The 61,966-nt window shown below is 38.7% G+C and overlaps 3 protein-coding genes, 1 non-coding gene and 1 pseudogene across 4 annotated transcripts; 4 read left to right on the top strand and 1 right to left on the bottom strand.

Moving 5' to 3' along the window:
- The first annotated feature begins 23,186 nt into the window (after positions 1-23,186).
- Positions 23,187-26,520, top strand: Or5bs1 (olfactory receptor family 5 subfamily BS member 1). Its single transcript, XM_005325107.1, has 2 exons — positions 23,187-23,959; positions 26,358-26,520. The coding sequence occupies exons 1-2, from the start codon at positions 23,187-23,189 to the stop codon at positions 26,518-26,520; spliced, it is 936 nt and encodes a 311-aa protein (XP_005325164.1).
- Positions 26,521-29,746: 3,226 nt separating this feature from the next.
- Positions 29,747-31,732, bottom strand: Lalba (lactalbumin alpha). Its single transcript, XM_005324881.3, has 4 exons — positions 31,592-31,732; positions 31,109-31,267; positions 30,559-30,634; positions 29,747-30,014 (listed from the first exon to the last, which is right to left on the bottom strand). The coding sequence occupies exons 1-4, from the start codon at positions 31,722-31,724 to the stop codon at positions 29,954-29,956; spliced, it is 429 nt and encodes a 142-aa protein (XP_005324938.1). The 5' UTR covers positions 31,725-31,732; the 3' UTR covers positions 29,747-29,953.
- Positions 31,733-38,952: 7,220 nt separating this feature from the next.
- Positions 38,953-46,579, top strand: LOC101976821 (large ribosomal subunit protein eL15 pseudogene; annotated as a pseudogene).
- Positions 42,992-43,092, top strand: LOC120888799 (small nucleolar RNA U13). The gene has a single exon (XR_005732484.1). It is a non-coding gene; the product is annotated as a small nucleolar RNA U13 (small nucleolar RNA).
- Positions 46,580-52,806: 6,227 nt separating the features above from the next.
- LOC101977095 (olfactory receptor 11A1) lies at positions 52,807-53,751 on the top strand. The gene has a single exon (XM_013358398.1). The coding sequence runs from the start codon at positions 52,807-52,809 to the stop codon at positions 53,749-53,751; it is 945 nt and encodes a 314-aa protein (XP_013213852.1).
- The last annotated feature ends 8,215 nt before the right edge of the window (positions 53,752-61,966 follow it).

The following is a 61,966-nucleotide window of genomic DNA, read 5'->3' as shown; positions in this document are numbered from 1 at the left end:
CTGGAGTCTCTTAAGTGATTTTTTAAAGAGAGAGTGAGAGAGGAGAGAGAGAGAGAGAGAGAGAGAGAGAGAGAATTTTTAATATATTTTTTTTTTAGTTCTCGGCGGACACAACATCTTTGTTGGTATGTGGTGCTGAGGATCGAACCCGGGCTGCACGCATGCCAGGCGAGCACGCTACCACTTGAGCCACATCCCCAGTCCCAATCTGGAGTCTCAAGGAAGACATTATACAGCAAATTCAGACAATGAAAAATCACTTTGACAATGAATTACAGAAACAAATCCAAGAAGCAAAAGATCAACTCTATAGGGAGATAGAGGATATAAAAAACAAACAAACAGAAATCCTGGAAATGCAGGAAACAATAAACCAAATTAAAAACTCAAATGAGAGTATTACCAGCAGAGTAGAACACTTAGAAGATAGAACTTCAGACAACAAAGACAAAGTTTTTCAACTTGAAAAGAACATAGACGTACAGAATATGGAGAGGATCGTAAAAGCCACAAGAGAGAGGAAGCAGATTACATTTAGGGATAAACCAATCAGGATAACTTCTGATCTTTCAACATAGACTCTGAAAGCTAGAAGATCCTGGAACAACATATTTCAAATGCTGAAATAAAAAGTGTTCCAACCAAGAATCATGTATCCAGCGAAATTAAGCTTCAGGATTGAAGATGAAATAAAAATTTTCCATGATAAACAAAAGTTAAAAGAATTTGCAGCTAGAAAACCATCTTTTCAAAACATCCTTGGCAAAACACTACAGGAAGTGAAAATGGAAAATAACAATGAAAACCAACAGCAAGAGGTAGTACAGTAAAGGAAAAACTAAGCATAGAGGAAAAACAAATCATGTTAAGTAACATACATAACCAAATATGGCTGGAAATACAAACCATATCTCAATAGTAACCCTAAATGTTAATGGCTTAAATGCACCAATCAAAAGACATAGGCTAGTAGAATGGATTTAAAAAAAAGATCCAACAATATGCTGCCTACAGGAGACTCGTCTGATAGGAAAAGACATACACAGACTGAAGGTAAAAGGTTGGAAAAAATCATATCACTCATACGGACCCTGGAAGCAAGCAGAGGTGTCCATACTTGTATCAAATAAAATAGACTTCAAGCCAAAGTTAATCAAAAGGGATAAACAAGGACACTACATACTGCTCAAGGGAACCATACACCAACAAGACTTGACGATCATTAATATATATGCCCCAAACAGTGGTGCAGCTACATTCATCAAACAAACTCTTCTCAAGTTCAAGAGTCTAATAGACCACAACACAATAATCATGGGAGATTTTAACACACCTCTCTCACCACTGGACAGATATTCCAAACAAAAGTTGAATAAAGAAACCACAGAGCTCAATAATACAATTAATAATTTAGACTTAATTGATATATACAGAATATACCACCCAACATCAATCAGATACACTTTCTTCTCAGCAGCTCATGGATCCTTCTCAAAAATAGACCATATATTATGTCACAGGGTAAATCTTAGCAATTACAAAGGAGTTGAGATACTACCATGCATTTTATCTGATCATAATGGAATGAAATTGGAAATCAATAATAAAATGAGAAAGGAAAAATCCTACATCACATGGAGATTAAACAATATGCTACTGAATGAACAAAGGGTTACAGAAGACATCAAAGAGGAAATTAAAAAATTCTTAGAGGTAAACGAAAACTCAGACACAACATATCGAAATCTTTGGGACACTATGAAAGCAGTACTAAGAGGAAAATTCATTTCATGGAGTTCATTCCTTAAAAGAAGGAAAAGCCAACAAATAAATGACCTCATACTACACCTCGAAGCCTTAGAAAAAGAAAAACAAATCAGCAGTAAATACAGTAGAAGGCAAGAAATAATTAAAATTAGAGCTGAAATCAATAAAATCAAAACAAAAGAAACAATCGAAAAAATTGACAAAACTAAAAGTTGGTTCTTTGAAAAAATAAATAAGATAGACCACTAGCCATGCTAACAAAGAGAAGAAGGGAGAGAACCCAAATTATTAGGTTATGGGATAAAAAAGGCAACATCACAACAGACAATTCAGAAATACAGAAGATAATTAGAAATTATTTTGAAACCCTATATTCTAACAAAATAGAAGATAGTGATGGCATTGATAAATTCCTTGAGACATATGAACTACCCAGATTGAGCCAGGAAGATATAAACAACCTAAACAGACCAATATCAAGTGAGGAAATAGAAGAAGCCATCAAAGACTACCAACTAAGAAAAGCCCAGGACCGGATGGATATATAGCAGAGTTTTACAAGAACGTTAAAGAAGAACTAATACCAATACTCCATAATCTATTTCAGGAGATAGAAAAAGAGGGAGAATTTCCAAATTCATTCTATGAGGCCAATATCACCCTGATTCCCAAACCAGATAAGGACATCTCAAAGAAAGAAAACTACAGATCAATATCCCTAATGAATTTAGATGCAAAAATCCTCAATAAAATTCTGGCAAATCGTATACAAAAACATATCAAAAAGATCATGCACCATGATCAAGTAGGATTCATTCCTGGGATGCAAGGCTGGTTCAATATATGGAAATCAATAAATGTTATTCACCACATCAATAGACTTAAAGATAAGAACCATATGATCATCTCAATAGACGCAGAAAAAGCATTCGACAAAGTACAGCATCCCTTTATGTTCAAAACGTTAGAAAAACTAGGGATAACAGGAACTTACCTCAAAATTGTAAAAGCTATATATGCAAAGCCTCAGGCTAGCATCATTCTAAATGGAAAAAAACTGAAGGCATTCCCTCTAAAATCTGGAACAAGACAGGGATGCCCTCTCCCACCACTTCTATTCAATATAGTTCTCGAAATACTGGCCAGAGCAATTAGACAGACAAAAGAAATTAAAGGCATTAGGATAGGAAAAGAAGAACTTAAATTATCACTATTTGCGGATGATATGATCCTATACCTAGAAGACACAAAAGGGTCTACAAAGAAACTACTAGAGCTAATAAATGAATTCAGCAAAGTGGCAGGATATAAAATCAACACTCATAAATCTAAGGCATTCCTGTATATCAGCGACAAATCTTCTGAACTGGAAATGAGGAAAACCACCCCATTCACAATATCCTCAAAAAAAAGAAAATACTTGGGAATCAACCTAACAAAAGAGGTGAAAGATTTATACAATGAAAACTACAGAACCCTAAAGAGAGACATAGAAGAAGATCTTAGAAGATGGAAAAATATACCCTGTTCATGGATAGGCAGAACTAACATCATCAAAATGGCGATATTACCAAAAGTTCTCTATAGGTTCAATGCAATGCCAATCAAAATCCCAATGGCATTTCTTGTAGAAATAGATAAAGCAATCATGAAATTCATATGGAAAAATAAAAGACCCAGAATAGCAAAAGCAATTCTAAGCAGGAAGTGTGAATCAGGCGGTATAGGGATACCAGATTTCAAACTGTACTACAGAGCAATAGTGACAAAAACAGCATGGTACTGGTACCAAAACAGGTGGGTGGACCAATGGTATAGAATAGAGGACACAGAAACCAATCCACAAAATTACAACTATCTTATATTCGATAAAGGGGCTAAAAGCATGCAATGGAGGAAGGATAGCATCTTCAACAAATGGTGCTGGGAAAACTGGAAATCCATATGCAACAAAATGAAACTGAATCCCCTCCTCTCACCATACACAAAAGTCGACTCAAAATGGATCAAGGAGCTTGATATCAAATCAGAGACTATGCGTCTGATAGAAGAAAAGGTTGGCTCTGATCTACATATTGTGGGGTCGGGCTCCAGATTCCTTAATAGGACACCCATAGCACAAGAGTTAATAACAAGAATCAACAAATGGGACTTACTTAAACTAAAAAGTTTTTTCTCAGCAAGAGAACAATAAGAGAGGTAAACAGGGAGCCTACATTATGGGAACAAATTTTTACTCCTCACACTTCAGATAGAGCCCTAATATCCAGAGTATACAAAGAACTCAAAAATTAAACAATAAGTTAACAAATAACCCAATCAACAAATGGGCCAAAGACCTGAACAGACACTTCTCAGAGGAGGACATACAATCAATCAACAAGTATATGAAAAAATGCTCACCATCTCTAGCAGTCAGAGAAATGCAAATCAAAACCACCCTAAGATACCATCTCACTCCAGTAAGATTGGCAGCCATTATGAAGTCAAACAACAACAAGTGCTGGCGAGGATGTGGGGAAAAGAGTACTCTTGTACATTGCTGGTGGGACTGCAAATTGGTGCGGCCAATATGGAAAGCAGTATGGAGATTCCTGGGAAAGTTGGGAATGGAACCACCATTTGACCCAGCTATTGCCCTTCTCGGACTATTCCCTGAAGAGCTTAAAAGAGCGTACTACAGGGATACTGCCACATCGATGTTCATAGCAGCACAATTCACAATAGCTAGACTGTGGAATCAACCCCAATGCCCCTCAATAGATGAATAGATAATAAAAATGTGGCATTTATACACAATGGAGTACTACTCTGCATTAAAAAAATGACAAAATCATGGAATTTGCAGGGAAATGGATGGCATTAGAGCAGATTATGCTAAGTGAAGTGCCAAGGTCTCGGCTTGGCACCAGAATCATGAGCCACCACACACCTTTGTAGGTTCAATCAGCAATTCTTTATTCCCGCTCTCACACCGCCTCCACACAGGACCAGGGGCAATCGCGTTCTGCCGTCTGCCCGCACAATCCACCTACTCCACGAGGCTATCTCCAAATCCCATTTTAATCTCACGAGAACTCAACGGGAACAAGCAGCAGGAACACCCTAATCCCAGCAATAATCTTCAACCTCCAACTTCCCTAAAACCCATTGTCTTAAACTGGCAACGCCTTAAACTCAAGGAGCCGGTTACTTCCTCAAACCTGATCAGCTCTAAACCCGGATCCGCCTTGGTCCTTGAGCAAGGTCACCTTATTAAAGCATGCATGCAATGTCCCATCAAATGTCCTCTAAGCAGCATGGGGTACGCTTGGCAAGGAAATTTCGATGCATCATTCCTACTTGACAATGGCCCTCAGCAGTGAAGCTAGCCAATCTCTAAAAAACAAATGCCAAATGTCTTCTTTGATATAATGAGAGCAACTAAGAACAGAGCATGGAGGAAGAGCAGGAGGAAAAGATTAACATTAAACACAGTCATGAGGTGGGAGGGAAAGGGAGAGAAAAGGGAAACTGCATGGAAATGGAAGGAGACCCTCATTTTTATACAAAATTACATATAAGAGGTTGTGAGGGGAATGGGAAAAAATAAGGAGAGAAATGAATTACAGTAGATGAGGTAGAGAAAGAAGATGGGAGGGGAGGGGAGGGGGGATAGTAGAGGATAGGAAAGGTAGCAGAATACAACAGTTACTATTATGGCATTATGTAAAACTGTGGATGTGTAACCGATGTGATTCTGCAATCTTTGTAATGTTTTGAGTAACCAATAAAAAAAAAGGCTGTGCTGATCTGTGAAGTTTGCACCCAGCTCAGTCATTTTGTGCTAACACTGGTACCATCCCAAAAGTCTGGATTCCTTCCTTCCAATCGTGTCTTTAAGATCGTCACTGTCCTATTTTTTTACCTCACTTGAATCAAATGTATGAAATATGATATTGCCACAGTCTGGCTGGGCAAATAATTGGGAGGTGACAAGCAACTTGAAGGTTGAAGCAGGAACTGCTTTATTGCAGGGCAACAGCGGTATGTATAATCAACTGATTACACACAGCTTGATTCAATTAGTATCATCTAGATACAGCAATCAGCCAATAAGGAATTTCTACCATCTTAATGGCTCGGTGGCATTGGCTCACAAACCACTTCTCCTGGCAAACTGCCAGGTGCATCTTAACTTGGTTGTGGCCCTCAACATTATATGTCAAGATCATTGTAATGTTTTGAGCAACCAATAAAAAAGTAATAATAATTTTAAAAGATCATGTTTTTATTGAAAAAAAAAGATAGTCACTGTCCTGATTCATCTATTTACACTAACTGCCTGACCTTTGTTCTTGGTTCAAAAGCACGAAGTGGACCACTGTTACAGTTGGCTGAGGGCTCCACAGCCAACTCTGGCTCAATTTTCTTTTCACAATTTGGTTTTAAGCTGTTGCTCTGTTTTAAGAACTCTGCTGTTATCTCACACTTTAAATTTTGTATTCTTTCCAAATGTTTTTAAGTGGCTGAACTTAAGAGGTTTTTCACTCACCCCTCTCTCTTTGTTGGTCCTCCCCCTTCCTGTGTAAGGTCAGGTGCTGGTGATCAAAAGGAAACAGATTAAAAGCAGCTGAATGAGGCTTTATTGAGATCCACTTCCAGGCAAGACCCTCCAGACCAACAGAGCAGGTCTGGAGAATCACACCCAGGCTCAGCCGAATTGGAATTTTATTGGGCTTAGGGCAGGAAGAAAGGGCTTGGGGCAGGAAAGGGATATAAATAAAGAAAATAAAGGTATCGTGTCCACCTACAACTAAAAAATAATAATAAATAAATAAATAAAGCTGCCTGGGCTGTAGAAAGATGGCCAAAGAGAGCCTGGCCTCGGCCCTGCCTTCCAACCCATTTGCCTGGGTGGGGGGTAGGGGGGTGGAGAGAGATGTAGCAATAAGTTCCAGCACTGTCAGTTTACAACCTGGGGACAGGAATAGTCTCCCCCATTTTAAGATCTCACAGGAGTCCCCATTTGGACAGGGAATATTCATTACTGGGGCAAAGCAATTCTTACTATGACAGAATCCCATCAAACTAAATGTCTGGGGAGACTGGCAGAATAAATAACTGAACTCAGAAAAGAAAAAAACAGAAACTAAGGCCAACCTGTGTTTTGTAGGCAGCCTCTGCAAAGGTATATTCAAGGAATCCTAAAGAAAAGGATGGAAAGTTCCTCCTACATTGCATATCAGTATGTGTACTATAAGAAAAAGTCCCAAAAAGGAGCCTCTGGGTACAACTGACAATGGGAACCTCACTTAAAGTTGATGACATTATGATAATGATAACAAAGACAGATCAGGCTCAAAAATATCCTGTGCTCCAACCCCTTGAATGCAACCTGGCAGAAAAAGATTAAGGCCCAGTTTTTGTATATGCTGGAGAGTTCAACCCTCTCCTGAGATTAAATTTGTTGTGTAAATTACATGCACAGATAACATAAGGTCTGTTTCAGAATATTAATTTAAGAAAGATTCCAAAATGAGAAAAGATACAAAAAAGTTATAGTTGTGGAAATATATTTTATTACAGAAAACTGGAAGGTAAAAGAAATATTTCTGGAATTAGAAAGTATTTTGTCTGGGAAAGTAATCTTCTTGGACTAAATTCTAAGATGAAAGAGGACAAAACCAGGATGTAAAGTTGTGAATGTCTAAGTGAGTCACAGAAAGTTTGTGAAAGGTAAATCTCAAAAAAAAAATTGTGTTTGTGATTAAATTGGCTGTAATTAGCCAATTTAAGGTTAAAGTTACTTGAATCTTAATGTACTGATATGAGGCAAAGTCTGAAACATCTGCTCTGATCAAGATAATTTTCTAGTATTTTTTAGGTTTTATTACTTGGGAAATCTAAGTCTTAAAGGAATTAGGGTTTGTACCTGTTTTACTTTGTAACTGGTTAAGCAAACAACTGTTATTTAGGTTATAACAAAATTATTGACATCCAAAATATATGTGACTAGGTATATGTATGCACCTGAGAACTATATGTCTAAGTCTTGTCTAAGTATTATGTAAGAGTTTATAAAATGAAATTTTATGTAAGTTTACTGGCAAAGTAACAAATAAGTGCTCTTTTTATACATTGTATCTGACACAGAAGGGCCACACTGTCATTTGAACACCTGTCTTGTATCTGTTTGCTTTGACTAAGTCAATTTCTGATCATTAACACTGTTTCCTAAATGTATAAGAGATTTAATGCTGTCCTTTGATGTTTGTTAACCCATGAAGATCTATACACTCTGGATTCTAAATTGTATTTTAAAAGTTAAACTTAGTTAAAATGTAAAGCTTGAACTAAAATGTGTAGCCAATCTTAGATTTGTATAAACAAACAAATTTTGTTTGTATTTATTCATGTCATTTGATGTTTTATAGCTGGATAAAGTGACCTTTTGTCAATAAGTTCTATATACAATTTTTTATTACTCTTCATACTGGAATTGGAATTTAAATGCATTTTTGGAAAATAATAAGGACAGCTGATCTGTTTAAAGGTGACATTGTAAAACATAGAAGCATTCTGCTCCTTTTTCCACAAAAATAACTTAAAAGCTCTTTTATCCTTTCTTTGATTTGTGTTTCAGATATAATGTTGAATTGGGTTATTTGTGAAGAATCCCAACTTACCTGAAATAAAGTTCTGCCTCCCACCTTACTCCATATTATAATGACTACAAAATAGGCTAGAATTTGCTTATTTAAAGTTGTGTTTAAAAAGATTAGTTTTTGTTGTAAAGATTACTCTGATCACAAACAAAATATATAACTAAGTAAAGGGTTCAAAATTATAAAAGTCATTTTTATGGTTTATACTTATTACATAAACTGAATATGTTTTTGCTCTATTAGTTTCATTTTGTATTAACAGGCAACTTAATAATTGTTGCCTGTTAGTGTTTTGCAGAGGTACTGCTTTAAAAAAATACATAATGTGGGTTAATTTGAGATAATAACAAATCACATATAGAGCAGATAGTATATAAAGCTGACTTCCAGTAGTAATACTGACCCCCAACTAAATAAAAAAGGGTAACTATAAAATTACAAATATTGAAGTTATAACCTGTTATTCCCTCTTTAAGACTGGTGAAACTGGTTTGCTGAGTTTTAAAACCAAAATCTTGGAGACCAAAGTCAAGGAAGTAAAAGGGCCAAGGAAAAAGCAGCCAAAATTTTGGTCCTTGCCTTCTAAGGTCAGAATTATGGGACCCTTGGGCTGGGGATGTGGCTCAAGCAGTAGCGCGCTCACCTGGCATGCGTGTGGCCCGGGTTCGATCCTCAGCACCACATACAAACGTAGATGTTGTGTCCACCGAAAACTAGAAAATAAATATTGAAAAATTCTCTCTCTCTCTCTCTCTCTCTCTCTCTCTCTCTCTCTCTCTCTCTCTCTTATAAAAAAATAATTATGGGGCCCCTCTCTGGGCCCTGCTACTTTGGTGGGTCACCTGATATGCTGATCAGGGAGATCAAGAGGACCCTAGAGAACAGGAAGCCAACCTATGCACATTCTTTAAAGAGGAGGGTCACTGGAGATGGAAATGTCCCTGATGCTTCCAAGAGAAGTCACATATGGACAGCTGGGCCCCAACCCATCCTGGCAAGTGGCACCACTGGTAGAGTAAGGCTAAAGAAGCCAAGAGGCTTCACACATGTCCCCAAGAGTGATCTATGAGGAATCTTGCCACCCCCGGCCTGTGAGGTCAGCTGAACTTAAGGTCACTTGTGTGAATTTCCAGGGATACCAAATAAAATGCAAACACACACACTTTACCTTTAAACAAGCTTCAGGATAGCTCCTTCACTCTCAGCCTCAAGCTTCCCAAATGGGAGAGCGAGAGACTGGAGAGAGAAAAAGAGAGAGAGAGAGCACAATCATGCTCGGAAGCAGGCTTTAATTTGGAGGAACCTCATTCTTAGAAAGTTCCATCCAAAAAAGGTAAGAAGGGGCGGAGTTACAAGGGACATGAGAGTGTAATTCGACCCTAGGGCTGAAGACGCACATCCTCAAACTTTCGGAACTGTCACTACAAGATGTAGTGACGGTCAAAGCCTCTCTGCTCCAGGACTGAAGACACGAATTATTCAGAGTGGCTCCCCACAGAATCTCAGCTGACTCTTAAGAATAGATACGAACAAGGTCAGTGTTGACCAACTTTGTCTTAAATACTTGGCAGGAGTGTACAGCCTGAGCACAGTCTTACATGGACATTCAAAAGGGAAAATAGTGGTTTATTTAAGTGAAACTTAAAATGTATACTTGTGTCAGCCCCACCAAAAGTAAGTAAAGCTGGAGGCTATAAAGGAAGGATTCCTGTAGGAGTGCCCAATAATAATGATGACAAAAAAAAACTCAAGACAAGTTTGTAGTTATTTTTTAATATTTTTTCTTTTTTAGCTGTTGATAGACCTTTATTTTATTTATTTATATGTGATGCTGAGAAGTGAATCCAATGCCTCACACATGCCAGGCAAGTGCACTACCACTGAGTCACAGTCCCAGCCCTTTCCTGTGTTAATTTGAGCCTGACCTCACAGACTTACAAATCTTCCTAACTTCCTATATTGATAAGCTCATTCTGTTTTTCACTGATATGATTATGAGTTACTGTCTTCATGGTTTTCAGAGACTGACTTAAATACTAATTGCTTTTGTGCTAATTGTTTATGAGAAAATTTACTGTATTATTTATCATTATCTTAGCATGATCTCTGCCTTATGAATGCCTCATCCAGTCACCTGCCATCTACCACTCTAGGCCTCTGGACTGCTCTGATGCTGAATACCCTTAACTGTCCATGCCCCATCTGATAGAAAACAAGGACTTTGGATTACTTCCCACAACTTGGTCCCCTTTCAGCCATAGAGCTGCAAAATTAAATCAGATGGAAGTCCCCTGCCAATAGACCTCTTATGCCGCAGTCTGGCTGGGCACAAAATAACCGAGCCACCACACAAGCCTTGTAGATTCCAACAGCAGCTCTTTATTCCCAAACTCTCACGGGAACTCTATACGCACATTCTGGGGAAAGTACACAGCCTCCTCCAGGCTCTGCGTACCAAATACCCTCTGAATTCCGTGAGAACTCAACAAGAACTCAAGGAGCGGGTGCATGAGGCAGCAGGATACGCCCTAAACCTGGAGCCACCCTAATCCCTGAGCAGGGTCACCTTTCAACCAAAAATCTCAAACATTCATGCAATGTCACTGCAAATGATCTGGGCCCAAGGCAAGCCCATTTCCACAATGGAGAGTCCTCCCTCTAAGCAACATTGGGTAGGCTGACAAGGAAATTGCCATGCATCATTCCTACTTGGCTATGGCTCTCAGCATCTCTCCCCTTCTGATTAATTAAACAACAAGCAATGTGGCTTAGGGACCATGCCTGTTAGGTTGTCCAATTCAACATATGGTCCTTACCCATCATCAGATGAGCTGACCTCTAGGCATCAGCCTCCTGTCTTAGGTTGGTACCACTGCAATTGGATCATACCCGTCACTGACTTCCAGTCCAGCATACAGCCATACTTGTGGATAGACCTATGCATCAGTGGGGGGGTAAGGTTCTTTGCCTCACCTCTGTTGGCCCCCAAATTTGGCCTTTTCACCAGTGGGGGGGTGAGGTTCTTTGCCTCACTTCAGTTGGCCCCCAAATTTGGCCTTGGTGCCAGTGGGGGGGTGAGGTTCTTTGCCTCACCTCTGTTGGCCCCCTAATTTTAGACCATCACTAGCAGAAGGAAGGAGGATACAGAAATGCCACGACACCAAGCCAATTGAAGGCTCTTTTGGAAAAATTGTATCACCGGTGACACCATCAGCAAAGATACGCCAGCACTACCATAATTCGCTGCATTAACAGATAGTTCACAATGCATACAAGTGATACATAGTCCAGGCAAGTTCTGCAAGCAATTCAAAGCAGAGGAATCTATCAATATGTCCATTTCCTCCCAAAATAAATCGACTCCTTGATTGAGCATTACTTGTTGAATTAATATTCATTGATGCATCAGTTTATATAGTTTACTGTGATAGCTATCAAAGAAGCTGTAGTTTGGTTTCATCTTTGTCTTCACCGGAACTGGGATGAAAATAGGAATTCTGGCAATGATGCTAAAAAGAAATTATGTAACATTCCAACAGGTACTAAGAAAACAATTTTCTGAACAATTTACATTATCCTGAGCAGAATTATTAAATATAATGAAAAGGAAAGGTGAAAGTAAACAAACAGATCTGTTACCTCCTTTAAAAACAATCCTTAACAGCTGTTTACCTAATTTAAATTAAACCATTTAAATCACGTGATTAAAAAAATTCTGATCCACTTTTTCATGAGCGCTCCCCATATATGAAATATGGACATACGCACACACAGACATACAACACAAAACAAGAGTGCACACAAACGTACAGCACATTAGACAATAGTAAAGGCCTTGTAGCTTTACATAGGTGAAATCTCCATTGCAATGTTTAAAAACTCCAGTCAAAAAATAAAACTGATCAGAAAAACATTAAACTAGGTCTGTATAAGCTCAAAAATAAAAATAGAACTTTATGATGTGGGAAAAGGCAATAATAAAATAGATATTGAAAAAAGCATCCTGGTTAATCACTGTCACAGATGTAAGAATAGCCAAGCTGGAGCTCTGGATATCAGCTGTTATGGATTTGAGAAAAATCATCTTCTTTTTGGTCCGTAGAAATTGCTTTGGTTAGTCTCTCTAGAATCCAAATCGGCTGCTGTTCTCCCTGTGGAAACACACAAACAGAACCCCGACTCCAGACAATCACTGGGTCAGAACCTTTCCATTGTCCTGTTAGAATATCTTTCCAAAGTACCTTAGGCTTATGTACATTTTTTGGATACATATGTCTTTCCGCAGCACTAAGCCCTGATGAATCCAAATTTAAAAAGTTTAGGGTAAAAAGGGTTATTTTAAGTTTATCTTTGGGGGATATATACCCCTTTCCAATTCCCTCTTTTTGCTTTAATAAGTACGTTTAATAGTTTGATGAGCTCTTTCAACTATGCCTTGTCCCTGTGGATTGTATGGGATTCCTGTTATATGAGTAATGCCAAATGATGAGCAAAATTGTTTAAAAGAGGTAGAAGTATAACCAGGACCATTATCTGTTTTTAACTGTTTTGGAACGCCCACAGTGGCAAAATTTTGTAAGCAATGAGCTATAACATCTTTCCTTTTTCTCCAGCATTAAGGGAGCCCATCAAAAATCCAGAAGAAGTATCAACTGTAATATGCAAATATTTTAATTTTCCAAATTCTGGCAAGTGTGTGACATCCATCTGCCAAATATGGTTAGGTATCAATCCTCTAGGATTGACTCCAAGATTAACTTGTGGTAAAAAGGTCACACAATTTTGACATTGTTTTATTATATGTCTGGCTTGTTCCTTAGTTATTTTAAAATGCTTTTGTAAAGTATTAACATTGACATGGAACCTTTTATGAAAATTTGTAGCTTCTTCTAGTGTAGAGAAAATATATATGTCATGTGTAGTTTTATCTGCTAAATCATTGCCCAAACTAAGGGCTACAGGCAATCCTGTATGTGCCCTGATATGTCCTATAAAGAATGGATCTTTTCTGTCCCAGATTACACTTTGTATAGTGGAAAACAAAGAGAAAACATCAGAGGAAGGGAAAATCCTACCAGCATCTTCAAGGGATACTATAGCATTAACTATATACTGATTATCGGAAAATAAATTAAATACAGAATCTTTAAACATCACAAAAGCTTGTAATACTGCATTAAGCTCTACCTTTTGAGTTGATTGTTTGGGTACTAAAAATGTAAAAGTTTGATCAGGGCTAGGTAACTATTGCTGCTGTATCATTATTTAACCCATCAGTGAATATATGGAGCATTCATGATAGGGGTTTTTCTTGTCATTTTTGGAAAAACTACAGGATGCTTAGACCAAAAAGACAACAAAGGATTAGATGGTAAGTGATTATCAAATGAAACATTAGATTTACACATGATTATTGCCCAAGTATTTAACTCATTAGCTAACTCATCAATTTGATCCATAGTATATGGAATAATAATTTTACTGGGAGAAATTCCAAACACTCCCTTCGCTGCTTTTATTCCTTTGAGTATTAATTGTCCTACAGCCTCAGGATACCTAGTAAGAATAGTGTTAGGAGAATAAGATAAATGTATCCACAATAATGGACCTTCTTGCCAAAATACTCCTGTAGGAATATTTTTTGTTGGTAGTACAATAAATAATAAAGGCAAACTTATATCAATTCTATCCAAATGCATATTTTCCATATATGTTTCAATAATTTTTAATGCCTTTCTTGCTTTAGGAGTTAACATGCGGGATGAATTTGGATCTGATGGACCTTTTAGGATATCAAATAAAGGTCCCAACTCTCCTGTTGGTGTGCCTTATCTCCTAGATAAGGCCTTATCCAATTTATGTCTCCCAATAACTTTTGAAAGTTGTTAAGTGATTTGAGTTGATCTACTCATATTTGAATTTTTGGTGGACGGACCATGGTTGAGGATAATAGAACTCCTAAATAATTAATTGGAAAATTTAATTGTACTTTATCTATTGCTATATCTAGATTATAATTTTTTAATAAGTTTGTAAGTGTGGCATAACATTCCAGCAATGTGTTTTCATCTTTATGTACTAATAATACATCATCCATATAGTGAAATATTTGTAGTTCAGGATTTTGATTTCTAAGTGGCTGGATTGCTTTGTTAACATAAATTTGACACATAGTTGGGTTGTTAGCCATCCCTTGAGGGAGTACTTTCCATTCATATCTCTGATCAGGACCTTCATGATTCAGTGCAGGGATAGTAAATGAAAAACGTGGACTATCCTCAGGATGAATTGGAATTGAAAAAAACAATCTTTAATATCTATAGCTAAAACATACCAGGTTTTGGCAAAGCAGACAATTGAGGAATCCCTGATTGAGCAGGTCCCATGATAACCATCTCATTATTAATGGCTCTTAAATCTTGCAATAATCTCCATTTACCAGATTTCTTTTTGATGACAAAAATGGGAGTATTATGGGGAGATACAGAAGGTTGTATATGTCCTTCTGCTAATTGTTGTTTGACCAGATCATGGGCTGCTTGTATCTTTTCTTTAGTCAGGGGCCACTGAGGAACCCATACTAGTCTTTCTGATTTCCAAGTAATTTTGATTGTCTCAGTGGCCCCTTCTGAAAACCCAATCCATGTCTATTTATTCCTTGATCTATTTGAATTGGTGCTGCTATACCTTGTTCTTGTTCTCCTAATCTTTTTTCTTTCCTAAAACCTTGTCTAGCCCTAATAGTGGGCACATTTGGATTGATGTTATTTGTTAACGTCAAACCTAATTGATCTAGGACATCTCGTCCCCATAAATTTATGGGAAGATGATCCAATACATATGGCTGTATAGTTCCTTCACATCCTTCAGGATCCTTCCAATCTAATACCGTTGCACTTCTATGGGGATTAGTCACCACTCCTAGGCCTTGAAGCATTTGAGTGGCTTGTTGTAATGGCCAATGTTTTGGCCATTCTTGACGAGATATGATGCTCAGGTCAGCACCTGTGTCCAGTAGCCCATTAAATTCATGTCCTTGAATATTTAGTTTTAGCATTGGGTGAGAATCTAAATTTAAAGACAGCATAGCCCAATCTACACCTGTGGAGCCTAATCCCCTGGAACCTCTTTCTACACTATGACTGGAAAATTTATCATGTAGGCTGGGTATTATTAACAACTGTGCTATTCTATCTCCTGGTGAAATTACTGATATACCTCTTGGAGAACTAGCTATAATTTTTATTTCACCTACATAATCAGGATCAATTACCCCAGGACTTATCATAAGTCCTTTTAGTGTAGAAGAACTGCGTCCCAATAATAAGCCTACTGTTCCTTGGGGAAGAGGTCCTTTTACTCCTGTGGGAATGATTTGAACTCCAATCTCTGGAGTTAGTACTGCTCTGGCAGAGGCGCAGATGTCCAACCCTGAGCTCCCTCTGGTTTGTCTGATGAGGGATTTAATGGACAATGTGTCCTGGGCACTACCCTGATGGTGTTGCTGGGTTCCTCCACTGCCCCGTATATTTGTGGTTGTGGGCCCCGGAGCATTGGGCTCCCTAGTCTGTTTTTTGGCAATGGAGCCTGATGCCTTTCTCCACGATATTGTGGATAAATACCTGGTCCTTGTCTGTTTTTTGATAAGGGAGTACCCTCTATGGTGGTTTGAGAATGGCATTCATAAGCCCAATGTCTCCCTCTATGGCATCATGGGCAAATACCCGGTATTCTATTATTTTGATACCTAGTTTTGTTAAACCCTTTTCCTATGGGGAAATTCCTTTTAAAATGTCCTGTTTGTTCACAATTGTAGCATGTTTTTGGCCTGGCATCTAAAGCCTGTTGTACTGCAGTTGCCAAGATTTGCCCCTGTTCATTAATGTATCTACATAATTTAATATATGTGTTTAAATCCTCATGTTTCCATGGTCTAATAACCTCTCTGCAGCAACAATTTAGTTGGTCATAAGCCAGTTGTTTTATTAATGGCATTGCTTGTTCTGTATCCCCAAAAATTCTGGCAGCTATTTGAATAAGCCTATCTACAAATTCAGTGTAAGGTTTATTAGCTCTCTGTATTACCTTAGATAGCTAACCTTGTAAATCTCCATGTCCTTGTAAAGTCTTCCATGCCCTAACTGCATCTGCAGCAATTTGTGCATATATAGCAGAATCATATTCAATTTGTTGCTGTTGACCCACATAAGGTTCTTTTCATAACAACATATCTAGATTTCTTTGAGGGTAACCGGCTGCTGCATTTCACCTAGCTGTCCCCGTGCAAAATTCCTCATTGGCAACCTTCCATAACAAATATTGTGCTCCATTTAGCACAGATTTACACATGCTAGCCCAATCTGCTGGCATCATGTCCAAGTTGGTAAAGGATTCGACCATGCTTACCGTGAAGGGTGCTTGGGGACCATAGGTTATTACAGCCTCCTTTAACTGCTTCACTGTTTTGAAATCTAAAGCATGGTGAATTCACTGCCCTCCTGCCTGCTCAAGTACAGGGCATGCTAATCTTTGAGGTCCTGTCTCAGGATCCCATTTATCAACTACGGGGGTTGAGGGCCACTCAGCTGTCTCCATAGGTGGAGCTGTTGGTTGAATTACGCCCTCTGGTGATAGAATAGAGTTAGTAGCAGCCTCCTATTGTATTTTCCTAATAGCCCCTTTTCCTTTAAATTTTCTTCCTCTGACTAGCTCGAGAAACCTTCTCTTTTGTTTGATCTAAAATGTCTTTCTCCATGGTCTGAACCTCTAACAATTTACTTAACACTCTTTCTGTTTGTTTTTTACTAATTTCTAATCTACTATAAAGATAACACAACCCAATAAGATAACACAAAACAAGACCGAAACTGAATGAAACAAAAACGGAATAAAAAATCGTTGTATCAATTTTCTCTTCGACAGGGCCGACAAACTTCAAACCTTGAGCCAACCATTTTTCCCAGTTTGCCTGAAAAAGTTCTAGGGATAGGCATCTTGAAACAAAAACAAAATAAATCAAAACATTTTTTGAAATGGTCACCCATTCTCTCGCCCTCCCTCAGGGGCGAGCAATTTCACTTACCTCCAAGCTTCAGATGTTCCCCGTACAGGCTGCCAAATGCCGCAGTGTGGCTGGGCACAAAATAACCAAGCCACCACACAAGCCTTGTAGATTCCAACAGCAACTCTATTCCCGAACTCTCACCGGCACTCTACATGCAGGTTCTGGAAAAATACACTCCCTCCACCGGGCTCTGCATACCAAATACCCTCTGAATCCCGTGAAAACTCAATGGGAGCTCAAGGAGCGGGCGCCTGAGGCAGCAGGATACGCCCTATTCCCAGCAGGATTTACCCTAAACCTGGAGCCACCCTAATCCAGCAGGATCCACCCTAAACCTGGAGCCACCCTAATCCAGCAGGATCCACCCTAAACCTGAAGCCACCCTAATCCCTGAGCAAGGTCACCTTTCAAACCAAAACTCTCAAACATTCATGCAATGTCACTGCAAATGACCTGGGCCCAAGGCAAGCCCATTTCCACAATGGAGAGTCCTCCCTCTAAGCAACATTGGGTAGGCTGACAAGGAAATTGCCATGCATCATTCCTACTTGGCTATGGCTCTCAGCACTCTTAAGAATCCAACCAGAAATAATTTCTACTGAAAGTCTGAAAGCCCCTCTCAATCTCTGTCACCATGAACAAGGGGAATGAGCTGGCAGGGATCTGTGCTGGAAGTCATACCTAAACCTGCTCAATGACCCAGGCAAGGGCAGAAAGCTTTGCACAGCATCTGCCTCATGACTCAGACAGGGATAGAAGTAAAGCAGCTTTGGCCCTAAAGAGAAGAAAGTAGATTAACCATGTTGCCAAAAACTTGGTCCTTGTCCCCAGTGCCAATCCAATAACAAGGACACAGTTTTGAGAATAAAGTTAAAAATAGAGTTGACCACAGCCTTGAACAGAACTTCCAAGCATTATGGGATAACAATAAAAGACCAAAAATAAGATTTGATGTGATAGACAAAGGAATAGAAATACAAACCAAAGGAATGCACAATCATTTCCATGACATAATATCAGAAAATACAGAAAAAGGATAGAATTTTAAAGCCTGCAAGAGAAAAAAATCAAATTAAGAATAGCGGGAAACCAATTCTGATCTCAAATGATTTCTCAATCCAGACCCTCAATACTAGGAGGTCCTGGAATAATATATATCAAGCTATGAAAGAAAATGGATGTCAATCAAGAATTTTATATCCAGCAAAATTAAGCTTCAGATCTGAAGATGAAATAAAAACCTTCTATGGTAAAAAAAAAAGTTCAAAAAGAATTCATAACTAGAAAGCCTTCACACAGAACATTCTCAGCAAAATAGTCCATGAGGAGGAAATGTTAAAAAAATGAAAACCAGCAAAGGGAGGAACTACACTAAAGGAAAAGTCAATAAAAGAATAAACTAAATCAAGTTAAAAATTAAATATAAACCAAAATGACCAGGAATACAAATCATATCTCAATAATAACCCTAATGTTAATGGCCTAAATACATAATCAAAAGACATAGACTTCCAAGCGCAGTGGCACACATCAAAAAGACATCACACAAAAAGACATAACAATTGTGTATATATATATATACCCCAAACAATGAAGCATCTATGTACATCCAAAAAAAAAGCCCTTCTCAATTTCAAGAATCAAATAGACCACAACACAATAATACTGGGTGACTTTAACAAATCTCTCTCACCACTAGATAGATCTTCAAAAAAACTATAAAATTAAATAATACAATCAATAATTTAGATTTAACAGACATATAGAGTATGTCATCCATCAAGAAGCTGATACACTTTCTTCTCAGAAGCACATGGATCCTTCTCTAAAGGAGACCATATCTTATGCCACAAAGAAACTCTTAGAAAAATACAAAAAAAAGAGAGAAATACTATCCTGCATTCTATCAGATCATAATGGAATAAAAATAGAAATCAATAATAAAATTAAAAATAGAAGTTACTCCAACACCTGGAGACTAAATAACATGCTATTAAATGATGAATGGATAGCAGAAGAAATCAGGAAGAAAATAAAAAAATACTTAGAGGTAAATGAGAACACCAATTCAACATTTCAAATTCTCTGAGAAACCATGAAGGCAAGGCTAAGAGGAAACTTCATTGCGTTGAGCTCATTCATTAAAAGAATAAAAAGTCAACAAATAAATGACCTAACATTACTTCTCAAGCCCTGGAAAAAGAAGAACAAATCAACCCCAAAAGCAGTTGAAAATAGGAAATAATTAAAATCAGAGCTGAAATTAATGAAATTGAAAAAAAAGCAACAATTCAAAAAATTGGCAAAATAAAAAGGTTGTTATTTGAAAAAAATAAATAAAATTGGGCTGGGGATGTGGCTCAAGCAGTTGCGCCCTCGCCTGGCATGCGTGCGACCCGGGTTCAATCCTCAGCACCACATACAAACAAAGATGTTGTGTCCGCCAAAAACTCAAAAATAAATATTAAAATTGAAAAAAATAGATAAAATTGATAAACCCTTAGCTACACTAACAAAGAGAGAGAAAACTCAAATTACTAAAATTTGTGATGAAAAAGGAAACCTCATGACAGACACTACTGAAATACAGAAAATAATTAGAAGCTATTTTGAAAATGTATACTCCAATAAAGCCTACCAACCAAGAAAAACCCAGGACCAGACAGATTCTCAATTGAGTTCTAACAGACCTTCAAAGAAGAACTAACACAAATACTCCTCAAATAATTCCATGAAATAGAAAAGGAGAGAAACCTTCGAACTCATTCTATGAGGCTATTATCACCCTGATACCAAAACCAGACAAAGACACATCAAGGAAAGAGAATTTCAGACCAATATACCTGACAAACATAGATGCAAAAATCCTCAATAAAATTCTCTCATACAAAAACATATTAAAAATATAGTGCACCACATCCAAGTGGAGTTCATCCCAGAGATGCAAAGTTGGTTCAACATACAGACATCAATAAATGCTGGTAGCAGGCCTTCCCTGGCCCCCGGGGCCCAGCCCCCAATTCCTTGTTCTGCATGTCAATGTGGCCAGCTCACAAGGCCATGATACAGGCTTGCAGTTTCCAGTTTATCTGCCTCGAGCATATGTGTCTCTCGGAACAGCTTGACCTGTTCGAGCCTCCTGAAAGGGGACATGACGGTAACCCAAGGACACAGTTATTACTCTTCCCTCCTCGCCTTTGAGTCATTTCCCCAGCTGTTACAAAAGATATTTAAGGAGGACAAATTTGGCAATAAAGTGCACACGTGCCTCCTCCTGGATGAAGAACCTTGGTGTCCTGTGATTTTTTTATTTTTTAACCTCAACGTCTCTCGCCGGACTTGGTTTCCGTTAGCCGGACGCGGCAAATAAACATAATTCATCACATCAATAGACTTAAAGACAAGAATCATGTGATCGATCATCTCAATAGATGCAGAAAAAAACATTTGACAAAATACAGCATCCCTTCATGTTCAAAACTCTAGGAAAACCAGGGATACTAGGAACATACCTCAACATTGCAAATACTATCTATGCTAAGCCTAAGGCCGATGTCATTCTAAATGGAGAAAAATTGAAAACATTTCCTCTAAAAACTGGAACAAGACAGGATGCCCTCTTTCACCACTTCTATTCAACATAGTTCTGGAAACTCTAGCCAGAGCAATTAGACAGATGAAAGAAATTAAATGAATATGAATAGAAAAAGAAGAACTCAAACTATCACTATGACATGATTCTATATTTAGAAGATCCAAAAAATTCCACCTGAAAACTTCTAGAATAAAGTAATCAAATTAATATCCTGTTACTTTGATTAAACAAATTAATCAAAGTAGCAGGATATAAAATCAATACAATTATAAATCAAATGTATTTCTATACATCCGTGGTGAAGCCACTGCAAGAGAAATTAAGAAAACTACCCCATTCACAATAGCTTTTAACCTCAAAAAAAAAATAAAATCTTGGGAATCAATCTATCAAAAGAGGTGAAAATGAAAACTACAGAAGACTAAAGAGTGAAATTGAAAAAGATCTTAGAAGATTGTCCTTGATTTGTCACCCATCATGACAATAGTCTGCAATGCAACTTTCATTCTAACAAAACTAGAATGATTTTGACTTCTCGAACTTCATATTTGAGTAGGTTAAGCACAAATAGTGTTTAAGTTGATAGTACTGTTAAAAAATAAAAACCTTTAAAACTTATAGTAGAACTAAAAAATAAATTATTGGTCACTAGAACCCTCTTGTATGATATAACCCACTGGAATGAGAGTAATACAAAGGAGAATAGTTGACCCTAGAGAACTCATTCAGAATCAGAGCAGGGCCTCTTGCTTAAGGGTCTCTCCAGGGACCTCCCTCATTCTCCAAGGTCTACAGCTGAGATCAAGTCCCTCTGGCCATTGTTATTTAGAAGGCAGAGTCAAAATTCTTCCCTTTGGACAGAAAGACTGTGGGAATAGTTCCTTTCTCAGAAGATCCTCCCCTACATCCTCTAAAGGAAGAACAAAGTCAAGGGAAGCCCATAGAACACTCATCATAATTGTAGCTTTTGTTCCCATGTTGGAAAGGATGCCATATAGGTATCTTCCACTAAGTTCAACTGTTGTTGGCCAAGAGAGTCCAGGTGAAGAAAAATTCCATTCAAATCCATCTTCTCCTCAAACTACTCAATATGGGAATTTGTGAGTGTGCATGTCATGAATAGAGATTAGATCCTCATTTATAACTATATCCATCAAGGTGAGATAAAGGGAACAGTTTACCTTCATCTGGTCTAGACTAAATCTTGTAACTATTCATTTACCAGGTGTTCTTTTTTCTGTTTTTCCCCCCTTAAGTGAGCCATGATCTCTGCACAGAATTTGGTCTAAGTCTGATTTGGCTCTATTCATAGTTCCTGGCACCAATCCAGAGAATAGTCCCATTTTTGTTAACTCTTAGGTTAAGCCCCAGTATTACAGTGAAAATAGGACATCATACATTCACAGAATCATGGAATGAGAAGACCTTGGAATAACTTATGCACACAGCCCTTACCTTCATTTGGAGGATTTCCTCCTGTGTGGCTTTTATGAAACCAACACAATGTTGTGTCATTTCTGCCTGAGTTGGCACAGAAGAGGAGAGGAGATTTCTTTTTTTTTTTACCAGTGACACCCAAGAAGACCATTCCCCATCTTTAGAATTTCTAAAGTGGAATGAACTTTGGAAACTATCTAGTTTTTACAGAACAATTTTTCAAATGAAAAACTTTAGTGACTTACTCATGAGCAAGTTTTCAGGAACAGAGAAAGGACTTGCACCATAATCAGGTGTCACACCATCTCTACTATTCAAAAATTCATCATGGTCTGTCAGGCAGATGGTTTGACCTCAGTTCCCTTTGGAACCAGAGAATGGCCTTCTAGGTATCCTTGAGTCTATCCTCCCTTTTTTTCTCATCCATTTGGAGTCATCCTTCTCTTTCCTTTCTAGGTCTGATTCTCCGCACTTTTCCTCCCCACCTTTTCCACTTTGGCCAGTAGATTACTGCCCTGGGCTAGGAAGAGCTGAAAATGTCTGGCATGGCAGGGCTGCCTCCACTACACGATCTGTCCAGGTTAGCTCTGCAGCCTTGTTTATAATGCCTGAGACTTATAGCCCATTTGAGCATTCTTTTCAGTTCTCATCCCTCTAAATGGACCCTTAATCCTCCATGGAAGTTAACAATGGGACCATAGTCACTGCGTTTGTTCTCCTGGGACTATCCAACAATCCTCAGATCCAGGTACCCCTCTTTGTGCTGTTCTTGGCGATTTACCTCTTGACCTTCATGGTGAACCTGCTTATTTTGCTTGTGATCAATACTGATTCCCATCTCCAAACCCCCATGTATTTCTTTCTAAGACACCTCTCCTTCCTGGATGTTTTTTATTCCTCAGTCATTGTGCCTAAACTGCTGGAGAATCTTCTTTCTAAGTGGAAAACAGTGTCCTTTCTTGAGTGTTTCACCCAGATTTCCCTGGTTATATTTTCTGGGGCCACTGAGGCCTGCCTCCTTTCTGTCATGGCCTATGACCGGTTCCAGGCTGTATGCCACCCATTGTTGTATGCAGTGGCTATGAACAGGAGAGTTTGTACTGGCCTGGTAGGTGCATCCTGGGTGATAGGAGTAAGTACCAGCCTAATTAACACCCTCCTCCTAGCTCAGCAGCACTTCTGTGGCCCCAATCTCATCCACAGTTTTGCCTGTGAGCTTCCCCCAGTGCTCTTATTGGCCTGTTCTGACCCCTATAGTAGTATTGCCTCCATCCTGACCACCATGGTAGTCCTGGGCTTTGGCACCCTTGTCCTACTTCTGGGTTCCTACAGCCAAATCATCATGACAGCCCTAGGGATCAACTCAGCCATGGGTCGAAGCAAGATCTTTTCCACCTGCTCTTCTCATTTCCTTGTGGTCACCATCTTTTATGGCTCAGGAGTATTCAGGTATGTCATAGTATATTTCCTAAATGTAAAATGCGTCCTATTCCTCACCCTATATGCCCTTGATCTATAGAACAGAGCATTGCAATGTGGCAGGAAAAGAATCATGTAGGAATTCAGAAGGCTTGGGCTCTAGTTCTGACTCTGCTGTGGACTAGCTGTGTGGATTATAAAAAATCCATTTTCTTTCTGAGGCTCAATTGTTTATTCTGAAAAAAATGAATTTAGAGAAAGACTATATATTTTTCTATTTTAGAAAAATATTTTTCTATTAACCTATGGTTTGAGAGTTATTGAAAGGAAATTACAAAACCTTTAGTAGATTTTCATTCAGACTAAACAAAAATAAATAAATAAATAAACAAAACATAGCATCCTTGAAACAGATACCATCTTCCTTTCCTGCTGGAAGATGTCATCTTCAAAGCTTGTTTATGTTATAACTCTTTTTCGACACCTACTATACACCAATTCTTCACGTGGTCAAGTTCAATTTTAGCATGCATCATACCACAAGAGATATTATTAAACTCTATTTTCAGGTACAGAACTTGAGTTTGTAAAGTAACCAGATAATTTCCCAAAATAGTCCCAGAATGAGCTAGTTATGGAGCCAGTTGAACCAAGTTTCATGTTCTTTCATACCATGCTTCTCTCAAACATAAACAAGTCTTCCTTCTCCAAGAGACAGAGTAAATAATGTCTGTTCTCTCTACTAAGGAACTGGACAAGGACTTTCACAAATTCCTCAATACTTTTTTCTCACTCTCTGTGACTTGAAGAGAAGTAAGAAGGTGGAGATGGATGGTAAGGAATAGTTCAAGAGAGTTCTCCTGAACCTGAGGACAAAATCTCATCTCCCTTGATCTCAGTTTCTTCATATGCCTTAAAGGAACAATAAGATTTCTCCTTCCAACTTCACAGAAATGTTAGAAGGGATAAATTAGAAAAATTTTTAAAGTGAGTATAATGAATATCATTTTTAGCCATATATACCAGAATCTACAAGGAACATTCTTGGTATACTCTATTTATTCCAGTAATAATGTTACCATTGAAAAATAACAATAAATAATGGCATGAATCTGGCCAAACTTTTCTATGTACATATATAAATATACCACAGTGAATTTCACCTTTATGTATCCATAAAGTCTTAATTTAAAAATATAAATAGATAAATACATAGAAGAAAAATCAGTAGAGTAGAGGAAGAAAGAAGCGAGGAAAGGAGTAGTACTGTGGACTGAATTGGAACAAATCATATTCCATGCTTATATAATTATATCAAAATGACCCCAATATTATGTATAACTATTTTGAAATAACAAAAAACAAAACAGATTAGCACTAAAAAAAATCCAAAACATAGGGCTGGGGTTGTAGTTCAGTGGTAGAGCACTTACCTAACATGTGTGAGGCACTGGGTTCAATTCATATAAGTAAGTAAAAATAAAGATCCATAGACAACTAAAAAAAATTTTTTTAAGTTAAAAAAAATAGTAGCCATGATTCTTTGGGAAATAGCCCTAGTGATACTTAAACAGGGTACTCCCAAAATTAAAATGTTGTAATCATATCTTTTGCTTAACATATTTTTATCTCCCACTTCATTTACCAGTCTTGGTTTCTTTTCCAAACCAAAGAAAATGCAACTAAAAGAATAAATGTCTGTTCCACTTAGCATTATAAAAGTAATATGCTATGACTGTGAGGGTAATTCCCAGAGCCATAAGTGTTGGATATGATGGCAGCATTTGAACTAAACATACAGTTTTACAAGGAATAGTCACCACAAAGTTAGAACATAGTGTGTTTGTGCATATAAAGGAAAAAAGAAAAACTCATATCTCATCAACATAACTATTAAGCAACATGCTTTGAAGAGAATAATTCCTATGGAAGTGCATGGAATTATTTTATTCTATTCTAACCTGTGGTCCTTGATATGCTACAGAACTTTTTATCCTTTTGGGCAACTCCAATAACTTTCTGTTTGGGATCCACCATATTTAGAGGCATTTGAATTCAGAAATAACTGACTCTCCCAGTAGCTTGGGAGGCTGATGCAAGAGGATCACAAGTTCAATACCAGCTTCAACAACAGTGAGGCACTAAGCAGCTCAGACCTTGTCTCTAAATAAAATACAAAATAGGGCTGGGGATGTGGCTCAATGTTCAAGTGCCCCTGGGTTCAATCCTTGGTATATCCCCTCAAAAACAAATGACTGACTCTTCATTGATCAAACAGTCATCTGTAGGTGCTACCACCAATAATAGCTGGCTCCCCTATGCAGACTCTTTTTGAAGAATTGGAAGGGATGAGATGAACCATTGCTGCCAAGTGTGTTATGGCCATTGTCCTGATCTGAGTTTGCTCTTTTGTGCAATTCCCTACAAGGTATATGACTCCAGCATCTGGCTCAACCCTGGAGCAAGTACTATCCTTGCAGTACAGTGTGGTGACCCCTCTGCTAAACCCCCTCATCTACAGCCTGAAGAACAAGGAGGTGAAGGCAGCTCTCAAGAGGACACTGGCCAGGAAGTCCAGGCTGACCTTCTAACCCAGACTCCCCTACTTCACCAGGAGAAAAAGTTATGGGAGGAAGAGGAGGCAGGAAGAACTGTCACCACTGAGTTATCTCAGCAATCATCATTTTCTAAAACAGAAGACTTAGCTTCTCTTCCTCTATGGCCCTGCCCTAATGAAGATAGATGAGGAAACCCCACAACAGAGCAGGTGACACCATCCAAGGGGGCCCACTCACTGCACAAGAAAATCCTCGGGGCATCATTGACCTTTTTGACAGCTATTGATCTTTCCTCATACTTATTGTTCTCTCTACCATTTCCCTTCTTCTCCTTCCCTTTCCTCCTTTACCTTTCTCTATGCACAAAGTGAAAATCAATATATCAGGCCACCAGCAAATATCCCACTGCATTCTAGGAAAGTCCCATCTTGGCATTGAAAATATGACTCTCCTTCTATTCCCATCCCTAAAGATCCCTGTGCAAGAACTACATATCCATAATAATGTGGCAGGAAATAGAGCAAAGTAAGTATGTGTCTTCTTACCTTCATTTCTAAGAAAAAGTAGCACCTAAGGTAGAACCTAGAAAATCCTTAATAGCTATTTGTGGACAACTTAAGGAATAAATGAAGGAATGAGTGATGGATTCATCTGAAGAGACCTTTTTCTTGCAGGATCCTAGGAAATGGGTGGAGGTGAATAACCCTCTTGAAATTATAAGTGTCCTGAGAGCAGAACCTCTGTCCAGTAGCTCTGTGTCCGCAATTTCTAGTGCATCCTGCCACCTAATAAGTTGTGTTAGATAAATGAGGTGGGGGCGGTGAATGAGAGAGAAGGGGGAATGAGATAGATCCTACATTACTCCTGCCATGACGTGCTGTCATCCACAGACCTTACCAGAGGCCAAACCAATTGGAGCCCCCAATCTTGGACTTTGAACTTCCAAAATTTTGAGCTAAATAAAATTTTTCTCTTTGTAAGTGAGGTGCTTCAGATATTCTGAGTAGTAACACAAAGTTGACTTATAGAGCCAGGACTGTGGGGCTGGCTGGCACAACCTCAGCTTTAGTGGCAATCTTACCCCAACCACTTGGTGGACTTGGTCCCTCATGTTTCCAGAGATGGAGTCTTCTGAGGCAATAGCTATGGCCCACCAACAAGTAAAAAGTACATGTGTGAACTCAGTGGGCCGAATGTCCATCCAACTCTGCCACTTCACATACATCACATATTCAGTCTGTTGCCACTGTGTGACCAAAATAACTGACAAGAACAACTTAGAGGAGGAAAAATTTATTTTGGGCTCACAGTTTCAGAGATTCAGTTCATGATTGGCCAACATTTGAGTCCAGTTTCTCTCAGCCTGAGGTGAGGCAGAATATCCTGGTGGGAGAAAGCTTCTCAGCAGAGCATAAGAGAGGAGCAGAGAGCATAAGAGAGAAGCTAGGGACAATATAAAGTTCAAGGGTATACCCCTAGTGACCAATCACATCCCACCTTCCTACAGTTGCCATCTAGTCATCCATTCAAATTATTAATCCCTCAAATGGATTAACCCACTAATGAGCCTACAGCTTTCACAAGCTAATTAATCATTTCACTTCTGAACATTGCTACACTGAATATCATGTTTCCAACATATAGCCTTTTGGAGGATACTTCACATCCAAACCACAACATATTGCAGGGCCTGAAACCCTGAAGACCTGGGAAAACATTTAATCTCAGTCACTAAAATAATATGACTAATATCAAATTTTTTCCTGAGAGTTGGTTTTCATTAGATATAGAGAGAATGGCCTCCCCACCCCTTGTATAGAACTACAGGTTACTTAAACAAGAGGGCTTCATTTGGGAGCTGATGGCTTCTAAGACAAAGAAAGTATGATCTGATTGCCTAAAGCCCCAAAGGGCATTAGGGTGGAAAAAGTGTAATGAGCAACATAAGACATCTTAGGAAGGCAAGGAGGAGGGAAAGAAGATGTGATCCTTATTCCCTATTAATTCATAAAAGGGGTAAAATGAATTGTAGTTTGGAATACTGAATTGTCAAAACAGAAAGAGATCTCAGAAAGGCCATCGGTGAGTAGCACAAAAATCTCCTGATTTTTCTTCCATACATCCCATAATCATTAACATAACTGATAAATAAAGTTCTACAGACATTCCCTTTAAAATGCATGAAGTACAAGGGAGAAAAATGGAAGGATCAATCCAAAAAGAGATGAGAGATGAGAGATGAGAGATGAGAGATGAGAGATGAGAGATGAGAGATGAGAGATGAGAGATGAGAGATGAGAGATGAGAGATGAGAGATGAGAGATGAGAGATGAGAGAGAGAGAGAGAGAGAGAGAGAGAGAGAGAGAGAGAACACGCCAGGGAGTGGGCTTTTATTGGGGAACAAAAAATTCCAGGGAAAATCTCATCCAATGAAGGATAAGGGCGGACAGCATCCCAAGGTCAGGAGAGATGATTGGGTTTTCAGGCCAGTGGCCAGGCACGCCTCTGCACAGACAAGCCCTCAGACCTGGGAAAGGGTGGGGAAGGCTTTAACACCGCTGTGTCTAAGCACCTCTCACCCAGCCAGGGAGGTAACTCAAATCCCATGCGAGGATGGCCTTCCACACGTAATGGTCTCCATTATAACTTTGATCTCTAGAGAGGAAGCTCCTTTCACAACTCTTCTTGAAAGATAAGTAAAACCCTCAACCTCCTCAATCTATCCATTTCAGAATCTCAGAGCCCCTGACATTCTTTTTTCCACAAAAATCTCCATCTGTCAAAAGCCCACCTGTACTTCAAAACCAGCTCAAATTCCATGCCTTCCATGAATCCTTTCTTGATCCCTTTTTCCTGCATTCCCCCAAATATAAGCTCTTTCCTCTTATACCCAGGGCACACTTTTAACCTCCCTTGTGATGTTTATAACGTATTATTTCTTATATTATAACTATTTAATAATGTTTATCTTGTCTCTCCTATTAGAGAGATGAAACACAGCAACTCAGAATCCTACTGTGGTTCCTTGAAATATTATATGACTAATTAAATTTTGTTGAATTGGTACAGAAAGTATCGATTTCTGTGGTAAATAAAGGCTACTTCTTCAGTAGAGATAGAAATTGGCTCCGACCTATGCCCTCATTCACCCTATTTTCTCCCTTTTCCTGTAGGAAGAAAATACAACAAGGCATTCCAAATCAGGCCCTTTATTCAGGACAGAGGCAGGATCTGTTGCTGTAGTGAACATGCCATCAGGGGAACAAAGCAAGGATCCAAAGTCCAGTGCACCAGTCAGGCATCCCTGAAGAATAGTCCTCAAGAGTACAGTGGTGTCACAACAGGGTCCAGGGCTCAGAAACAAATCAGCTTCAGAAGGGTAGAAAGAGGCGAACTGAGGTAGCATTAGGGAAGAGGGGTTCCAGGAGCATAGAAAGGATGGAACATGGCAAAGACAGCAGATTCTCACAACTTCTTACAGCTCCACTGTTCCAGATTATCAGAGCAGAGTGGTTTATGGGCCAACCTGGCAATGAAGAAAGGGACAAAGTGAGTTGGCTCAAAATTCCATTTAGCCAAAAAGCTCCAGATATATAATCACTGAGCTGACCATATCTTGGCTCAAATTTCCATTTAATTTCATCCTCAGGAATACTGAGGTAGAATAATATGCATGAAAATTACAGAATGACTTTCCTAGACAGATAGCAAGGGGTGCTATACCTTCTTGGTGGGTAGGATTCATTTGTTAAACCCAAGAGAACTGTAAGACTAGAAAAATGTGCAATGACAACAGGGATTAATTTATGATATAGGACTAAAAAAGTGGAATAGAAGTCCAAGGCCAGGTAAAGGGAGGCCAGGGTATCAACCTTCCACTAGGGAAACCCCTTATTAGGAAAGCTATTAGAAGTGGAGCAAAGGAAAGCTTAAAAAGTGAAACTTGAGTCTGTTAGATGAGTTTTGTTTAGGAGACTATATTCTAGATTAAATGACCAGGAGATCCGGAATGAAGAAAGTGGCAATGGGCTAAAAGGGAAGAGGAGGCAAAAAATAGAATGGGGATTCACCAGTAGTCAATTCCTTTTTGATCCAGGATCTTCTTGGCACACATTTTGTCATCAGTAAGCTCATCATTCAGTAACTCTGGTAGGAATTGGAAGGAAAGAATGAGAGAGATGAGAAGTACTACCCAGGAAGGTAATGAGTTCCTTTTTTCCTTGGATCCAGTGGATCTTGTTCTATGAACTGAAGGCTTATGTCTGTCTTTGTATATGAAAAGGCCAATACAGTAATGCCTCTCCATGGGTAGGGACTTCCTTCACTTCCCTGGGACATCTCTAGAGAAATCATCAACTTCATTAACTGATACCCTGAGAATGCAGAATATAAGACTTTAAAACTCACAGACAGCTTAGATTTTCTACCCCCTGGACTATCTTGGGACTTCATGGTCATGAAAAATGCAAACAATCTCTTACTTATCATCATCACTTTAAGTCACACAGTTTTTGTGAATTCCAACCAAGGCAGTGAAGCCAAAGGTATAGTTAACACCAACAAAGTTATCCCAGGGGCAGGCTCCAGAAAAACAGAGGAACAGGGTAAAAGGCTACTCACTGTCACAGGAGATGTTACAGAAGTTCCTTGACTGAGAATTCTGGCTACTCCCACACCAAAATTTATTACTGATTTGGAAGAGTCCATATTCTGTGCTGTCATTGTTTTTTACTATGGTTTGTGTATCATAACCACTGCTATGAAATATAATACAGACCCCTGAGGGAAATATGAGAAAGAGATATCACAGAAATGTTTAATATCAACATATTAAGACCTGTTCCAGATGGGAAAAAAAAAGACTTTCCAGCCAATCTCCAAAGATGGCAAAGCATAGGGTATCCTGATTAGATGAGAAAGAGAGTTCCTAAAAGGATCAGATAATGGGAGAAAAGAAGGATAGAAGAACAAATTGAATAAAAGAAGACACAAATAATAAAGAATATAATAAATTTTAGTTAATTAATCAAAAGTAGAGGATAAAAAATGGATGGAGGAGAGACAAATGAAAAATAGGATGAAGAAAGGAAATGGGGAACTCACATTCAGGCAGAGTGATGCCTCCATAGCCATCCATGTCTTTCAGAACCTCGGACAGCTCACATTTTGTATATAGCTTGGCCTGCATGGCAGGGAACAAGATGCTCATCAAGAACAGAGAGACAAAGGACTTCATTTTGGCTGCCCTCAAGAACCTGAAATGGGGGCACCACTTAGCTTCACCTCCTTTTATGTATGTAGAAAATCTCAGGAGCCCTGGCACCGAGCCCTATATCCAGGAAGAGGATGAAGAGAGATTAGTCATGCCAAGACAAGAAACACTGAACCTGCCAGCTTCCTTCCATAATTTTATCCTTTTCCTTCCCTTCCCCCAATATCGAGTCAATACCAAGTATTGTTCTCTGCCAACAGAGAGTTCCAAACATGATCCTGTTTCCTATTTGGCTGTGCTTATCCCTTTGTTTCTTGTAAGGTTAGTTCTAGGAAGCAGGATATCCATGGCCTACTTTAAGAACAGAGAGGGATTCAGGGTCAATACAAGTGAAGCAATCAGAAAATGCAGCTCCTCTCTTCCAACTAAAGGCACACAGAATTGGAAATGTAGTATATGCTATCACATTCCAGGCACTTGTCTGGTCAACATAGCCATGGAATAAGGAATCCTTTGATATGTTGGTTGATGGATGAGAGCTCAGAAATAAGGATAGAACATAAGAACATAGACTCTGAGAATAAAACATAATTTGGTTTCCAAGACTTCCTATTTAAGAAGGTGAATAATTTGAAAAGCATGTATGAAAATATCTATCCTATGAGTGAGCTATCATCAGGTTCTCCACCGCCAATCACCACTTCCATAAATAAATAGATACCACACTTCTATTAATTAAGACAATGTGTCAATCCAAGACTAATAGCTTGTTATAGATTTACTCATAGATATGGATAGAAGTTATAGATAACCTTAGAGTTGGTCATAGAAAGTTAGAAAGAGGTTAACCCAAATCAGTGAGGAGATTGGACTTTATGCACTTTAAGACTGGACAAAGAATTATCTGAAGGCTGTAAAACAAGTTCCTGAATCTGAGCTATAAAGTGAATATCCCTGAGCAAGTAGAGTGGAGGTATTAGTTTTGAATAATTCTTTAAATTTACTGATATCAAGCTTCATGCTGTGGTGCCAGTCCCCTCCTTCATACCAGGGCTTCTATTCTTTACCCCAATTTTTTACATTTCAGGGGGCATTCATCCCAGCCATACTATTTAATATTTACAAACTGTAAGTCTTCCATACTTCTATCATCTACAAGTCTTCAGAGTCAGAAAAATTCTTCTCCCTTTCATCCCATCTTCTATACTATGGATAATCAGCATCTGAAGTGGCATGAGAGAAACTAGTGCAGAGGATGTGAGATAAGAGATAAGCAGGAAAAACTGATAGAAAAGAGATGCATGTTCAGAAATGCAGCGAAAGTGCTGCCTCTGCTTTTCTCCTCCATTCTACCCCAAACATTGAAAGGGTGGATGACAAGAACAGAAACAAGTTTTGTCAGGAATATGGCTACAGATGAGAGGATGACCTTCAGCCACGTGGGAGGGGGTCAGTTAAGAAATGCTAGTCCTGAGGACTTGTCAATAATGGAGTCCGGTGTAAAACACCTCTTTCCCTGTCTTATGGACTAAGTACCTATGACAGAATAAACCAGGGGCTCAGGGTATCAGGAATCACAGGGCCTTTCTACACTTTCTGTCAAGTCAAGACCTAAGGCAACTACCTACTTGCCTATAATTTGATTATATCTCTGCCCTTCCCTGTGAGCAATAAAAAGCAGCATACAGGCCAGGAATCGCAGTTAAGACCAGAAAAGAAAACAAATGTACCTCAGGCAAGAGGAACCATTATTTCTCTAGAAATGTTTGTCAAACAGGGTATCTGGGTCATCTGAAAAAGAGGATAGAAGATGTCTAATAGGAATAGTTGCAAACATTCAGAAAAAGATTTAGATTCTTGGAGATAGTCCAAAGGAGAACAACAAACAATGATCATAGCACTGAAAGAGGAAGTATAGAGAAAGAGGTCGGCACAGCTAATGGAGGAATGTTCCTGCCCAAATCTCCCTCCCTTTAGAGGTTTAGTTGGGGTCCTCTGCTTGGAGGATGAAATCTAAATCAAAATAATGAAGAGGTGTTTACAACATCCTTTCCTAGCTTTTTTCAGAAATACATTAGTAGGATAGGTTCATTCTCTCAAGTGCTGTGATAAAAATCAGGTTTCTAAAAACAGTAATCATCTTTTGGGAGGACTTCTAGGAATCAAGGAAACAGAAGCTTCTGCTTCAAAATATATTGCCATCTACAACTAGTTCATAGGAGAGTGGTAGCTTATTGAGAGAACCTAGGGCTATCATTTGGAGGGAGCATCTTGAGGACCATGATAATATGGAGTACTACTTCTTACAGTCAGTATACTTACCATGTTCTACTTCATCCCACAACTCAGGAAAACTATCACTAGGTAGATGATAAGGTTAGATCTTGGACTTGAAACCCAAATTTTACACACACTTAATTGTACTAGAGTTAAATCAATTAAGATTTGAAGAAGTGATTTCTACTAGCACTTTTATTTTTTGGCTGCTTGTAAAAAAGTAATTTCAAAGCATTCCATAGATTCACATTATAGTTCCACGGTGAAGCCGTGCTTTCAATTTATGTAAACTTGTTTTTAAATTATTTGAATTCCTGCTTCTATAACTGCTTTTTTGCATGCATGTTTGTGTGTTGTGTGTGTGTGTGTGTGTGTGTGTGTGTGTGTACGTTCACACCCATATTTTACTGGGGATTGAACCCAAAAGCACTCTACTACTGAGTTACATCCCCAGCCCTTTTATTTATTTATTTTGAGACACGACCTTGCTAGATTGCCCAAGCTGGTCTTGAACCTGTGATCCTCCTGCCTCAGCCTCCCCATCCAACTAGAATTATAGGAGTTCACCACTGAACCCAACTATTTTATGCTTAAATGAATCATTGATTCACTTGTGTGAGTTGGGAATAGTACCAACAAAAAATGCAAACATGTACATTTAAATTACAATACATAACTTATTTTAAAATATACTAAAATGATTTTTACCTTTTTAATTGAATGTTAGCTAAAACAAACATGCATCTAATTACCAAGAAGGTAATGAAATTTCTGTGAATATTTTAATATATTTTTTTATTTTTAAATTATAAAATTTCTTCTTTTAAATAAACATATCTTTACATAATTTTACATTAACATCTTTAAAAAAAACTTACAATTTTTTATTTTTGGTTAATGTTGTACATTTTCCTTTCCTTTGTGGATGGGCTTCCCTCTCCCTCCTCCCTTCTCCCCTGTCTCACATTATCCAGTTAACCTATATTAACAATCTATATATTAACAGTATATCTGTCCATGTTGCTATTAATTATTGTACATATATATGTGTGTGTGTGTGTGTGTGTGTGTGTGTGTGTGTGTGTGTAATTTTGCAATCATATTCAGTTCAAAATTTTTAATTCAACTACAATTCTTTCCAGGTTCCCCATTCTGTTCAAATTCCATATTTGTCTATTTTAACACCAATGCCTTACTGATTTCATTGCAGTGGTATTTTAGTATGTTCTATCTGGTATGGCAAGTTTTCTTTGTTATTACCTTTTTCTGAGAAGATGAATAAAGTCTTTTATTTTCAAAAAACTATTAAAACTACACAGAAGTTTTGAAAATGTTGTAATAACCTCACACATACCCTCCCTGTGCCTTCACCTACTGTCAACATTTTGTCATATTTGCTTCTTCTCTTATAATACTATTATTCTTTTAAAAAATATGCTTATCTATTTCAATTCAATTTCTATATAAATTTTAACATATTTTATCTAATTTCCACCAAAACCCTGTTGAAATTCAAATTGAAATTACACACAATATACATAATTACTTTTTTAAAATAGCTTTTTAAAGTCAAAATTTTAACCTCAATATATGTGTTTTCCTTTATTCAGGTCTTATTTTATAGACTTCAGTAAGATTTTATAGGCTCTTCATACAGATTCAGTGCTTTTTTATTAAATTTTTTCTTAAGTCTGTGGCACTTTTTGTTTTCAAATATGAAATATAGTCCTCTTTTCATTTCTAGGAACTTATAAGTAGTATAGGAAACACGTACTTTTGCAAATGTACCTTCTACATGGCCATCTTGACAATATATCATAAATTTTATTGTTTGGGGACTTATAAGTATACAATTATATTATCTCCAAAAGTGACAGGTAAGCTCATTCTTTTATTCTTTGACATATGGCAAAAAGGAACTACCAGAAGAGCTACCTTCTTCTGCCATTGCTCATGGCATAAAATAATTCACCATAACCATAATTTTCTCCCATGAGAATATAAAACCATTGGCCTGTTCTCACTCAAATCTGAAGTTCATGTTTACATAACCACGTCCAGTCAAGGAAATACCAAAGTAAATGCAAGCAGAATGCAGAATAAGCTTATAAAAATTTCCTTGGAGGTTCTTAAAATTCCCACAGATTAAGTTAATGAAATACCTAAAAGAATATTTACAAAATACACAAATAAATAAGCCATCATGAGTTTAAATTGGGAGAAAAGAACTTCCCTCTGCTGGAAGACAGCCACCTTGCCCAAGGTCACATTTACTTCCCAGGAACAATCCAGATCCAAAAGCTGATTGTTGTAGGTAGAGAATCTTATCCCGGCCTGGGATGTGGCTCAAGCGGTAGCGCGCTCTCCTGGCATGTGTGCAGCCCAGGTTCGATCCTCAGCACCACATACCAACAAAGATGTTGTGTCCGCCGAGAACTAAAAAATAAATATTAAAAATTCTCTCTCTCTCTCTCTCCCCCCTCTCTCACTCTCTCTTAAAAAAAAAAAAAAAAGAATCTTATCCCCTTTGCCTCAGTGGAGGACAATTCTTCAGGGCCATCCCAGATCCAGAGGCCCTTATGGAATCAATTGAAGCTTTTGTTATGAAAGCAGCACAATTCAACTTCTGGCCAATCCTGCTTCCTTCAATCCCATCCTGTAGGTGTTGAGACAAAGTACATTCCCAGTTAACTTCCTGCAGGCATATCTCCATCTCAGAATCTGTTATCCAGGGAACCTAACCTAAAACAGTTGGTTGTCAGGAGTAGTCCAAGAAATCAGACTATAAAATGGGATTTGGAGGATATCCTGTAAGACTGGTATACCATCTTCTGTAATAATATACATGACAATTATATGGCGGTGTATCTCTGATAGAATTCATGGACCTGGGACCCATGATGAAGATGTAAAACTTCCCTCTTCACTATTGCTCCCAGCGACCTGTTTTAGGAATTGTATGCCCTTTTCTTACAACTTAAAGCTCTGTGGGTAAGAGGTCTTAGTTCCCAGGTCCAGGAGATTTGGTGGGAGTCCCACTAAACTTCAATCTACAGCTGCCATCAGGACACTCTATACTTCTCATACCAAGAAACTATCAGGCACAAAAGAGTCATCATCCTGGGAGGAATGACTGAGCCTAATCATCAGATGAGGAACAAGGAAGAATATCTTTGGCACCCAGGTGATTCACTATGGTATATCTTAGTACTCCCTTGCCTGATTTTTTAGGGGAGTGAGGGGGTGCTGGAGATTGAACCCAGAGTTAGTTGCTTTATCACTAAGCTATATTAGGAGCCCTTTTTATTTTTTTTTTCTTTTGAGATAGGGTCTCGATAAATAACTTAGGGCCTTGCTAAATTGCTGAGGCTGGCCTTAAACTTGTGATCCTCCTGCCTCAGCCTCCTGAGTAACTGGGAATACAGGTAAGTCCATCACACCCAGCTCCTGGCCCAATTTTGACTGTAAATTACGAACACAGAAATCCTGACTGAGAAGGGCAAGGAGATCAGGGTTTTAAACCCTTCAGGATTGAAGATCTGAGTCAGACCACCACATAGGCCACCTAGTCCAGCAGAGTTATTACCCAAGGATGAGAAGAATCTGGAATGAGTAGTAGAGGAGGAAGTCAATGAGTATCATTTGCAGAGACCAGCTATAACAATAAGAGCTGCAACTTATTCCACTAAACCTCTTTTAAGTTTCCTCATAAAAAGACAACAATAAAATCATGAATTAGCAGCTCCCAGGAGCTGTACAAAACAAGTGGATCCAAGCAGCACAGAGATGAACTAGAATGGACGCTCTTGTACACTAAGTGGATTCCCTCCACCCCTTTCAGGATTAGAGCACTCAGTGCCCAGTACTGATAGCACTCAGCTGAATCTTTCTGACAGGCCCTATGCCTCAATAAAAAACAATTCTCCAGGGTCACCTCAGCTCCACAACTTTCTGTAAGATTTGCCAGGCACTCTATTGTGACTTGATTGTAGTTCAATTTGCCCCTTCCTTCAACTCCCACCACCACCCCCACCACCACCACCCCCCACTGTCTTTGATTCCAATAGCATTTTCCAGTGTTAAACAAAAATTATGGGAGACCTTTTCTAAACTAAGCTCCTGCTCGAGGCCCCATCAGACCATATCAAACCAAAATGGTGTCACTCGAGTTAAAGGCCACATAATCAAATTGAAACTTTCAGGAAGGAGATAGATCCAAGAACAGACTAGTTTTTCCTGAAAACAGAAGATTCTAGTCTGCCCACATCAGCATACTGAGGAAGTTCTCTCTCCAAAAAAGTAATCTGAAGTAAAATGATGGTAACTGTTTTAGTCAGCTTTTTTACTGCTGAGACTGAAAGACGCAATCAGAACAAATGTAAAAAAAAAAGAAAGATATATTCAAAGATTTTAGTCCATAGAAGGCTGGCTCTACTCCTGGTGAAGCAAAACATCATGGTGGAAGAGTGTGGCAGAGGAAAGCAAATTACATGATAACCAGGAAGCAAAGATAGAGGGATCTCCATTCCCCAGATACAAATATATGCCCCAAAGTCATGCCCCCAATTCCCACTTCCTCCAGCCACACCCCACCTGCCCTCAGTTACCACTTAATTAATCTCTATCAGGGGATTAATTCACTGATTGGATAAAATCCAATCATTTCTCCTTTGAATCTTCTTGCATTGTTTCACACATGAGCTTTTGGGGGACACCTCAAATCCAAACCATAACAATAACCAATTGATTTTCCCATCATGCTTCTTCCTTGGTTCCATCTTTACATCCTGCTTTTCTGCCATTGCAGAAAAGAAAGGGAGTTCTCCTTCTTTTTTATAAAACAAAAGCTGCCCTGTTTCTAACATCATAAATAAAATCCAACTAGATCTATAGCTAAACTTGTTATAATTTTTGTCTTCTGACACTAGTAAACTTGCACACCAATCTCGAGTTTGAAGTCTGCTCCCCAGGCGAAATGACCTGTAAGGAAAAATAGTAACAACAATGTCTACTTTTTGGAGTTAGATATTTGAAAGAGAGAAACAGAGACAAGGTACAGAAATGTAGGTGATGGGATACTACTTGTGATTGCCATCGAAAATGGGGACTGGGAGCCAGGAGGGATGGCACATACCTGGAATCCCAGAGACTCTGAAGGCTGAAGAAGGAAGATTGCAAGTTCAAGGCCAGCCTTAGCAATCTATCCAGGCCCTAAGCAACTTAGTAAGACCCTTTCTCAAATTTCTTAAGAAAATAAAAAGGGCTAGAGATGTGACTCAGTGAAAAAGCGTCCCTGGGTTCAATACCCAGTACCAAAAAATAATAATAATCATAAAATGGGAGCAGAGTAACCTCATGCAACTGAGTCCTCAACCTCAACCATCTGTGCTATCTCCAGGTAGATAGTATTACCGGCAGAAATTGAGATTCAGTTCGTGTTCCACAGAATTAAAGATTTAACACCACAGAACAACAGGTAAGAAAGAGACAGGAGTTTTATTAAAAAGAGAGTGGAAGAGAGAAGCTTTGGACTCTCTGCGTGGTACATGGGAGGGGCAAGATTGCCACCTTGGTCTCTCCTTTAAAGTCACTTGAGGGGAAGTCAAATGACCCCTTGTAACCCATCCTTAAGATTTTAATAGGCTCAGGCTGAGTTGCATAATTGTTTTTTTTGTGCAAATGGAATCTTATGTCCCTTTTGGGAAACAAATGTTGCTTGACACACTGGAGCATTCCTCGAAAGGTGGAGCATACTTCAAATTGTAATCCGGAGATCCATCCTTCTTTTTAACCCCTCATCATCCTTTCCTGCTCTGACTACCTATTTCCCCTACCTCAGTAGTATCAGAATTGGGTTCAGTGTCTGTAGTGTTATGTTGAGTGACTATTTGAGACAGAAGAGAGAGAAAAAACGTTGTTTTTTCTTCCCAAAATGAGAAAAAAAAATCAGTCGTTATAATTTAATTCACTGAAAGAAAAAGGGTAGAAACTACATGACTACCCAAGTCATTTTAAAAAATGTGTTTTATAAAATTCAACATCCATTCATTATTTTTAAGAACAACTACTAACAAAGGAAGAATAAAATGAAACATCTCCAACCAGACGAACAGTACTTACAAACACCTACAGCAAACATCTACATACTGATAAAATCTTGAAAAGATTTATTTAAAGCTTCCCTTTAAAATCATGAACACCAAAATGACTGATATATCCCATTTTATCAGCATTGTATCAGAGCTCCAAGGAAATAAAGTTAGGCAAGGAAAGGATAAACACTATGAAAATTAAGGAGGAAAAAAACTGACTCTATTCTTAAGTGAATGTATACATAAAATCTAGAATTCCAATAGACAAACTATTGAAATTAATTATAAAGCTTAAGTTGAGTGTGGTGGTGCACAACTGTAACCACAGCTAATTGCAAGACTGAGGCAGAAGGATCACAAGTTCAGGCCAGCCTGGATAATTTAGGGAGCTCCTGTCTCAAAATAAAAAATAAAAAGGACTGGCAATATAGTCTAGTGGTAGAACACATGTCTACCATGCATGAGGCCAGCCCTGGGTTCTATCCTCAGTGAAAAAAGGAGGAGGACAGAAGGAAGAGGAAAGAAAGAGGAAGGCAAAGAGAAAGTAGAAGGAGAAAGTTTGGCAAGGTTGCTAGGTATAAAATCAATATACAAAAATCAATTTTATTTCTATATAACAACAGTTAAAGAATAAAATTTTAAAGAATTACCAATTACTTTATCATCACAATTTTAAACTACATGAATGCCCACAGTGAAAGATACATAAACCTTCTATGACCCCCCATTGAGATATACAAAATAATGAAATACATATTACATTACTGTCTGGGAAGAGTTAACATTGTAAAGATGCAAATTATCCCCAAACTGAGCTACAGATTCAAAGCAATCACAGTTAAAATTTCAACATCTTTTTAATGCAACGTGACCATGTATTTATAAAATTAAATGGAAATATGTAAGCCAAGAATAGCCTAGAATACCATCGAAGAACTAGGTAAGAATTCTTGTTCTACCAGATATCAAGACTTAATATGAAGTAATCTTAATTAATATATTGTTATTAATGCAAGTATATAAGTTAATAATAGGCCAATGGAACATAATAGAATAACCAGAAACATACCTACACATTTATAGACCTAGATTTATGATTATAGTAACATTAAAGAGCAATAGGGAAAGAACAGATTTTTCAATAAATTGTTCAGCAATATAATAATCATACAGGGAAAATAAAGAAATATGAGCTCTACATTACAATATAAACATAGATCAATTGCAAATAGATTCATGGCTAAAAGGAAAAAGTAAAGTAAAATATTTAGGTGAAAATAAAGAAAGGGCCGGGGTTGTGGCGCAGTGGTAGAGCACATGCCTAGCATGCATGAGGCATTGGGTTTGATCCCCGGCACCACATAAAAATAAACAAATAAAATAAAGGTATTGTGTCCATCTACAACTAAAAAGATATTTTTAAAAGAGAAAGAAAATAAAGAGATCTATGACTTCAGAGTAAGCAAAACTCTGAATACGTGACCATATATTTATAAAATTAAATGGAAAACACTTTTCCAATGCCAACTTCTAATGCCATCAAAAAAATATATCATGATAAGTCTACTCACATTGAAATATGAACTTTGGTTCAACAAAAGATACTATAAAAGTCACAAAATAAAAAGAGATATATGTAACTAATATAAAGACTTAAAATTTATATTTAGAATATATATGGAACTCATAAACAAAAGACAGAAAGTTGGGCAGAGGTTGTAGCTCACTGATAGAGCACTTGCCTACCATGTGTGAGGCATTGGGTTCAATACTCAGCACCACATAAAAATAAATAAATAAAATAAACATATTGTGTCCATCTACAACTAAAAAAATTAAAAATACAGAAACCTCCACACACAAAAAAAAAAATGAATGAAAAGCTTGAGCTAACACTTCACAAAACAGAAATCCAAGTAGCCAATAAAAATATCAAGGTGGATTCAACTTCATTAGTAATCACATAAATTTAAATTAACATCTCCATGTGCTATTACTATGCAACTACCAGATTAGCCAAAAAACTAAAAATCTGACAAAACTAATATAATAAGGACTATTATGTCTTCTGGAAGGAGAAAAATTTGTGCAACTACATTGGAAACATGTTGGCATTACCTAGTAAATAAGAAAATATGAAAGTTGTGGGCTGGGGATGTGGCTCAAGCAGTAGCGCACTCGCCTGGCATGTGTGCGGCCTGGAGTTCAATCCTCAGCACCACATACAAACAAAGATGTTGTGTCCACCGAAAACTAAAAAATAAATATTAAACAACTCTCTCTCTCTCTCTCTCTCTCTCTCTCTCTCTCTCTCTCTCTCTCTCTCTCTATCTCTCAAAATAAAATAAAATAAAATAAAAAGAAAGTTGTAGGACCTAGAAGTTTCACTCCTACATTTGCAAACTAAAGAAATTCATGCACATGTCCCAGGATACTTATCGAATAAACATAGACCAGTAGAGTAAATAGGAATTTGGAGGATTGAAAAGAGAGAAGTGAAGGGAAAGGGGAGATAATGAGCAGTGAAATTGTTCAAACAATATTATGCCTACGTACAAATGTATCACAATGAATTCCACTGTTTTATAATTATAATGCATCAATAAAAAAGAAAAAAACTTTTCATGCCTATGATGTTGGTAATCCCCCAAAATATTAATAACCCAATGTGTATTAAGAGTGTAATGGATATCAGGGCATAGTGGTACATGCCTGTAATCCCAGCGACTCAGGAGGTTGAGGCAGGTACAAGTTCAAAGCTAGCCTCAGCTACTTAGCAAGACCCTCAGCAACTTGGTGAGACCCTGTCTCAAAATAAAAAATAAAAAAGGACTGGGGACTTAACTCAGTGGTAAAGTACTATAGGTTCAATACTCAGTACCCCAAAAAAAAAAAGAGGGAAAAAGGAAGTATAATGGGCAGATCTTTTTGTGGTTCATAAGGGTGGTGACTGGGTTTTCACAACACTGTATGAGATGTGCCTCCATCAAATCTTGTTACATCAGCACATTACCCATCTGTTTTAAAGTAATATTCATAAAAAATTTTAAAGAGCAAGATCAAGCCAGGCATGGTGACACATAACTGTAATCCCAGCATCTCGGGAGGCTGAGACAAGGATCTCGTGTTCAAAGCCAGCCTCAGCAACAGCGAGGCACTAAGCAACTCAATGAGACCCTGTCTCTAAATAAAATACAAAATAGGGCTGGGGATGTGGCTCAGTCATCAAGTGCCCCTGAGTTCAATCCACAGTACCCACCCCCACCAAAAATCAATAAATTGTGGTACAAGTCTCACTATAGAATACAGCACCAAAAATGAAAAAGCTGTGAAGATTCAGGTCATAAATAATTTTGAATAAAATAACTCATCTCAAAAAAGAAGGCACACAGAGAGACTCAATTTTGGATAGAAAGCAAGAAAGACAAATTACATTTGCATGCTTGCATAGCTAAGTTGTAAATTGTAAAGAAATGTAAGGAAGATAATCACCATATAAGTGAGGATAGTGGTTATATCTGGGAATGAAGAGGGCTGCAGTCAGGAAGGGACCTTCTGGCAGTCTAGTTACACTCTATTTATTGGTCTGAGTACTTGTTAAATAGATGTTCAGTTTATAACATTTGATTAAAAATCACACTAACATTTTATGCTCAATTCTATATTTGTATTGTATTTCACATTCATTCATATATTGTCCCTTCTTTAAAGTCAGTTTTTAGAGACTTAATTGTTCCTTTAAATATGCTGTTTCACTGTTTCTTTGTATATTATTGTTTATTATTGAGACTTTAGTATTTGAAAACCAATTACTGTTCCTAGTTTTTGATGTCTGCTTTCATACAGGAGGACTTTCTCCATGCAGCCCAATTAGAGAATCTCAATCCCCTTCAAGCCTTTTCTGAGGATTCATGTTTTCTGAGTTCATATATGATATCTCCTAATTGGAGAGATTGGCTGATTTTTACTTAGGAGATCTTCTTTGTATCTGTCTGTGATACTGAGCTTCTCTGGTGGTATAGAAAATTGTTGTACTGGTTCTGGGGTTACAGCTCAGTGATAGAGCACTTGCCTGGCATGTGCAAGGCCCTGGGCTCAATCCCCAATGCCCACAAAAGAGAGAGGAAAGTTGCTGTACTGGAGTTCCACCTAGTGTCAGTCTATGATGACTGCAAGACTAGTGCTGGACCAAACCACATTGATTGCCTTTGTTCTTAATCATCCACAATCGAAGCCCTGTTCCTGTCAATGCTTAGTTTAGGCAATACAGAAACCAAGCCCACAGCAGCACCCCAAAAATTCAGAATGTTGGAAGTACATTTCATTCCTTTCGCCTTCCAGGAAGAAGTGAGGAACTAGTCGTTTTCTCCTGATCCTGCTGTGCCACCTTAGTTAAAAAGACTCTGGTAAGTGAATGCTGGAAATTTTCTTACTAGACTTTGATGGTTTGGCTTCGAGATAACATTTGGTGCATGAACCTCTTAACTGTTTTCTGGATTTTTCACAATGGTAACCGGTTTAAGTAGTATTAAATCCATGTTTTAGGGGAGGAAAGAAGGCCCAGAGTTTCCTCTTCTGCCACTTGCTGTTGTCCTTTGTTGCTCTATTTTGCCCTAGTGAATGGTCACATTCATCTATTTCTTTGTATTTGTTTTATTTAATGGTGGGTATGATAGATGTTCTGTGGTTGAGTGTCTGGATTTTGTTGTCTTCCTTTAAAGAGTTTTGGCTTTGTATTTACAGACAGTTAATATACTTGAGGTTTCAGTTGAATCTTTATATCTAAGCTTTGTTAGGACAGATTCAGATCATCCTTTATTCTTAGGATAATTAATCGCTATTCCCGAGGTGTGGACTTTCTGAGGTACTTACTGAATGCTTCAGATTTTCCATGAGATTTCTTGACTGTGGTTTATTGTCTCTCTCACTCTCTACGAATTCCAGTAGTTTCCTAACTTACAGCTCCTAGTAATATTCAAAGTTTCATAGGAATTCCTCCTTATTCAGGTTCTAGAACTCCTTCTCTGCATAACTCCCTTTTCTCTGCCCTACAAACTCAAGCCGTCTCTGCCTTCACAAACTGATTGCTGTCTCTTCAGTTCAGCAAAACAATCATGCTCTGTCCCTCCTAGAACCAAGATCTAGAAAGCATGTCAAGGCAGAAAACTAACATGATAGTAGAGTTCATCTCAATAGCTTCCCTTTTCTAAGGGATTACAATTCTGTTGTGTTTTTCAATAGCTAAAAACAGATATTTTATATATTTGGTCTATTTTGTAGTTGTTCCCAGCAGGAGGGCTGCTCAGATATCCATTACTCTTTCATCGGAGGAAGTTGAAGACCTTTTCCCTGATTTTCAACTTACTAAAACCTTGACTACCCTCTAAAGTCTAGAACATATCTCACTCTCTCCATTAAAATTTTTACTCCCTTCTTTGTAATTTCAATAACTATGTAGCTCTTTTGTTATAGTTATTACACATTCAATACTGTACCATAGTTAATCTCCAGAGAGATCCCACGTCTTGCACATCAATAATGCCTCATATTGATGTTTATTTGTTGAATGAATAGGATACCCCAAAAGATAATGTCTTCTTATGAGTGGACATAGATTAAAGCAGAATAAATTACCTCCTAGCTTAGTGGAAGGTTAGAATATATATGGTTTAGGGTCCCTCTCAACTCAAGGCTTCAGTGAAAAAAAATTGGCAAATTATGCTACATTTACATAATGAATATTCTATGATGATTTTAAATAGATATATAAAATGTTTATAATAAAATATTAGGTAAAATATTGGGATTCAAATTGTACACATGACAATTAAACCTATGTGAAAAAAATGTACAGCCTTTCGGTCTGGTGGCAGCCATCGAGTAAGCCAAGACCAGGGCATACAAGTACATCTAGGAACTATGGAGGAAGGAGCAGTCAGATGTGATGCATTTTCTTCTGAGGGTCTGCTGCTGGCAGTACCACAAGCTCTCTGCACCCCACAGGGCTCCCCACCCCACTCGGCCAGATAAGGCGTGAAGACTGGGATACAGGTCAAGCAAGGTTATATCATATATAGGATTCCTGTGCGCCCTGGTGGCGGCAAACACACATTTCCTAAGGGTGCCACTTTATGGCAAGCCTGTCCATCATGGTGTTAACCAGCTAAAGTTTGCTTGAAAAGCCTTCAGTCTGTTGCTGAGGAGGGAGCCAGACACCAATATGGGGCTCTGAGAGTCCTGAATTCTTATTGGGTTGATGAAGATTCCACATACAAATTTTTTGAGGTTATCTTCATTGATCCATTCCATAAAGCTATCAGAAGAAATCCTGACACGCAATGGGTCACCACACTAGTCCACAAGCTCAGGGAGATGCCCAGCCTAACATTTGCAGGCCATAAGAGTCATGGCCTTGGAAAGGGCCACAAGTTCCACCACACTATTGGTAGTTCTTGCCATGCAGCTCTGAGAAGGCACGATACTCTCCAGCTCCACCATTACCGCTATTAGAAGTATGATGTTTGTAAAGTTCATACCTAATAAGCAATTGGGGACAAAAGAAGAAAAAATGTGCATATGAAATACTGGAAGAAAATATATTTTAAAATAATAAAGTCATCTTAATTCATATGTGCTATTGACATGTGGCTTTTTTACCAAGACTAGTCTTAAAAGACAGATGGTCTTGCTATCTAATGATTTTCATGAAGGATGGTTTAGGATGATCAGTTATTTAAAAAAAACTTTATTTTTATTTAATATCCTCCAACACTTTATTGAATTTAGTTAACAGCCTTATTAAGAGTATTAGTTCATGTCCTTATCTGCAATCTCATTTTGCAACTTCATGGCTCACCAGGAAGTTTTAATGCTCATAGTGGGGTATTATAAGGGTGCTGTATTGAGACCTTGTTAATGACTGAGGCCATTGTTTGATAACATCTACTTTAAATTTTTTCCAGGATGAAACCTTGATAATCAATAGGAGCCAAGCTAGGACACATTTTATGTAAGTGTGCACATCTGTGTCTATTCTGCAATACCTGGAGGTGGCAAGCATAGATTTTATGGTCCAACTTGATCATATTTTCAGGTCAAATCATGGTTTTCTTCTTTTTCTTAAGATCTTCTATGTACCCTTCTCTTATTCAAAGGCAAAACTGAAATCTGAAATGTCAGGTCTGAATTTTGTCTTCACCACTTACTAACTTTGTGATCCTGGACAGTGTATTTCTTTCTGTGCCATAGTTATCTGATATACATAAATCATAGAAAATAATAACAAGGTTGGGGTGGTGGCTCAGTGGTAGAGTGTCTGCCTAGCATGTGCGAGGCACTGGGTTTGATTGTCAGCACCATATATAAATAAATAAAACACAAGTCTATTGACAACTAAAAAAAATTTAAAAGAATAATAACTACCTCCTTGTATTCAGGAAAAATAGCATATAGGCTGTGCACAGTGGTGCACAATTATAATTCCAGTGACTCAGGAGTCTGGAGCAGAAGGTTCTTAACTTCAAGGCCAGCCTAGGCAACTTAGGAAGATCGTGTCTCAAAATAAAAAATGGAAAGGAGCCAGGCATGGTAGGGCATGCCTGTAATCCCAGTGACTTTGGAGGCTGAGGCAGGAGGATTGCAAGTTCAATTCTTGAGAAGCTTCAATGAGATAATTCTGTAAAATTCTTAGAGTTTCTCACACCTAGAAATTATTCAATAAAGGGTCTCTTTTAGTATTATTATTTTGCTACCTGGTTTTACTACGTCCTGCTCTTTATATTCTCTCCCTTCTTTCCTGATGCTTATATCAATTACAAGAAGCTGGTCCAATGAAGAGGAATTTTCTCCCAGGTAGAATGGTTGTATTCAGGAAAGTGGCTGCTGGGTGAAAAGGGTGAAGGAATTGTGGACCCATTATCATCAAAGTATGGGTAACTTAAAGTAGTAAACACATGCTTGAAACCAATCTTGTTTTGTTTGCTGCTTTCTATCTACAGTCGTAGAACAATAGTTGACAGGCCCTTAGCACTCAAGAAATATTTATTGAATTAATTAATGTAATGATATGTTTATACAAAAACATAACAATACCAAAAAGATAGCATACAGGCTATGCACAGTGGTGTACAGCTATAATTCCAGTGACTCAAGAGTTTGGAGCAGAAGGTTCTCAAGTTCAAGGACAGCCTGGGCAACTTAGGGAAATTGTATCTCAAAATAAAAAATAAAAAAGAGCCAGGCATGGTGGGGCATGCCTGTAATCCCAGTGACTCTGGAGGCTGAGGCAGGAGGATTGCAAGTTCAAGGCCAGACTTAGCAACTTAGTGAGGCTATAAGCAACTTAGTAAGAGTCTGTCTCAAAATAAAAAATAAAAAGGACGAGGGATGTAGCTAAGTAGTTAAGCATCCCTGTGTTCAATTCCTGGTTCAATTCATATCTTGTTTCAAAATCAAAAATAAGAAGGCCTAGGGATAGGGATATAGCTCAGAGGTAGAGCATTTGCTGAGACCATGCAAGGACCTAGGTTATCCCCACTATCACAAAAAGAAAAAAAAAACAGCATGTAGATTCTTCATTTCTGTTTTAAACTCACACATAACACTTCAAAAAAAGAACTAAAATTAAAACAAACTTTTAAGCACAAATTGGGTACTTTTATCACTATTATCATAAAATTTAAGTCACTAATTATTGCCTTTCCTTTCTACTCAGAAAAGGGTCTTATTCTTTCTCTCAGCTATTATCTCCCTCAGGCTCTTTACACAATCCAAGACCTATGCCTCTATATTTTATTCTCAGCGACTTCCTTGATTGAAATATGCTAATTACTTCCTTAAAGTCAGGTTTTCCTCATCCAGGGCTCTCCATCCTGCCTCTTCTGCCAAGAGAGACACATGTTCAGTTTCTTCCAGGAAGAACCAGGCTAGTGGGTTTACTAGGAAAACCAGCCTCAGACCCTGTGTGGTCCTCTTCATATGGGAGGGACTCAGCGTTGTATTTCTGCAGCAGGTCTTCTTAACTCATGTTTGTTGTTCAGCTGCATTTTACTATCTGCCTCCTTTATCTTGAAGAGACCTGACCCGGTTTTATTCTCATCTATGATGTTAAACTGTCAAACTAAATGGAACAAATTTTATACAAATAATTATATAGCAGTTTCCCCCACCTCCTCCCTGCTAAAAGATTGAAGCTAAACTTAGCGTCTTAACCCATAGTAGAGCAGAAAGACTGTTAATTCAATATTTAGAGGTCATGTTCTTGCTAATCTATCCCAATGTTGCAAGAACAAATCAAAGCATACTCACGTGTCTCCTTAGAGTTCATTCTAAGAATTGAATACTTATTAAATAAGTTAGTATTTGTTTCATAAATCATAAAGTACTAGATTAATGCTGGCTTTAATTGTGGCTATTCATCTGTCTTGCCTGTCTTTCCCTGCTCATAAGGAGGAGGTTATTAGAATCATGTGAAACACCTGGAGGTACTCTCTTGTGGAACAGAACATTCCCCTGGAACCAAAGCACAGATGCAGCTGCTCCAGTTGGCTCCCAGCTACATCTCCTCTCCAAGGAGGCTCTTCTCCAGCCTTCACAAGGGAAGGAAGCCATCCTGCTCTATAAAAAGCAGTGTGTCCATAGCAGCACACACAGAATAGGGACATCAGTCTTCTGTGAATACCCTGAGTTGGGGGAACCAAGGCTCGGGGAGTTCCACAGGAGAGAAGCAAAAAGTCCACAGATCTTTCAGCTGTCAGAAGAATTTAGTCCAGGGATAAAGACATCCAGAAAAGAAGTTAACTCCAATCCTGAAGCAGGTTAGCCCCCTTCTCCACTGAATCTGAGTATCTAGAGTTTGTCTGGGCCAACAATGTTCTCTGCATACAGAGAGGTCCCTCTCTGACCCAACCTAAACTGAGATGAGAGAGAGCTTACCATATTTCTTTAATGTCTTATTTTTTCCAAGAGGTTCCAGTGGACGAGACCCATATTTGCCAACACAATTCTGGAAGCTCTAGGAAGAAAATCTATTCCCCCACTCCAACCCTGCTCCCTCAGCCTTACCTTATTTTCATACCCCCAAAATAATGCTATAAATAACCATATTTAGCTCCTTACGAATCACCTTAGGTTGAGCTAGGGTTATAGCTTAGTGGTAGAGCACTTGCCTAACATGTACAAAGCCCTGGATTCAATCTACAGCATCACTTTTAAAAATCACCTTTAGGAAAACAGCACAGATGGGTTATCAGAGGCTTTCCACCACCACCATCTCTTTGGTCCTCATTCTGCTTTCTGCACTTGTATAGATTAACTATGTTATCTCTTTCTCATAAGATTCCCTCAAATATTTGAAAGCTTCTTTTGTATCCTTCCAATAGTTTTGTCTTTTCCACCTCACCACATTCACATTCTCCCCATGTCCACTCCCCATTATCTTTTTTTTTTTTTTTGAGAAAGGGTCTCACTAAGTTGCTTAGGGCCTTGCCATGTTGCTGAGGCTGCTTTCAAATTTGTGACCCTCCTGCCTCAGCTTCCTGAGTTGCTGGGATTACTGGCATAAGCACATCCACATTTTTTATATATTCCTCCTATTTTACTGTTTTCAAATCCTAACTGATGATAATTAACAAAATAAATCCAAGTTATTTTTACATAAAATGGCTGTTAAATCAGCTCTTATCTTTCTTGTATTTTTTCAGCTAATCATTAGTGCTCACATGCAGATTTTTATATGTGACCCTGTTAAATTTCATCTTTTAAGTTTAGTGTTCCAAGGCAAGATTGTTTTGAATTACAATTCTGCCACCTATAACATTGGTTTCCCCACTTCATTTCTTATCATCTGAAGTTTGAGGGGCCATGAATCTTTACTGTCTATTGAAGTCACTGCTAAAACATGTGGAGATGAGATCTCCAGCACCTTCTCTTTATACCTTCTCTTTACAGCTTTTTCCAGGTTTTCAGAATCATTAATGAATAATTTTGGTATATAGTAGCAAAACTAAGAGCGTTACCTTTAAGCACACAATCATTGCCTTCTCTTTTTACTGAAATTAATATGTCCTTTTTCTACTCCTGGCTCTTGATGTTGTAAAGCTCTCAATAAAGAACAAGTGCAAGTTTCACATTATGATTAGCACTACAAAGCTCCTGGTGATCCCTGATGAGATTTCCAACAATCCTACAGAACATCTATTTAAGAATTTCACCAGGGATCAAGACTGAATTCACTAAGGTGAATTCAAAGGTGATAATAACTTTTGATCAAAAGCACTAGTTCAGAGTCCAGTCACTTGAGAAATTTGAGGTCAGTTGATCTCTGCTAAATCAAGTATCCAGTTTCACTCTGAAATTTCTTCCTGGCTTTTTAAGAAGTCACTAGTATACAAAAGGCAAAATATGTCCAAATACATATGAAAGCATTCTATCTCTGTACCATCATGTGATTGAATATGTGTCTGCATGATGTAGCCCAGAGGAAAAGGTAGGGCCAAGGCAGAAACAAAAGCCTTGTGTTTTTGCTGCCATCTGTTAATGTGGAATGGCATCTTTTTCAACTTTAAAAATGTAGAGACTTTGTATCCTGTTGGGCATTCTGGTTTCCTCCTCCTATCATACACATACACACACACACACACACACACACACACACACACACATCCCTCTTTGACTTCCACCTCTATTCTCATAGTTCTATCTCAAGTTCTGAGTGGCAATAGTTCAATATTCCCTCATTTAGCAGAGGAATCATAGATCCCTTATCTCTCTTGGTAGTCATTTATGCCCCTTTCTCTGGCACAAGGATTAGGTGTCACATGCTGCATTTTTCCATGACAATTTGGTGATGGAAAATTATTGTAACTAATTCCTTAGTCCATTTATTTATTCCTTCCTAAGTACTTATCAGGGTCCCCTGTATGCTTGGTGGTAAGTTAGTACTGAAGAAACTAAAAGAAGAAAACCTGTACTAGGGTGGAAATTTCTAATGAACTCAGAGTTAGCTGAGCTAAATTGAGCATTTTACCTGTATGGAGAATATAGGGCAGGAGAATCAAGAAAAATAAAGAATCCTTAGCTTCTGAAAAACTGACCAGAGACTGGGAAAATTTTGAAAATGATTTTACAAAAGGTTACCAGGCCACTTATCTAAGAAGAAAGAATGGCTGCCCAAGGGGCTGGGATCTGGGCTACTTCAGATATTTCTATAGTGCTTCTCCCACAGAGTAGATGATAAAGATTGCTTAACTGGATTTCCAGTCTGACTTTATTGGAGAGGGAAAATAGAGACAAGTGGCTGCCTTAGGAATGCACATGATTTCAAAGTAGAACCACTTCCCTCCCTGGGTGCCACTCCCACCCTTCCAGAACAATTCACAGATGTGGTTCTCCTGTTAGTGCTCTTAAGAGTGCCTGCCAATGGGAGAGTGCTATGATGCTAATTCTGACATTTTTATCACTCAGAAAAGGTTTAGGAAAGCACCTAGAACAGTATTTTGCACAGGAGCTTTGGAGTCAAGCCAACTTGGTTTTGAAGCATGGCTCTACCATAGTGGGCCATGAATAATTGACTTAAACTCACTGGGCCTCAGTTTCTTTTCTATAAATAGGAAACAATAAGAATTGTCTCCAGTGCTTGTTTCGATGTACAAATGAATAAGCCAAGCATGGAGTGTGGCCATTATAGGATATTGGTCAATATTGGTTACCTTTCTCTCTTCTTTTGGGCTCAGCTCTAGATGAAGAAGCAGTCCAGTGGTGACAGTGAGAACCAGACCACCTGGCTGATCCTAGTGGGATTTGGGGATCTGCAAAGCCTGGGCTTCCTTCCCTTCACCCTCTTTCTAGCCATCTATGTGGTGACAGTCGGGGGTAATACCCTCATCCTGCTGGCTGTGGCCTCCAGTCGGACACTCCACACACCCATGTACTTCTTCCTTTGCCACTTCTCCCTGCTGGAGATTGGCTATACCTCCAACATCACACCTCGGCTGTTACGGAGTTTCCTGGAAGGGAGAGACTTCATCTCACTGGTTGACTGTCTTATTCAGTTCTACATGTTTGCCTCACTGGCTGCAGCTGAGTGCCTTCTGCTCTCTGCCATGTCCTATGACCGTTACTTGGCCATTTGCCATCCCCTTCACTACCCTGTCCTCATGAGCACTTGGTTTTGTAGCTGCCTTGCTGCTGGTTCTTGGCTCAGTGGCTTCTTCTTCTCTGCCTTCACTTTGGCCCTGGCAGCTCCCTTGTCCCTTTGTCCTGGCATCAGGGAGATTGACCACTACTTTTGTGACTTCGCTCCAGTTGTAGGGTTATTCTGTGGGGATGTGGGAGTCATGTGGGAAGCTGGAGTTAGCATCTCGGGCTTCCTGACAGTGACCCCCTTCCTGCTGATAGTGACATCCTATGCCTTCATCTTGAGGGTTGTGCTGCAAATACCTCCAGGCCCCGGGAGACAGAAAGCCTTCTCCACCTGCTCCTCCCACCTCAGTGTGGTTGGAGTGTTTTATGGCACCCTCATTGTGGTTTATGTGGCTCCAACAGACCATATGGCACCCTGGCTCCGAAAGGCCTTCACTATCCTCTACACTGTATTCACTCCCATGGTCAACCCCATCATCTACAGTCTCAAGAACCAAGAGGTAAAGGGTGCTCTTCGTCAGCTCTGGGGACAGCTATCCTAGGGCATGCCTTATTGAGAGGGACAGGACAGTTATTGACATTTTCCTCAACTTCGACTTAGCCCCTTCCTCAAAGTTGGATGGACTAGAGACTATGGCAGTGGAAAGGTAGAGACTGTGGGACTAAACATAGTCCCACAACACAAGGTAACAATTTTCCCACTGCAATTGGGTAAGGATCAAAACCACATGCCTAGTAGGGGCCTGATCACCGTAGACATTCCAAAAATCTAAATTGAAAAAAATGAGTGACTTAGTGCTGAAAAGAATTCAAGAGGGAATGGGGCAGTAATGCCAGGTGGGGAATATTTTCGGATTCTTAATTGAAGGTGGCAAGGACTAAGTAAGGGCATCGGCAAACAGGAAAAGGGGGATTAGGAAGATGATAATAAGAACCAGAATTAAGGTAAGACCTCATGACACAATTCAAACAAAATCTCCAAAATGAAAAAAAAAAAAAAACTCTTAAGCCCAAAGTCTGTAGAATAGGTAGTGACAGGCTTAAAAGGGACTGCCACTGCACAGACAGAGCTCTGCCATGGAAAAGCAAAGGTCAGTTAGAGGTCAAGCAGGAGCTCAAGCCACTCATGCCTGGAGCCCAGGAGGCCAATTAGTAACCACTGCTCTGTGAATTTCCATTAGTTCTCTTGTCACTGATGTTGGACTAATAAGTAATAGAAGAAAGGAAGGAGGAAACTAAATGAGATAGGAAGAACAAATCAAACCCAATGAGAAGATTCTGAAATTTTGCTTTATCAGAGAATCTTTAAGGCATTAAAAGTGGGGGGGGGAAATTGTTCTAGAGGAGCGTGACTATAGTCTTAGCTACTTGGGGTGGAGGGGAATTTTTTTTTTGTTTTGTTCCAGGGAGCACTCGACCACTGAGCCACATCCCCAGCCATATTTTGCATTTTATTTAGAGACAGGCTCTCACTGAGTTGCTTAGCACCTCACCTTTTCTGAGGTTGGCTTTGAACTCGCGATCCTCCTGTCTCAGCCTCCTGAGCTTCTGGGTTTACAGGCATATGCCACCACACCAGCAGTCTTAGCTACTTGGGAGGCTGAGGCAGGGAAATCATTTGAGCACAAGGGTTTAGGGCCAGCTGAGAAGAATAGCAGGTTCTCTCTCTCTCTCTCTCTCTCTCTCTCTCTCTCTCTCTCTCTCTCTCTCTCTCTAATATATATATATATATATATATATATATATGTATATATATATATATATATATATATATATATATATATTATCCTAATTCTAGGGATTGGACTCAGGGGTGCTTTACCACTGAGCTACATCCCCAGACATTTTTTAAATTTTGAGCCAGAGTCTCACTAAGTTGCTCAGATTGGCCTAGAATTTGTGATCCTTCTGCCTCAGTGTCTGGTGTGGGACACTTTGACCTGCACAACCCTGTTTCTTAAAAAAAAAAAAAAAAAACACAGAAAAAATCTGCAGGTGTAGCTCAATGGTAGAGTGCATGCTTAACACACACAAGTTCCTGGGTTCAATCTCCAGCACACAAAACAAACTTCTAATTTTTTCATTTGAACTTTATTGATGTGTTTCTTGGTATATGGTATATTAACCATTGATATGATGATGTTTACAAATAAAGATTTCTGGGCAACCAGATCTATACTATCTGGCTTTCTAGAAATTGGGCCCAGGGATCCATATTTAACAAATACCACAATTGATTATCTGTGCAGGGAAAAGGCATGGTTTTCAGAGGTAAGGGGGTTGATAGTAGGAAAAACGAGTGAGAAAAAAGGAATGCAGATGCTGAGGAATGTAAAAAGATATAATCCTGAGTAGTGGGAGTAAGACAGGTAGACTTATTGGAGAGGACAAGTGAGGAGATCTGAGGGCATGAGAGGATCAGGGATAGAAAGCTGCTCTGTGTTGGTGGAGTGGTAATAGAGAGCAAGGGAAAAAGATGTTTGAATTCCTCTCATTGCTTGGGAACTGGACAGGACCTAGACTATTTCTGAGTATTAAAAATATCTCCATGATGCTTATTCTTTGCATTAAAGTCAAAAATGAAATCCTGTGTGTGAGTGCCCTGGTGGGAGGATCAGGTTAGAGTGAACCAGGAACACAGTAAATCCCAGGACAAAGAGCACACCACCCTCCTCAGGATGCTTCTCCCACACCAGGCCCACAGGTCTCTGTTCAGTTCATATATGAAGGGCATTGAAAACAGCCCAGAAAGAACTAGGGACTACTCCAAGATGTATAGGAGGTACAGAATCCAAGAAGCTTGGGCCCCTACGTCTTCACTGAGCATTTGGTTGCTTTCATGGTATTCTTTTGAAGTTTTGAAAAAGCTCCAAGTTTCACCTGCCCCACCACCTATCCCCTGCCATCCTTTGCTTATTCCTTAAGTTAGAAATTCCCTTTTAAAGTCTCATCTTTTTAATCATTGGTCAAATGCTGCTGGTATCATGGTACAAGCAAAAGAAGCAGACCTATCTATGATTTGATCCCAGATACAAATTCTCATTAAAATGTACCCAAGGGACTGAGATGTAGTTCTGTTGTGTACATAGCATGCAGGAGGCCCTGGGTTTAGTTCCTAGCACCAAAAAATTAAAAATACAATAAAATGCATTCAAAAATACCAAATAAAATATAAATTCACACTTAGACACAAAGAAAAACTGTAGAATATTAAGGATAAAGAAGACACAAACACGTAGCAGCATCTTCTGAACAACAAAAATTGGAAAAAATCTAAATGTCCATCAAACGAAAAATTGCTATAAAACGTGCAGTGAAATGCTGTAGTTGATGTGAATGAGAATGAGTGTCGACACAGATAAACCTCAAAAACATGTCTATTACAAGTGGTAGCATAATTTGCCAGTGTTATACAATTTGTTTAAAGATTAGAATCACCAAAGACAATACCCTATGTTGCTTGTATTGTGTACATGCATAATGAAGACTTAAAAACCAGCACAGAAAAAACATTCACATGGTCATCATTCTTATTACCTCTTTAATAATGGCCACACATAGAAGCCATTCATTCTCCCAAACCCAGGCATATCTAGATCTAAAAGTAGTCAATCTCTCACCAGCACTTCAAGACCACCACACACATGCACACACCTTCTGTTAAATTTTTCTATTTCCTTGAGGAATGTGTATTTGAGGCATACATAGCATTCCTCCTCTGTCACTCTCCCTTGTTCTTGAAAATATTGGAACTTGTTTCATAAATTGTCTCTTCATTCCAAGATCTTCTATTACCCTGAGTGACTCAAACATCCATATTCAACCCAAGATCTAGCCTCCTGAACCCAATAAGCCTCTCCTCTGCTCCTCTTCAGTTGCCCACTCCCCTGATGCCATCCTGGATTTTGCCATAAAATCCAAACTGTTTCACCTCTGAAACCATAAACTCAGGCACCCGTTTTTCTCACCAACCTCTTATTCTTTCAGGTCACTTGCTTGATTGTTCCCACTATTCTTGTTTTGGTCCCATTAAGACATTCAGTCCCCTGCTATAATTTCTATTGTACCTCTGTTAGCCCCTGTCTGTCTTAACTTCTCTCCTTATCCAGATAAGATTATATAATTCAAAGTCTTAAACCATTTTCTTGCCTACTATCTCTCAGTCACACTCACCTATAAAAAATCCAATCCTGAATTAATACTCATAGGCACCCTTAGAGTAAAGGCCAAATTTCTTAATTTGATTTGACCCTGCATGCCTCTTTAGACATATTTCTTGACAACCTCAGGTTCTATGCTTTCACCTTTTGTTTCTTTGAATGCAACCAACTATTGGTCCTTTTTACATGTTTGGGGTTTTTGTTGGGTTTTTTGTTGTTGTTGTTGTTGGTGGTGGTGGTGGTGGTGGTTTGTTTGCTCTACCTGTAACAATTTTCCATCAGCTAGGGAGAACTTGCATGAAAAGTGGGCAATAAATAGTTGATGAACTAATTTAATCAGTGAAAGAAGCATCAGTAGATGCATGCTAGACCAATTAGTTATTCTAAATATTATAAACAGCATATGCCAGTAGTCTGTCCTTCACATCTCCAAGTCAACATCACTCTGTGCCCTTTCACATGTACAGACTTGCTAGGTAATTCAAGATGATCTAAAAAGTCTTCTGTCTCAGATAACCACTATTACCACTATTACATTTGTGCACCTTCTCAGAAAGTACTGATCTACTGAAAACTATCCCTTCATGATGTCTATTTATTCAACTTAAACCAAGACCTCATGCTCTCTAATAATACTAACGAACTTTTGATGATCACTTTCATGTCTATCATCTCCTCAGAGCCTCTCAACAACCTGTGATGTCAATATTATTACACGATTTTATGGTTGAGGAAAATGAGACTCTGATAGATTATTTGTTTAAGGAATGAATCCAGAACTCAAGGTCCAACTTTTTTTTTAATTTCAAAGTCCATATTCTTTTCATACTATTATCATTCTTGGTCAAAAATGAAAGAAAGGAGAGGAAGATGAGAAAAGGGAAAGGAAATGAGCTACAATCATTATTTTTATAAGTGAACAAATAATTAAAGAAAAATAAATCCGGTTTTTACAGAACAAGGGGAATAAGGGGCCAGAGGAAACTGCCTGAGCAAGAATGAATTTGAGAATGCATCCCCAGAAACCTAGAGCAAGGATTTCAGCACCAAGGACAGTACCTGCATCCCAGCATTGTGGGGGTTAATGAGCTTTGTCTTCTTTATCTGTGTTGTGAGCATTTATAAAGGACTTGGTAGGTCTCCTTTGATCCCTAAAGATAATAGACAGTAGAAAAGAGAAGGGGCCTGGCATTTCAACACTGCCAAGGGGGAGGAGGGTAGAGGCAGTTCCTTGGCCTAGATGTGAACAACACCAGCAACCTTTTCCAATCTGACTTTCATTTCCTCTCAGGAAAGGGAAAAACAAGGATACTACAGCAAGGGATCTTAATAGCTTATCTCTTCTGGGTGCTTACTATATACCACCACTATTATCAGTGTTTTATTGTTAACCTATTTAATACTTACAGTGATCCTGTGAAGTAGATATATTACTGCTATAGTCTGGATCTGGAATATCCCTGCTATTTATCCTTGAGATTACAGATGAACCCTTTTTTCTTGGATCAACCTCAGAAGACGTTGTTTTGGATATGTATTGAAATTTTTGTCCAGAACAAATCATACCTCCTCAGGAAATAAGGGAGTTCAAAAGGATAAGGAAGAAAAGACAACAGAATACCCTATGATCAGGATGCATTCATATCTATACTGCATGACCTTCTCAAAACTCTACTGATAGTTTCATCAGAAAAGGTTACATACCATCATCCTACTATCAACTCAAGAGTCCCCATGTCATTCCCCCCCAAAAATCAACAAGTTTTCTAAAAAAGCAGAATATCATTTTTCTAGGAAGTAAAGGCCTTGTCTGATACATTATCTCCAAGAGGATTTTACATCTGAAAGCTGTTCCAAGCTATATCCCTGCACATAAAATAAGATCAATCAAAATAATTAGGCCAACCTACAAGTAAGGGTAGATCAAGGACAAAGAGAATTCAGATAATAGACAGTATGAATCAGGCCCAGGCCTGGTGACAGGGCATATCACCCCATGTGCCCAACTCAATTTCTCCCCTTTCATTGCAATCCACTTGAAGATGCCATACAACTCTGTGCATGTAATGCTAATATAAGATACTGAACCTCAAGAAATTCACATAGATGATTTTTAAAATAAGATAAATTTCTAGTAGGGGGTTTGGGGGTAAAGCTTTGAAATTCAAAATCCAAAACTCAGATCTTAATCCAAGCTCTTCCACTTACTATTATCATGTGACCTTAAGCAAATTACTTAACCCCAGGGCCTCTACTTCTTCATCTGAGAAATGGTGGTGCTAATAATAATACTGTCTACGTCATAATTCATTGATTTTATTATATTCATTTAGTCATATAGTTAATAAATATTTATTGAGTATCTGCAACATGCTAGGTTTTGTTGAAAGGTACCATAGTAAAAAAGCAGGAAAAAATAACCTCTTCTTTCATAGAGCTTACAGTTAAATACGTAAGTAAAATACATGGTAGAATGTGGGAGGCCATCATGCTGTGTGATCAGCATTTTCCTTCCCTGATTAATTAAGGCTTTGTCGGTCACTTCCCGTGATCTGGCCACATCAAAGTGGACCTAGATGGCTGCTCCAATCCCGGAAGTCGCAAAATGTCGCAAAATGTGTCTTCATGAGAAGGCATAGCTTCCTACAGCCCCAGGGGTCGAGTTACCTTACCTGTCCTTGTAACCCTGCCACCCTTGACCTGTTTGGGATGGAAATTTCTAAAGAATGAGAGTCCCCCCCAATAAAAAGCCCACTCCTGAAGTGCTAGCTCTCTCTCGCCAGCCTCTTGTGACATTCCTCCCTCTCCCATTTGGGGGGCTTGAGGCCGAGGGCAGAGGAGCTGTCCTGGGGCTTGAATTAAAGGTAAATTGTGTGTCTGTGTTTTATTTGATACCTTAGGAAATTCACTTGAGCGATCCTTAGTTTGGCTGCCCACGCTGACGAGGGCAGCAATTGACACCCATAATGTTGGGCTGCTGGAGGAGAATTTCCAGGTTGATTGAGGAAGCCAATATGGTGTCCACCACTCAGTCTCCATTTTTGCCTTCACTTCTGCCTCCTTTGGCGCCAAAAAAAACGAGGGGAGGGCCTTTCCCCAGGCTTAGAGTTGCAGGCTCTGACGTCATCACAGCCGACCATGGACCGCCATTATCGACTGGTCCCTTCCAGACAGTACTTTTACAACCAGCCATGATAATTGATTTAACACCTGAAATGGGATCCCAGAAGACTCCTACTGGGATCTGTGGGCCATTACCCCCAGGCACTATAGACTTAATTTGGGACGAAATAATTTTAAAGAGGCAATCCCAGTAATACCGGGAGTTATTGATCCGTATTTTATAGGTGAGCTAACAGTCACTGTAAAATCAGAATATGCCATTTGGCTTTCTACTAAAGACATGCTAGCCCAATTAATACTTTTACCCTGTAGCAGTCCAATTAAAACCTCGATTTCTGAGTCACCAGAGTGTACTGTGCCCAGTTACTCCTTCAGGAGCACCCCCTACTGGAACTTAAAATTAATCATAAAAAATTTCGAGGAATTATAGATACTGGGGCAGATAAATCTGTTTTATCTCACTGATTTTGGCCCAAAACCTGGCCTTTACATACTGTGTCAACTTAGAAGGCATAAGGCAGATTTCTCAGCATGCCCAGAGCGCCCAGTATCTTTGCTGGGAGGCCCGAGATGGAAATACTGGAATTTTTAAGACTTATGTTTTAGATACATTAGCAGTAAATTTATGGGAAAGAGATGTCCTAAGCACCTTAGGATTATTATTAATAACTCCAAATTCTATCAGGTCATTTGAGGAATTTAATCAAAGGTTTACTCCTAGGGATAGTGAGAGAAATTTATAGGATAAATACCTACTTATGACCCAGTATCCTCAACAGAGATTAATTAATGCACCAAATAAAAATTTGGGGGGCCCTGACTTTTTCCCCAGCCCAAAAGGCAGCAGAAAAGATCACTTGGCTCAGGGAAGAGCCAATTTGGGTTAATCAGTGGCCTCTAACAGGGGAAAAACTTAAAATAGCTCATATGTTAATTGAAGAACAAGCAGGTCACACAGTGCAACAGCCTCCCACAGTAGAAGTATAAAGAAAAAAATCAAGCTGAGAAGCAGAATAGAATATATAAAGGGTACAGTTTTAAGCATGGTAGTCTAGGAAGGATCCCTGAGAAGGTAACATTTGATCAAAGACTTGAATAAAGTAATGATATATGGTGGGTTGGACCCCTAGAGCAGTCTTTCCTCATGCAGGTAATAAAGGAGTCTTTCATTATATTTTTTCTTTTGATCTGTTTTGTTTTGATTGATCAGGGAAAGAAACTGTCTCAATCTACATATCACTTTTTAGAGAATAGAAAGATACTTCCTGTCTCCCCTCCTCACAAAGGCAAGATGGGCAAGGTTACTGTAATGAATAGCAGTAAAAGCCATGATCAGAAGAGCCTGACTCAGGCAAACCTATAGCATGATGTTCCTGGAAATAAGTAGGAAACTTACTAAATTCTTGCTTGATCTATATAAGCAGAAAAGTTCTAGGTCAAGTAAACAAGTCTGATCAGAATCAAAAGCACAGAG

The sequence above is a fragment of the Ictidomys tridecemlineatus genome, chromosome 6, assembly GCF_052094955.1.
Source record: "Ictidomys tridecemlineatus isolate mIctTri1 chromosome 6, mIctTri1.hap1, whole genome shotgun sequence".
Lineage (NCBI taxonomy): Eukaryota > Metazoa > Chordata > Mammalia > Rodentia > Sciuridae > Ictidomys > Ictidomys tridecemlineatus.
Note: the sequence above shows the minus strand (reverse complement) of the source record. Positions and strands in the feature narration are given on the sequence as shown.

Coding starts and splice junctions, on each gene's coding strand:
- Or5bs1 (XM_005325107.1), top strand. CDS start 23,187: ATGGAAGTTAACAATGGGACCATAGTCACTGCGTTTGTTCTCCTGGGA. Junction 23,960..26,357: donor TATGGCTCAGGAGTATTCAG/GTATGTCATAGT, acceptor ATTCCCTACAAG/GTATATGACTCCAGCATCTG.
- Lalba (XM_005324881.3), bottom strand. CDS start 31,724: ATGAAGTCCTTTGTCTCTCTGTTCTTGATGAGCATCTTGTTCCCTGCC. Junction 31,268..31,591: donor AGGCATCACTCTGCCTGAAT/GTGAGTTCCCCA, acceptor TATTTCCCTCAG/GGGTCTGTATTATATTTCAT. Junction 30,635..31,108: donor CTGTAACATCTCCTGTGACA/GTGAGTAGCCTT, acceptor AATTCCTACCAG/AGTTACTGAATGATGAGCTT.
- LOC101977095 (XM_013358398.1), top strand. CDS start 52,807: ATGAAGAAGCAGTCCAGTGGTGACAGTGAGAACCAGACCACCTGGCTG.